General features: G+C 42.0%; 1 protein-coding gene across 1 annotated transcript; it reads right to left on the reverse strand.

Annotated features, from left to right (window-relative positions):
• Positions 1 to 1,841: 1,841 nt before the first annotated feature.
• prox1a (prospero homeobox 1a) lies at positions 1,842 to 45,141 on the reverse strand. The gene is made up of 7 exons (XM_085347252.1): positions 44,956 to 45,141; positions 41,591 to 42,012; positions 40,777 to 41,400; positions 39,193 to 40,419; positions 34,959 to 35,066; positions 22,600 to 22,794; positions 1,842 to 3,068 (listed from the first exon to the last, which is right to left on the reverse strand). Exons 2-7 carry the CDS (start codon positions 41,939 to 41,941, stop codon positions 2,883 to 2,885), a joined length of 2,691 nt encoding a protein of 896 aa, XP_085203378.1. The 5' UTR covers positions 41,942 to 42,012; positions 44,956 to 45,141; the 3' UTR covers positions 1,842 to 2,882.
• Positions 45,142 to 72,089: the final 26,948 nt, after the last annotated feature.

Below are 72,089 nucleotides of genomic sequence, written 5' to 3' on the forward strand. Positions count from 1 at the left end.
ACCTCCATCTTTGTGGTTTCAGATTTTCGTGCTTGGCAAATGTTCCTGTGAATTTTTGTTTTGTTTAATTTAATCCCCTCTGACTTCTACATAGAGGCAAAAAATGTTAATTGAGACTGGATTATTACAGGAGACATAGCTTCACAGAATTATAAACTGTTTTATTATGCAGGAAGTCTGGCAGTATTTATTTGTTGCGTGTGTGCGTCGGTGAGAGAAAGAAAGAAAGGGGGGAAAAAAAGAAGCACATTGAGTGCTGGCACTTAATCCCATGCTGGTGATGGTGGTTGGCATTGTGTGATGCCAGTTAGTGTTTGGCGCCAACACACAGAGGGCATGGTGTGTGTTTGTGTGTGTTAGGGAGGTAAGTGGCGTTAGAGGAGGGTAGATGAAATAAAATCTGTGCGATAGGAAGCGAAGAGGAGACAGTAGAGGTATAAAAGAGGGGAGGAGGAGAGTAATATCAGCGATGGAGTGATGGAGGGGTGTGAGAGGATGAACGGAGGAGAGAACAAGGGAGTGAGAAGCAGCGTAGGGCAACGAGGGCAGCCGGGCCTCGTCCCCGTGTTTTTGTGTGCGCAACTGAGAGCCTGTACCTATGTCTTTTTGTGTGTTGTGCGTGTGTGTCCCTGCGTCTTTGTACTGCCTAATCTAGGCGTCAGCAGCTTTTTGAGGCTTTTGTGCTGACAATAATCACACAGCGCTCCTCTTTTCAATTCATCAGCAACAACAACAAGGGATCACATGTCCCCCCCCCCCCCCCATACAGGATCCAGAGAGAGAGAGAGGGAGGGAGGGGACGAGGGCATGGACCGAGTTAAAGTGGCCATCGCGTTGCCTAGTTACTGCTTGGGTTGACGGCGAGCTGGTGCGTTCAAGCGGTCAACGCCCTCCGCACCTCAGCCGAGCGCAAACAGAGCAGGAAGAAAGTGGCGACGAGCTTACAAACGACCTCCGACTGATTTTTGTTCAAAGAATAATTTATTTCATGTTGCAGTTTGATGGATAAACATGATTAAACCACTGGTCAAATCTGTAGCAAGCATTAATAATCATCATCATCAGAATAACATTAAAAGGAATAATTATTTCAGTTATAAATAATAACAATATCAGAGTGATCAGAGTATTTATTACATCTATACAAGCTACAAATATCAGCATTTGTTGTCTCTTTTTTTTTCTTTTTTGCTTTGTTTCTTTTTTTTCTTCTTCAGCTGTTAAAACCTTAAACACTTCACACATGACCCGGCCGGTGCAGCTGCCCCCTCTCAGCTGTCCAGAGCAGAGAGGAAGTACCTGGGGAACTGGTTTGGTGCTTATCAGGACATTTAATGATTACTTAAAAAAAAATCATGATTGTGTAACACAGATTTCAATTTTTTCCAAAGATTAGTCTGTGGCCAAAGCACCATCTGAGACATACCGTTGTTTTGTTTGCATCTATGAACATCTTCAACACTTTTAATTAAAAAGAAATGTGACACAGTGGTTTAAAGTGAAGGCCTTAAGGGGGGCATCATGGACAAAACCAAGCCTCAAACATATCACAAGAATTTGTTTCATGAATCAGTGCCACGTTTTTTAAGTATTGTAAAGAAAACAGTGACTCATCTTATCGTTTTGACATTGGTGCGTATGTAACAGCAGATTAGGAAACGTGCATTATATCATTTGTCCCCCAGAGGGAACTAAAATGATTATTTGCCTGTTCAGTACAGATCATGTACAGATCAAATAAAGACAATTTAAGGAACGCCTGCGCAAACAGCATATGGAGATACAGGGTTGGTCCAAACAAACAAATAAAACATTTTTAAAAAGCAGCAACATTTCAGTCTGCTGACATTAGGACCTAAATGCAGCTGCTGAATTAATGCATTAGAACAGATTTTTACTTTTTTTTTAGTTACTGTGGATTTTCATCTGAAATGTTTGCAGCTGTCAATTCTAGCATCTGCTAAAAAACCCAGTACTGATGAATCTCTGATGCTCTGGATATGTGAAGAGAAGGGGGCAGCCAGAGAGCGATGGGGCAGGGAGAGAGCCACACAGTCAATATAGACACTCAGTAAGTCTCAGTACAATAAGAGGAGGCTTAAGTAAAAACAGGAGGGGAAATGAATCAGATAAACAACAACTAAGTGGGTTTTTTGCCCAGTTTGTCTGGATTCAGGTGAGGATTTGGGAATGCTACTGTGCTTTCCTATGAGGGGTGTATCTGTGTGCATGTCGTAGAAGAGAGGATGTAAGCTTATACAAAGGAAAGAAAAAAATACACAAACCACTTTTTTGTCTCAAAAATGTCCATGTAACTTAAAAACATCCACAATAAAAAGATCTTTTTTTCATATATTATCTTCTTTAATTTTTAGTCTGCCCCCTGACTCGAAGTCACAGGTCAAATCGTCATCTTCATCGCACCTTTGTTCCTCCGGAGAAGGATGGAAAAGTTTAAACAAGGCGGAGGAAAAAGAGAAGACGAGGGTTTTCAAGGACGAGGAGCTTCTCTGCCAGTTCGATGGGATTCTGTTTCTCACCATTTTGCTTTTTCATTTCCCCAACAAAATATGTTAATTTGAGCATAACCGCACTCTGGGTCGCAGCCCGGCACCTCATGTAAGAGGAAAAGCTTTTTTTCTTCATAGAACATCTTGTTTTTAAAAGACGGGCTGACCAAATGATAACCATAAGCGAAGCTCTCTGGCAGCCTCCGAACAGAACTGCCTGTTCATATCTTTATGAACGTCACAAACCTTCAATCGCATTTCATCACAGACCTCCGACTAGTCTAACTCCGAGCATTTGGCGGCATTTTCCTACAGTCTTCTCACTGTCCTCGGAGGTCTGTCTAGCTTGCTTTGCTTCTTCCCTTGGCCTAGTCAGTCATGGAGGAGCTCTTGTAGACAGTTGGGGGATTTGAAGACCTCAGGAACCTCGCTGTCCAGTTTGCAGATCACTTTGTAGATGGCCTTCTTCCAGGATGGGTCCGCATCCTTTCCAGCCACGATGGCGTTGAAGAACTCACGAAGGGTCACCTGGGCCACCTCCAGGAATCGATCAGGAACCTGAAAGGAGAAAAAATGAAATCATGGGTGATATCACCAATTTGATCTTTGAAGGAAAAACTTCCCACTTGTGTTTCTGCATTTCTTTCTGCACAAGCACAGCATATTTCCACCTCAGAAAACCTGGAGTGCAAGAGGGAAAGTAACTGAAAAATGATGTGGACATTAGAACATTGCAGCCAGATGTGACTGTAGTATTCAGTGCCAAAACTATGGATATTAATCTGCCGCTGTAACAGTCCTCACCAGATGTTGGCGCTCTGCTGCAGGAACAGCTACAGGAGAATCAGGGGCGTTAATATTGTAGCTGATCTTAAATTCATATTAAATCCTGTTACATCACAGGACAACTTGAGACGTGTCTTTATGTAAAAAATACAGCAGCACAAAAGGAGGATCGTGAACTTGAACTTGAAATGTGCTCAGAGATTCAGAGTAAACACGTACATGTTGGCGATTATTGCAAATTATTTATTTAATGTTTTTATTCAGTTTAAGTCATGCGCATACTTTATAGTTAATCAACTAATTTTATTTTTGCTTTATAAATGAGATCATTTTATTTCTGTGGCCATAAAAGTCCATAAAATAAATGAAGAAGAACTCAAAATAAAAAAAGACACATTCTTGCGTAACTGTTTGAACAGGTTGGTTTATGCCATATGACATGATACACATGTGCCGTGACTAATACTAAACAATACGCTGTCAAAAAAGGGAGAACTGAAATAGAGAAAAACAACACACATGTATAAATCTTTAAATAGTGAGCAGGCCGGCTTCCAGAATGCTGATGACGCAAAATGATGAAGAATTAAGCGTGCGGCTGTTTCAGGTGACCAAATATTACTATTCCTGTCAGTAAACTGTTCTTCAGAACTTCCCTTCCCTGTACTTCCCCATTCTTAACAACTCCCAGATGTATGTGTGTGTGTGTGTGTGTGTGTGTGTGTGTGTGTGTGTGTGTGTGTGTGCATGCATGCTCCTTGTGGACACGCACACACTCTCACATAATGGCAGATCACAAACACGCAGTCTTTGACGATGACAGGTGAGCAGTGGTGTGTGATCCGTCAGACTGTGTGTGTTTGTGTGTGTGTAGATTTTAATGCTGTGTGTGTGTCATTGTAACTCTGACAACAGAACAATGGCACACAGAGAGGTACACACACACACACACACACACACACATTTTTCAGTCTTTTTTTCCTGCCCTTTCTCCCGGGGGCAAGATCATACAAAGACACTAAACAACCTGACTGGGATACTCCCCCTCCTCCCTCCTCCCTGTCTCCTTTTATTCTTCTTTTTTGGCTCTTTTTCTTGTATGCAGATGCAAACACACACACACCCAAACACACACAGCTGACTCTTCAAGGCAAGGTACACCCACCTATACACCCCAACAAGCTCACACACACGTGGAGGACGGCACAGAGCTGTCTGGGTGTAACCCCCGTCACGCGTGGCAGGACATGCCAAGGTTAGCTGCCACCAGAACGGATGAATCACTCCACACACACACACGCATACACAGTCACACACACTCGCAGTCTAAATGATTCCCTGGACTCTCATATACTCTGTCTACCCTAACCTACCCTCTCTCTTTTTTAGCTGGCCCCCTGAGACCACAGTTATTTCAATGAGGCCCTCTGTCATTGTCTTAGTGTAGACGCTACTGTACACACACACACACACACACACACACACACACACACACACACACACACACACACACACACACACACACACACACACACGACATACAAGCTTACTCTCACACACATATAAAAGTTAAAACTTTCCAGGATGGTATCAAAAGTTTGGACACACCTACTCAGTAAAGAGTCTTCAGTAGATTAAAGCTTGGGTAGTCAAAACTCTACTGAGGTCTTTTTCAGGCTTTAGAAAATGTAGCATATAGGTGAGACTTTAGCCAATCACAGGTCACTTAAGACCATATCAAGTAATATAAAGAGCAGAGAGAGAGAGAGTCTGTGTGGGAAGTACGGCCTCAGTCACACAGGCCTTGAGACTGTTTGCTATGGAATAATGCTGATATTTGGCTTCACAAATTATTCCAACTATGCTCTTCTGGACGATGGCCATTTTTTTTCAACCTTTTGAATTACTACAACTTAGGCCACAGTAACAGAGGTCAGAGACCACCTGTCAACCAACCATTCCCCAACTGGTTTGCAAGTGGTTGCAAGTTGTTACCTACACAGAGAGTCTGCACTGAAAAATTTGGTCTCCCGTAGTTTGCATAGAAGAAGCTAACTTGTCTGCAGACACTAACCAATTACTGAGTGTGACATTCAACACGAACCATAAATGAGGAAGATTCACCTTTACATTTTCACTTTGAAGGCAGACAGTCTCTGTTTCTGATTTGTGTCTAACTTGACTATTTAGCTTGGAGACCTTCGCAACTTGCTAGCTTTCATCGCATAGAGGTCTGCGGGTATGTTACGATATTTATCTTTCAGACCAGTTTTACTTCCCTGCTGCCATTAATCTCCAGGAGTCAGTCAGGGAATACACATTTTTCCCTAGCGACCAGAGGTTGCCTGGTCTGTTAGGCCTGTGTGATTGGGGCCCAAGTTGTAGTGATGCTATTGGTTGAACAAAAGACTTTGGCACAGTTGGCACAAGCCAAATATCAGCATTACCTGTTTAAGAAGCATCTACCAGTCCTTACAACACAGTGAAGGAGTCTACTTCTAAAATCAGATCTGCTTTTTCTTTTTTGATTCTGGTCTCCTACCACCTCACTGTGGAAGAAATAAAAAGTGGCATAATGCACAGAATTTTCTAGGAAGCAAAGTTTTTAGGCAAAATATGCTTTACATCTTATTCTTCATAGTAGCTGCCTCCATGTTGATAACTCTTGGCATCCACTCAGAGCTTCATGAGGTCATCACCTGGAATGCTTTCCTTACACTCTTAAAGGAACGTCCACATGTGTGGTGCACTTGCGTTGGATGCTTTTCCCCTCACTCTGCAGTGGAGGCCAGATGCAGTGCACAGTCACTCTCTGTGGTTAAACTGTCCTTCAATTCAGTGCTTAATTCATAAGTTAGAAAGCCCTGTAGCTTAGGGAGGGTGAAAACGCCTTGAGACCCATAAAAACACACAGTACACTGGACAGCTGGAGGTGTGTCCTGTTGGAAAAAGAAATGATGGCTCCGCTTAGTGCAAACCTAATGAGACGATGTGTTTTTGCACAGTGCTGTTGTGACCAGTTTGGATGAGAGCCTATTGAATTCTTAATCAGTCCCCAGCAGTGTCACCTGCAAAACAGCCCAAAACATCCCACCTCCTCCCAAATTCATGATGCATCGCATGCAGAGATGGAACAAACTCTCACTCTTGCTTTCCTGACGTGGTTCCATCAGGCTCATCAACAACTGTTTAAAAACTACGCTTGGATAAACTTTGGAAATCCTTGACATTTTCCAGCTTGAATGAAAGTCAGCGCTGTGCGATAGCACAGCTTTTGATATCGATCCAATATCAAGCAAATACAAAGCCAGTATTGCCGATACCGGTACCGATACCTTTAACCAGGAAGCTTATGTAGGTGAGAGCAGTGGGTCATGGTTTATGAGCTGAATCATAATCAATCTGCAAATTCTGAAAACATTTTAATAACCACTTAGTGACTGGGTTTTCCACATTAATTAGTCAACACAAGAAAACACTTTCAGCTTTTCATGTATCTTGAAACAGTTTTTTTTGTATCTTGAAACAGTTTTTTTTCCAGTTCTGGTTTGACTTTAACTGCATTTTATTGGCTTTGTAGCAATACTTTTATTAGCTGACTCTCTAATCTAATCTGCACTAAAAAGAAAAGAAAAGTTTCTCCATCTTCAATAAACATGTACAATTTGAACAAAATGCAACTGAAAGATATAAAATCAAAGTTGTTTTTTTTTTATTTAATAATGAGTCAAATATGTTATTAATGTGCTTGTATAAACAGAATGGATACCAATCAAGTAAATTTCATTTGACTAGATTCTGTTAAATCTCACATTTCACATTACTTACATTACTATGTATATAAGTATAACAGAAATACATGGAAACTTTAATCTAAATTGTTAAAGCCAGCATTTTGGGAATAATATATTTATTATTTTCTGTTATTTTTAGTGGAAACTGTAACTGGGTAAAAGCAGTTCATTAAAAATATTATTAACAAACTCTTAGCAGAACTTTGTGTCTGCATTTCTTAAAAAAGGGCAGTAGATCAAACTTTCTGGACTGTTTAAAACTATTTTTGTTATACTTTAAATTTGCTTTTACAGCTCCTGTACAGGCTTAGCCTCACAGGTCTAAAACCATCACATCATCTTGGATTTCTTAGTCTTTTTAGCCACATTAATACAGACAGAAGCTATAACCATGACATCATTTATAAAGAATACAATATAATTCCCTTTCATAGCAAAAACTAGATTATACCATCAAACCTCGGGAGGTGCTACAACTACATACTTGCTTTTTAGCTCTGCAGGAAATCAGAGAAAACCACTAAGTCAAGATGCTGGTTAATGGTTGCTGTGAAACTGCCCGTGGGACAAATAAAAGTTGAAACCTGAGCTTGATCTTTAAGATGAATGTGCCTTTGAGGCGTCCTCTCCCTCCCAGAGCACATCCCTTCATCCTTTAGTTGTTAAAATCGGCTCTTATCTTAAACCAACACAGATCCCCTCCGTTTCAACATCTCCTTGCATAAATTGCATTTCCGCACTGACATTTATATTCTCTGCATGTATGTTAGTGGTGTAGAGCCTGTCGTAGTCTCCGATGCACCTTTAGCACCTAATGAAATGTTTTCCCACGTCTGCTGTTTGTGACTGATGATCTGAAATCGCAAAAACTGTCGAGTTGCACACTTGCACTGCGAGACATTCGCTGACCTTGACCTATAAGTGCCCTGCTGCGGGCGCCTCTTCAGCTTGATGATCACCGTGTGTTTTTCGGGATGACGCGTGTCATCGCGGCAGCGGCGAGAGAACTCAAAGTGCTGAAGCAAGACGACAAAAAGGACACCGCTGACTCAAAGAGAGGCAGGGGGAGAAACACAGGAAGAAAAGAAGGGAACAAAGAAGGGAGGATATTGTGTGTCCGGTTTGGTGTCGGCTTAACTGGACAGCCCTGCGCGCACGCATGCACGCACGCACACACACATATACAAACACACACACACACAGACACATACTTCGGTCCAGATGCCCAGATTTGTCTGGCCATCGTAAATCAGTCCAATAAAGAGATCTAAATTAGGCCATCATCAATACAGATGGGCATGTTTTCCCTGTGTGTGTGCGTGTGTGTTTGTGATTTACTCCTGGCTAGGATCTTGATTTGGTATCTAGTTGCCAGGAGAGAGAGAGAGACAGCGGAGGATTGGGGGAAAGTGGGAAGGAGAAAGAAAGCTAAAGAGGAAGAAAGACACTTCGTTCCCAGTAAACATAATTCGCATGATTGCTCCGGTTTGGTGGGTAAATATTGGATGAAGGGAGGCTCAATTACTCTCTCTTCACACACACACACACACACACACACACACACACACACACACACACACACACACACAGAAGGACAAGAGCCTGTAAATCTCTAAATCGCTGCCCAACAAAGAGGCCTACTGGGACGCCCTCACTCCTGCTTTTTCTCTTTTTTTGTCTCCTTCCTTTTTCTCTCATCCACTCACTCTATCCCTTCATCATCCGCCTCACAGGCTCATCCTTTCCTGATCTCTTCCTGGAAGTTTATTCTTATGAGAAATCAGAGTGTTTATCGTCAGGCAAATTCATCACCCTCGCTTATAGAGACTAGTGAATATCTGAACTGCTGTTTTTCTTTTGTTGACACATTTAATCGCAGTCCATCTATTCTCTTCTTTCATTTGTACATTTCTATACTAAGTAGGGATTTCCCAAAAAAATTTGAATTTTTTTTCTCCTAAATCTGATGCGTTTTGTGTTTCTAGTAGCGGTAAAAGCAACTCAGTTCACACTATGGACCGATCCGATATTACGTATCGGTATCGGTCCGATACTGATGTAAATTACTGGATCAGATATCGGAGAGAAATAAAAAAATGTAATCGATCCATTAAATATCAAAAAAGCACCTCACAAAACTTGCAACATGGCGTAACTCGGCTCATAACCGTAGCATGTCGGAGCAGTGTGCTCACGTGATAGAGCGGCTGTGTGTATTTGTAGCCTCGCTACCAAACCAGCTTAAACTTGATAATCTGTTGTTAGAATTTATTTAATATTACTTTCTACACCAGGATCTTTTTCTACGTAGCTGACGGCTGGTAACTGTGCAGGGGCGGATCTAGCAAAGTTTAGCCAGGGGGGCCGATAGGGCATTAACAGGGAAAAGGGGGCACAAAGACATACTTTTCTTTCTTATTCTCGTTTAAAATGTCTAGCTTTTAATAAATAATTGTCTGAATCTTACACCCAAAGTTTTAATCTTATGTAAAATATATAGAAGTCCATTACTATATATAGTAACTGTTAAGTCTAATATACCCTGGTAAGCTATACTACTTTTTCCTTTGGGAAGGTATGATCTGTGCAGTCTGCAATTCTGTAGAAGAAAGATGTTGAATCTATTTAATTATTCTTGAAAAATAATTTATTTCTGTGCATTTTTTTTTCACACTGCATCAAGTTGCAGTTGAAAAAATTAAAATTGATTACGTCGATTAAGCATCATGAGGTGGAGGGTGGGGGGTGGTTCCCTATTTTTTTTTTTTGCTGGAAGTTTGTAACCCTATTAGTTAGGTTGCTTACTCTTTAAAATACCAGAATAGGAAGGATGGAGTAGGTTTAAGTTCATTAGATTGATCAGTTTTGCTGAACTATGAAATATTTTGGGTGCAGTGTATTTTTTACATACAGGTATAACAGAATAGCTTTAGTGTTGTTGTTTTTTTTAAACTTGAGTATGAACTTATACAATATGCAGCAAGATATTAAAAAAAACAGTTTTATTGATTAAAAAACACTATATCGGATTCATATCGGTATCGGCAGATATCTAAATTTATGGTATCGGTATCGGACATAAAAAAGTGGTATTGTGCCATCTCTAGTTCAGATTGGGATAACTGTGCTGTTGGCAAACATAGTGGAGTCTGCTGTGGCTGAAAACACAAAGGAAAGATCACCAGCGAAAGAAAATGTCAGCACCCCAGCCTGAAAACACGAACACGACCGGTAACCACTTAGCAACAGTTACGCCTGTTTACTAATTTAGTCTTTTTTAACAGTGCGGGCCACGAGCACAAAAGGGCAAGGTTGCATTCAAATATTTTTAGAATAAAGGAGAGCCCTTCATAAGTGGGTTACTTTTTTATGTTTATTTTGTCCCATTTTTGTCATGGATCGCTGTGTGGCAGGCAGGATGAGGACCCAATCGCAAAACTCACACACACGGGGATGAACTCAAAAAAGACAGCTTTATTGCTGGCCACGAGAAACAATACAAAATAAACTAAACTGGGAAAACTAAAGCACAAGGAGAGAGAAACAGGGAAATCCACACAGCATGAGGGAGAACGCGACGCCGAACAGAGGGAGACGCAGACAGAAATACACAGAGGGTTAACGAGGAAAGTGGGAACACAGGTGACACTGATAATCATAACGAGACAGGGCGGGGTGAACTGAACATGACATGTACAGGCGTGAGAGTCACAAAGTAAACAGGAAGTGCACAGAGGTTCAGACAGGAGGAGAGAGAGCACGGGGAAAACACAGACATAACGGGCTGGGGAAACATGAAACAACCACAAAGGGAGACGAGGGCTCATAAATACATAGAGGGCACACAGGGGGAAGAGAGAGCACGGGGAGAACTTAGACATAATGGGCAGGGGAAACATGGAATAAAACATAAGGAGAGACGAGGGCTCACAGATACACAGAGGGGCACACAGGGGGTAAAAGCCATGAAGGGAAAACACTTAGGGAACAACACAACAGGGCAACTCAGAAAACATGGCCTAAGCAAGGAACAAAATACAAAAATACAAGGAACTAAGAATACTGGGCCCACATGGCCCAGGACCATGACAATTTTAACACATTCAAAACATGAAAGCTTCAGGGTCACCTGGTCCAGCCCCAACTATATGCTTTATTAAGTCTTAAGCCTAAGCTTAAAAGTAGAGAGGGTGTCTGTCTCCTGAATCTAAACTGGGAGCTGGATCCACAGCGGAGTGGCCTGAAAGCTGAAGGCTATGCCTCCCATTTTACTTTAAATACTCTAGGAACCACAAGTAACCCTAACCCACAGTTTGAGAGTGAAATGCTCTAATGGGGCGATATGGTACTATGAGGTCTTTAAGATAAGGTGAGGCCTGATGTGACCTTGTGCTTTCAACAAGTGGAGAAAATCAATTTAACACAAATTATGAATCAAAACTCCGACATCCAGGCCTCTACAGGCCATTTTTGTGTTAAGATGCTACATTTGCACCTAGTACACCTACTTTAGGGCTCCTAAAAGAAGTTTCGGGGATGCTGTTGAACAGGAAGACCTTTGGTAACAACTGTTCCTGCATTTGCTTGGTGACGGGTGGCCACAGTGACAGCATCAGAACAACGAGAGCGTCACGCCATTGTCGTTCCAAAGAAAGAAGTCTTTGGCGTATTTTACCAGCTCTAGCCCTCTGCTTCCTGTTTTTTTTTTTCTTTTTTCTTTTATGGTCTGCCATCCTCGTCATCTACAATGTGATGCCGATGTTTATCCATATTTGGCAAAATCCACCGACCTCCGCTGACACAAAAGGATGTGATCCTTGTTTCGAGGGTGTGCTTTTAAAAACAGGCAGTACTTAGTCTTTAGCATAAAAACTAAGCAAGATAACATCTAACTGAGGTAACAAATAGGCAGTTGTTCAGAAAATTATGAATTTAGGTCACTGATTTGATATCACTGATGTTGTGACAGTACTGGGACATCAGAGTCACTCAGCAGCAGTGATGGCACCGCCTCCCTCCATCCTTTTATGCTTTCCTCTGCATCGCTCATCACCTGCTCACCTTCTTTTCTCTCCTTTTCCCTCCCTCTTCCTCTGAATTTAAGCCACTCCTCTTCCTCTGACTCCCCGTATCCTCCCAGAAGGATTAATGCCTTTTCTCTTCATGTTGTCACCATGAGACCCAGAGTGATGCATATGCTCTGTGTGTGTGTGTGTCTGTGTCTTCATGTCCTCAGCTGCCTCTGCTTTCCATATGTCTTCTGCTCGTCTATCTATGTTGTTTTTTCCTTTCCATCCTCACTCGCCGTCTTGCACAGAAAGAGGAAACAGACAGATTGTGCTCTTAAGAAATCACTATACAAACACCATATGTTTTGTATGAAGGTGTGCAAACAGAGACTGTGTGTGTGTGTGTGTGTGTTGTTCCTTCTGTTTTCTGTAAGTCTGTCTGCTTCGCTCCGTCAGTGAAGGAGATGTCTGTATTTGATTCAAGATTCGCTTGAATGCTTTCACTTGCGTGCTTTGCTTGATCATTGATCATTTTTGACCTTGCTTGTCTTTTTCAAACCTCCTCCTTAGTCTCTTTAATTTCACATCAAACACACAAACACACACTCACGGTCTTTTTCTTCTTTGCTATTAATTCGCTCTGTGGCCTTGAGGTCCACTGTGCTGTCGGTCAGTGGAGTATTTCTCTATCATGGAGACAATACTGGAACTCTTTCATGTGCTGCTCCTTCTGTGGACTGAGCAAATGCTGTTATATGAGTGTGTGTGTGTGTGAGGCACTGAGTGGACGTATCTTTTTTTGTGCCAACACACAGGCATCTGCTTCCTTTTTCCTTCTCTCTCACTCTCTCGCTTTCACTGCTATCAGACCTGGCTCTTGTCACACACACCCTGGCAGGAAAATACAAACACACACACACACACGTGCAGGCACACACACACAAACACACAGCCAGCAAAGAGAGTCCATTCTCCCTCTACATCTTTTTCCTGTCACCCTTTCTCCTTCGACAGGAACATTCTGTATTTTAGCTCAGTGCAATTTTCTGTTGATTAGAGGTCTAAGAGACATCCAAATGACACAGAGCTGCCCTGTTTTTGTTGTTGTTGTTGTTTTTTTTAAAGCGTTTGAATCTAGTTTAAAAGTAAAAGTTTGGTAGATGTATGCATCACCGCTAGCCATTGTTTCAGCATTTCAGCAGTTGTATGCTGAGGGGAGAAAGAAAAAAGTCCAAACCAAAGCAGGTAAGCTTTAAAGAGGAAGTGGTAAGACGCCTGGGAGCCCAACACATCACAAAGTTATGTTACTTAATGTTAGACAATGTGACTGTCCAGAGCTCTGACCATGTTATGCATGAGTAGAATCTCCTTTTCTTCTACATATAGAAAAAGATCTAACGGCATTTTTAAATTGGAAAAATGGGCACTTGGTAAGTCTGAGTGTCAATCCATTGCAATAGAGAATAAATCTCCTGTTCCTGATGAGCTCCACTGGTGCCCCCTTCTCTATCAGGACCCACTCGTCAACTAATCAACATCTGGAAGGAAACGTGAATGCAGACGGACACATTTGCTGGTGGGTATTCCTGAATCTTACCTGTTAACTCTGGCTCAGTCTTAAAAAAATCTTTTTTATTTCATATTTTCCTGTGGTGGATCTCACAGCGGTCTAGATTTAGCTTGTGGTGCTTAGTGTTACAGCGTTCAGCATAGTTGTAAGACTAACGTTTGGTTAAACGCTGAGTCAGAGATATTGGCTGGAAGATAAACTTTTTGACCGAACTGTGCAGAGAGTGAAACAAAGGGAACCACAACCATAGTAAAGGGTCCCAGCCAGGCTTGAATCTGAGCCTACTGACATATGGGTCACCTGCACTACCTAGTGAGCTATATGTGCCCTAAGATGTTGACTTTTTATCCCATCTGTGTCTGCATTCCTTTGTTTTCCTACATTTAAACTCATCCGTTCATCATTAAGAAAGAAGCCTCCTAAAGCTCACCTGCGTCTGTATCTTGCCCTCTGGTTGCATAATTTTAGCGTGACACACCTTAGAAGCTGTGAGTTTGGGGACCCCGAACATTTAGGAGCTTTTGAAAAAAAGCCACACACCATTCAGCCTCCCAGCCACTTCACATAAATAACATAGAGCTACCTAAGTTGCTCTTTAACACAGTCACTGAAATTCGCAGTGGGCACGTAGCGGCCATTCCCACGTAAATCAGGAAACATGATGCTGATTCACAGCTTCCTCACACACAGGTGAATAAATATCAATTTGACGGCATATCGATGCGTCTCATCTGTTTCTCAACAATGTGAGTTGTGAGTGCCTGAGTGTGAGCTTTTAGTCAGTAAGTGTGACATTAGAAGTCAGAGTGGAGACTGGAGGCTCCTCCAGGACATCGGCAATATGTTTCCTTTCTCAGCTGCTCTTTTGTCAATCAGTCACTGATCTCACTGTCAGCAGGACAGTGACAATAACGTTTCTCTTTGTTCAAATGGCATGTGACTGAGAGGAAGGGTCTGCGTCCTGAGATTGGGCCTGTGTGTGTGTGTGTCTGTTGTCACTATCTCATCAGTGTCTGCGTTTTGTGTGCTATCATTACAAGCGTCTTCGTTTCTCCGCCTGCTCCGGTTTCGCGCGTGCCTGTTCACACACGTGCTGTTCCTCCTCAGATGTGTGTGTGTGTGTGTGTGTGTGTGTGTGTGTGTAGTCTTCCTTGTGTGCGTACGTTTATGTGTGTCACCCATAAAGAACAATAGCCTTGGTCATCTGACTGAGAGGCTGCAGACCACTAGCATCACATGATAGAGGCTGAAGGCCACGTCTTTGTTACCAGGCCTATTGTTAAAGCTAAGGAGACAGCTGGGGTAGGAGAAGGGAATCACTGCATGCTCAACACACACACAGAGTTACAGGAAGACCATACACAGTCACACACATGCACAAACACACACATAAACCGCCCCTCGTGACTCCAATCAGGCTCAGTGACAAAGATGATGCCTTCTTCTTCTCAACTGGAATACTAAGACACACACACACACACTGCAGGCAGATAGCTATAATTATAGTGACAGAAACTGGCAGGTGGCATTGTCTGCAGCATACCGCTCTCTGTCAACCAGCAATAGAAAGCAAGAGATGGCGGGGAAGACTCGGAGCTCATTCTTGGAATGACAGCAGCCTCGAGAGTGTGTGTTCATGTGATTTATGGATCTGCGTGTGTCGCACAGAAACCCAGTCCCACATATACAACTTATAATGAGTAATTAAAACAATGCACCTTTCAAAACCTCAAGGCTTTTGTAGAGAAGTGAAGTCACGAGGAAACTCTCGTTAAACTGTGTCTGCTCATAATTAGACACACACTTCAGTGTTTTGACTTCACCTTTTAGCACGACTCAGATCTTTTCCTAAGTGTTTCAATAGCCTGCAGTTCACAATGTGTTACAGGATGCTGGTGTCAGGTGTCGCTGTCCCGACCTCTGTAGTGCCCATCCCCCTCCACCCTGACCTACGCAGGCATATACACAGCAAAGCAAATAAGTATGGTATAACAGCTTCATAGAGGACTAACACTTGTACTGTTAATCTGAGCTGGTTCCCTTACGCCCTTTTAAACATTTGTATTTTAATTTGTTCTTTTAATATTTTTACAAGGGCGGGAAACATTAAATACCTGGGGGTGGTGTCAAATTAAAAGCTGGTGCCTCTAGAAGTGCTCAAAACCCAACATCACATGAAGCACAGCGAGCGTACTTTAAATACCAAGTCCAAAGCTCTGAATGCAGAATGAGGCAGAGATCAGAGCTGAGAAGAAAAAAAAAAGAGGGTGGAGAGCGAAAGAAAGCAGGACAGGTGTAGTCTTTGAAATTCACCTCCTCTCAAAAGGGCTGATGAATTACTGTGTGTGTGTGTGTGTGTGTGTGTGTGTGTGTGTGTGTGTGTGTGTGTGTGTGTGTGTGTGTGTGTGTGTGTGTGTGTTTGTCCCTTCTGGGTAGGTTATGACTAGAAGAGGTGAGGACGGCAGACAGACTGATTAAAATTAAGGGAACAATGACAAACTTAAGGTTGACGCTGATACAGAGAACGCATATTTAAGAAATGGGGGAAAAAATCTGCACTCAGGGTTTTGTTTTTTTTATTGTTACCAGTGTGAAGAGAAACACGCCTCCCAAAATCGATTCCTGGGAGTTGAGCTCAGACCCCCTTTTCACCGGGCTCACGTGAAGAAGAAGCGGAAAAGACGATTGAATAGATGAATAACGAGAGCGAAAGGGTAACAAAGAATCTAAAACGGCGGAGAAAGACATGAGGAGTTTAGCCTTTCATGAAGTGCACAGCTTATGAAATCGGATAGCCCTGAAATGTGAGTGTGTGACCAGCCTGTGGCCTCCAGGTGTTTGTGAGTGAGTGTGTGTATGTGTCGTTCAAAGTCAAAGGGTAGATTTTAGCAGAAACCACACCCACCCTTCAAGGGAGGGCATCTCTGCTCCTTTCAGACAAATACAAATGAGTATCTGTGTGTATTTGTGTGTGTGTGTGTGTGTGTGTGTGTGTGTGTGTGTGTGTGTGTGTGTGTGTGTGTGTGTGATGTGCAGCTGTGCTGACAGAGACAGTAAGGATCCTTGAACTGGAAAGATGAGAACGTCCTCTAGAAGGCTTCATAAAAACATCTCATTGTACATCTTATCGCTCATTGAATTCTCACACATGGAAACTTAACAGTCTCGTCCCCATCCACGCACCAGGCCTCCATTTTTCCACAGTTAAGTATAATTTCCACTAGCTCCCACTCGGCTGGACTCGACCCAATTTCCAACATTTTCCATTTCAACTGTGTACCACCTAATGTGTGCAGAGATGTTACAGCAATGCGATTAAAGTCCCGTGACATCATTTGTATGAGACACAAACACAGATATCAAGGCGATGCTGTCATTTTTCTTGTTGCTCTCACGACTCATCGAGTGCCACCAATCAGTGGCGAGCAGTCTGCTGACGCCACATTTTCAGACCGACTCAGCTCGCTTGGAACTCTGGCCTCAGCCTCCAAGTAGATACGCCTATGGTATCAAAGTCCTATGTGACTTCCTTATTGAGTTATCGTGTTCAAAAGATTTTCAAAAAACTTGACCTCTGACCTTAAGGTCAAGGTCACTCAGATTCAAGCTCGTCTGAGATTTTTAGTAGATACACCTGTGGCATCAACTTGAAACTCCTATGTCACTTTGTTCTGAACTTATCGCATTCACCAACTTGGGTGTCCAAGTCACCCAGCTGCCCGCCCCGCAGGGTGAGAAGAATACCTCATCAGCCTTTTATGGCTGAGGGGTAAAAATGTTCCTGGTACCAGGCACTACCACCTAATGGAAAACCCTAAAGCCTGAGCCGAGACGAGCCGAGCTGAGCAGGTACTGGTGGAGTCAGTCTGCATGTTTAGGAATGTGCTCCCGTTTGCTCTGGCAGGCCTAACCCACCAAAGCATAAATCCTTAATAAGTTCAAAACACACACTCTCAGGCAAGTCAGGAGCGGCGCGCCTAATGCTGCTGGCAGCCTTAACCAACAACTCGTCAATCTGTTCTCGGTATATTAAAAAAAAGAGGAAACATTTCTCTCCCTCCTGGCAGAAGGTAGGAGCTGACACCTTTCCCTGAGCGTCCTGGCAAAGAAAACCCCTCTGTCTTTTTTTTGTTTGGTTTTTGAAGATGAGACTATTCCCTGTTTCCTCTCTCCCTTACTCCAGTTTCCTTCTTCTTTTCGCCTTCCTCATTAGTTGGTGGGCAGAGCTGCAATTAGCACAAAATTGTTTCAGAGATTGGGGGGGGGGGGGGGGGAAGAGAGTAAGGATGGAGAGACAGTGAGAGAGAGGGAGAGGTAAACAAGACAGAAGAGTTGAAAGAATGTGGCTGGAGGAGAAGGTAATTAATGAAGGTGCTATAATTACTGGGGCCTGTTTACGCCAACACACACACACACACACACACACACACACACACACACACACACACACACACACACACACACACACACACACACACACACACACATCACTTACCTTTCCACTGCAATAACTATTTAAAATGCTGGCCCTGTAACTTTACTAATGACAGGCTTTTTTGTTTCCTCAACCGAAGCATGGGCCATTTTAAAAATTCACCACATAGAGCTTTAGTTAAGATTTGGCTCCATTTTAACCAGGAAAACATAACCTTGGAAGTACAAAGATGTAAAAAGTAACAATAATAAAGATGATGACACAATAGTAAGAGTAGACATAAGATGGGATGGAAGGATTATGGAGGGGAAGAACAAAAATTAGAGCAAAGGTGGAGGGAAAAGTTAAGGGGACAACGGGGAGGAATTGGAGGGCGATAAGAAAGAGGAGGAGAGGAGAGGACAAAGGCAAATGAAAGGAGGATGCGAAGGAGAGGAGGTGACGAAGAGACCATATCAATAGAGGACACATTCAGCAGGAAGAGGGGGAGGAAGGAGAGGGAGCAAGGAAAGAGCAAAAAGTGGAGGAAGGAGAGGAGGGAGGGAGGTGCGATGGGGACAAACCAAGGTGGAACTCTGATGATGCTAAATTTGGCGAAAGGAGAAGACTTCTGTGTGTGTGTGTGTGTGTGTGTGTGTGTGTGTGTGTGTGTGTGTACATGTCGGGAGACTTGCTGAATCGGCCGTGGTTCCAGTTTCACGCCTCTGAGTTTGACAGAGGGGGAGAGAGAGAGGGGAAAAGAGAAGGAGACAGAGAGAGCGAGAGGGTCCCTAGCCAGTAATGTTCCCTCAGGGCGGAAAAGAAGTAGGGAGGTGAGGAGAGGAGGAGGAGGAAGAGGCAGGCACGAAAGGGGACAAAGTAGGGGAAGAAAATGTATATGCACAGTTACAAACACTTCATTGCTTGGAGAACACTCGACCTTTTTCTAATGTCCTTACAAGCATTATAGCTTTATAGTATAACTATCAACCTTCATAACTTCTAACACAATCTGTATTTATACTGATTTACTATATTTACTGTTCACCACAAGTCTTCTTAATCAGACATCTGTTAAGACCAACTAGGCTAATAATAAGTTATTGACTTTATATAAAAGCTGGATGTGGCCTCCAGGTCTGAAGAACAATCTATCATCTAATTACCAAACAAGCTGAATCACCAGACCAAGGTGCTGGACCCATCTGGCGTATGTTTTAAGTATCTCGCTCTTCGCACTGTGTAGCTGCATGTGACCAAAACAGCTGGACAACAAATGTAAAATGAAGCTTCGGATACAAAAAAAATCACACCCCTTGCCTTCAACTGCAAAAACCTGTCATAATCGGCATTCTTTCCCATGGCCAGCAGAGGGCAGCTACTCCGATGCAAAAAATTAGGCAGATCACATAGGTACGGTGGCCCTGAGAGGGCAAATGCACTGAAAAGCACAAAAAACATAATGGGAACAGATAAAAAATAAACAAAAGATGAATAAAATACATCGGAAATAGAAAAAAACCCCGCAGCAAATGCTAAGAAAATACAAAAATAAGAAAACAAGTGTTTTTGGGGACACAATAACATGGCAGAAACAACAAGCTAACAGCAAACGGCTAATAGCAAAGAGCAAACAGCTTCATTTCATATGAACCATAAGATTAAAATACTCAATGCATCATTTTCTCCCTAACAACACTGATTTATACTGTGTCAATACCAAGTTCAATCCTTTGCATTCTTTACTTCTTGTCACTTCCGCGGCTTGTCCGTCCCATTATTGTATCCCCAGAAACACTTCTGTTGTGTTTTATTCACATTCTTTAGTATTTTGTGGGCTTTTGCAGCATTTTTCTATTTGCTGGTGTTTTCTTAAGGTGCAGTTCATTTGACCTCTCAAACCCGCTGTATATTGGAGTCAGTTGGCACAGCAAAAAAGGTCGTGAGTTTGAATCTAACGGCCAGCTGGGGTCTTTTTGTGTGGAATTTTGCATTTTCTCCACAGTACAAAGACGTGCATGGGTTGGTTTAACTGGCACTTCTAAATTGGCCATTAGTGTGAATGTGTTATTCCTGCAACAGGCTGGGGAACTGTTCAGGGTGAATCTCACCTCACTATAATAGCTAGACTTCAGCCCCACTATGACCCTAAACCGGGTTTTATTTCTCTATTATTTGTCTATCAATTGTGAGTTTAAAGTGAAAAATGAACACAATATGAAACTCATTTTGTAATATTTGTCCCAGTTAAACTAAAATAGATGCAGTAAAATATAGTTTATCAGCTGACTCTTTCCCTCAGCCCTCCCTGTGTCTGGTTGTTCCTGTTAAAAGTGAATTTTTCCTTCCCCCTTTTACCAAATGCTTCCTCACAGGGGGTTACTTGATTTTAGGGGTTTTCTCTTTATTATTATAGGGTCTTTACCTTACAATATAAAGATCCTTGAGGTTGCTGTTGTTGTGCTTTGGCGGTACATAATATATATGTTATTTAATTGGCAATAAACTAGTACATACCACTGAGCACGCTCAACTCAAGACTCCATCTTTTACGTAAGGTTTGTGGTCTCGATAAGGCTCTAGTTTTTGTGTTTGTCTTGTACGCGAAAACCTAGCCACTGAATGATGTTTTTCCAGTACTTTAATGTAGTCCCCTTATTTTAAAGTTTAATCAAATGCAGCTAAGAACAAATAAGATCATTTTTAACAGTGTTTGGTTACAAGTGCACAACATCACATGCTAATTCTTAACAAAACGTGTTTAATGGCTTTAATAGCTCAGTTTCAGGTTTAAAGAGTTTGTGGGCTGATTTTCAAACTGCACTGTGCAGTCAAATGGATGCAACTAATGAATGCATGAACGGTACAAACTCAAATCAAACACTTTCTGTCATCAAAAGCTTAACTGAAAGCTTTTGATGATTTAAAAAAAAAACAGCTAGTAATGATCCTACCACAGGTTCACCTACAGAAACCTTGTTGTGACTTTTACTTCCTCTAGAAAGTCAAATATGATTGTCTTCTTGGCCAAAAAAGTGCAACTGAGCCCTGGTTTAAAGGTCTTCTGGACCCAGTTTGAACTTTAAACCTGACCCTCCTATCTCTATAAATAATCACACATACTCATTATTTGCATGCGTGTGTCCGCTTCCTGTACATGCTCTTTTCATACACACCTGTGAAATGCTACCTGACTCTTGTTATGCAAACTATGCAAAGCATTTGCTATTCATTTCTCCAAATAGCCTACTTCAATATCACAAACCCTTTGCAGCATGAATATGAGGGTGTGTCGTGTCTGCGAGTCTCTTTATCCATTTAAGCTTTGGCATTTGTATCCTTAAGCAAAAAAAGAAAAAGCGAAGTGTGCGTGTGTGTCAGCGATAAGGTGTAAGCTAATGGACATCTAAATGCTGCTGATGTTACATGGATAGTTTAAGGGCCCTCAGGTCCCCTTAGACCAATACTGGAAGAGGAAAAGTGAGAGAGGGAATGTGACTTCTGCAAATCGCTTTGACAAGGACACCCGTGCCTCGAGCGGCGTCCTCTCTCGCCTCATCGAGCACACACACAGCAACATCCACACCTCAGCAGAATTGTGAGGTGACTGTTGCACTCTGAACAGCTGACTTGGTGGAGGACATTTGTGTGAGTGAGTGTGTTTGAGCTACGCTGAATTCAGTTTTAATCCGGTAACGAGAGAAACGGGTAGAAAGTATGGGAAACTTTTCAGTATTACTAGATCGAGGAGGCTTTTGATTTCTGAAATGTTTGGAGAAAAATGGTACTTTAATTAAACTGAAGGCAACCTGACATTGCATTCCAAAGTTTGGCAAACAGATATTTTTTATTAAAAAACAAACAAACAAACAAAAAAAAGACCTTTTCCAAAAAATGTCATGTTTTTGGAAGATTTTGTATGGGTTTAAGAGAGAAGTTAAACCACCAAACTTTGCAAGAGAACACCACTAAAGATAAAACATAAGTTTAAGAGGGCTTACCATTAAAGGTGGAGCACAATATTGAAGCAGCGATATATCTTATTGCTTCAACTTTCAATATGTGAGCTACACACTAGTGCAGGTGTACCTAAAGCAATGGTAAACAGTGACAGCCGACCAAAGCAAATCATTGAGCTGATTAAATGAAACAAATATCACACACACACACACACACACACACACACACACACACACACACACACACACACACACACACACACACACACACACACACACCATGATACAGTGAATAAATACACAAGTTCTGCTTTTTGTCTTTTTAAGGGTATTACTATTTTTTAGTTACTCTGATACTAATGCAGCATCATAGATAAACAACATATCAAGTAGTACAGACGTGCTGTAGAGTGACAGTTTCCCACTGTTGCTTACTTTGAGTTTCCCTCCCTATTTGCCATTTTCTCTCCATATTTTCTGTCGTTGAGTGGAACGTCTACTTCCTGTTATACAAATTAATACACCTGGCGTCCCCTAAAAAGGACAGCCCAGCTTACCTCAAAGTCGTTGGCCTTGTTGTAGTGCATGTTGAGTGCCCTGAAGAGTTCGGCATCTCGCCCCACAGTCAGCTCCTCGACAGCAGTCACACCCTCGTTGATGGCCTGCCGAGCAAACTTCTCCATCTGGATGTAGTAGAACTCCCTGAAGTTGCTGAACCACTTGATCAGCTGGGAGGTGATGCATCGATTGAACTGTACGAGAAGAGCATCATAAATATAAAAAAAAGAGCTTTAACATTACATTTCCACCGCATGCACATGTTCCCGTAGAGCTGGGATTTTCCGCATGTGTGCAATAGAACTGTTGGTCTTAATAGCAAAATCACAACATGTCCTCTAATGTTGTGTGTTTTAATTCAACTAAATTGAATTAAAACTAATTAAAACTAATTCAATTTAGTTTTATTTACATAATCACAACGACAGTCACCTCGAGGTGCTTTATATTGTAAATTAAAGACCCTACAATAATACAGAGAAAGCTCCAACAATCACTCAACCCACTATGAGCAAGCATTTGGCGACAGTGGGAAGGATAAACTGCCATTTAACAGGAAGGAACCTCAGGGAGTTTGTTATTTATGTTTGTGTTCTCTTTTTAGCAGCATCAGGTTATGTTAAAGTATTTTTTGTTGAATCATACCAATTAACATGATCCATTGTGCAGAAATTTTTGATGACTTTTGGTTGTAAGGTAACAAATCTTCGAAAAAGAGGCAGAAGACGGACTGCTTATTGCTGCTTCCTGTTTGTTGATGTAGACGTATCATAGCACAGCTGATGTTTTCTTTGGAACTTATTTGCCTGATGCTCTATCATCAAATTTGCCTTGAACTGGGCCTCCGTATGAATGCTCACATTACATTGTGGCACTACATGTTCAGATGAATTTGCTTTTTGTTCTGCAGCCTACATTTTCCATGCAAGTCTATGCAAATATAGCTCTAATTGTATGTCAACACTGTGCCGGGACTAAATAATAAGAAGGAATGTAGACAGTGTTGTTTTTTATTTGAATTTTTTGGTGTGTATACGTACACTGGAAGTTAGAGAAAAACAGGAACTATTGCCCCAATCAACCACCCCCTCTCCACACGTCTGTATTTGTCCTCCTCATTAGCCACTAGTACAACGAACACCTTTAGGCTCCTCGCTGGAGAAAAAACATCTCTTTAAACTGCAGCAATCACACAAGAATATCCCAAATATTAACTTATTGTTATGCCAGTTCGGGCTTTCACACAGAGCCAAACTGACATTAACAAGTCGTTAAACCCTCATCCTCATCAGCCTTACGACCACTGCGGAAAACGTCTGTTCCGATCCAGTTTTTTAGTTTAGCGAAGTTGTTTTTACCAAAATGTTATTAAATAATTGAGCTTTTACTAAATTAACATCAAGCTAGTTGTAGTGATATCAAATACTAATTTGAGTTTGGAAACAAACAGCTACAATTTCACATAATTGGCAAATCATCATTTTCCTGCACCAATAAATGATTCTTTTTTGATAATTTTCCACCTTTAAATAGATAAACTTCTTGTGTATTTGTATCACAGGATATAGAGCAGGAATAAAGGAAGGAAAAGGGAAAGTATCAGTGCGTACAGCAAGCACTGTGTGTGAAAATGCACAACAAACTTGAAGGGCTGAACATATTTTAAGAGATTTCTGTAAGTTTTAAGAGAATCATTTGGAGGTTTTTAAGGCAGCATTACATATAAAATATGTCTGAGTTTTCATCGTTCTCTGGAAAAAGAAATAAAACCCCCCACACATTAATGTTTTTTAAAAAGCACAGCGACAGCTCAGTGAAAGTGTATGTGGTGTGTTTGTGTGTGTGTGCTCAGTGGAGGGGAAAAACGGCTTTGACACAGAGATTAAGCTCAGTATTGTTACAAGACATTGTCTCACAGGAGCGAGGGATGAGCGAGAGAGATAGAGGGAAAGAAAGACAGACGGGGGAGAGCGAGCCGAATGGTGCGAGGCAGCGTGGAGAAAAAAATAGGAATGCACGGAGAGGGAGCGCAGCGGAGGACGGCCGAGGGAAAGAGATATTTTTTCAGGAACGGTTAGAGGGGGTGACATAATGGAGCATAATAGAGCGTGGTGCTGTGTGTGTGTGCAGGAGAAGGAAAGGGAGTTGGTTTTAAAGAGCATAGTGACAGGAGGGAAGAGTGTGTGTGTGAGTGTGTTGGTGACCCACAAAAGAGTAGCATGAAGGGAATCTGATAACTCAGCAATTAACACATACAAGAAGATGTCATTTGTAAAAAAAACAAAACATAACCATCCTGCCACAAACTCAAAGTAGGATAACAAGGACACCCACATTAATAATTAACATATTTTAGTTATTATTTTCACGAATAAATAAAGGTTAATTATGCAACTGTTTGTGTATCTGTACCATACAGGCTTCCAGATATGATCCACCTAAGAAGTTGGAAGATGTATCACAGTTTATCTGAGGATGCTGATGTAAGAATTTTAAATCCAGCAAAATTTTCGAAAACCTAAATTTTGCTTCTTCACTGTCTGATCACTGAAGTAAAAGGTGATAGGCATCAATTAAATAATCATTTAAGTCCCAATTTGAATTCAAATTGCCAGCATTTTACAAAGTCTCAAATATAATTACACGATTCACTCAAAAGTTTGGGGTCACTTAGAAATCGCCTTCTTTTTTTTGTGTAATCAAAGTTTTGGTTTTAATAATATTAACAATAACAAATAATCAGGGCATTGACAGTGGTTAAGACTTTTAATGGGCTTCATATGTCATTTTCATGCAGCCATCACACCGTGCTCCAGTGCCACACTGGGCTACGTAATGTAAGCATAGCGTGTTAAAAGGCTAATTGATTATTATAAAAGCCATTTTCCAGCCATGTTGGAACAGCTTTGATGACTAAAGGAGAACATCAGACTTCAATTACAGTCTCACAAAGGTCAACAAAAGTAGTTTTCTTCTAAGAAATGTGAGAAATGATTAAAATAGTGAATTTTTTATACGACAGTATAATAAAATAAAATGGCACAAACTGTTTCTAATCAGTGTATAACTGAGTACATCAGAGAGTCTAGTATGAGAAACAGCTCTGTTAACTGGTACTCAAAAATCAGCAACTTCAGCATCGACAGCCAACACTTGATTCTGGTGAAATTTCCCCCTTAAACTTTGCGTCATCAAAATTACATTTTGGGTTTTCCAAACCTTATCCTCCACTCTGCTTAATAAAGTGTTTCATCCTTAACAGTCGTGACTTTATCATGTTATGCTGTCTATAATGAATTAATATAAACAAACCCATATTTAAGATGATGCTTAGTATTTTTATACTTAATGACTCCAACTAGAGCAGGGCGATATGGCCAAAAATATTTATCACGATATATATTTGAAAATTTGCGATAACGATATAACCGACGATATAATTGATGCGAGACAAAATACAACTCCACAACATTACTAGCGCAAAAAGACAACCTTCCATTTATTTTCACTTAAACAAGAAGCTGGTTTTTATGTACATTAAAGCTTTATAAAAATGTAACAGTGCAAATGCAAATTCCTTGCTGAAAGTTTAACCAAAAGGCATTTCCAGTAGAAATGGGCTGACATATCCTGAGCATAACCATGTATAATATCCACTGAAGTTAAAAAGAGGTGCTTTGCAACATTAAACTGCAGTGTGCAGTACGTATTTTTCGCACCATAAGGTGCACGGGATTATAAGGCACATTAAGCGAAACAAAGCAGTCAGATAAATCAAACTTTATTAAACTCATTCTTCTTGCTTCCTCCACTTCTGTGCCATTGATTCATTAATGTTGAATTCTCTGGCAGCTGCTCTATTCCCATGTTGTTGCAGTATATTAATGACTAACCTCGTATTGTGGATGGATTATCTCAGTTGTTCTCCTGACTGAAGTTTGGTCCGTTTACAGCATCCTGCCATGCGATTGCATTTGTCTCTAACCATGAAGAACCTTCACGTTAACTTTTATAAGTGGAAAAGTGTTAGTGTTCGTCCTCCAGCTTCACTGTTTATGTTATGCTAACATAGCTGTGTCGCTAGCGATCACGTAGCACATCATTATATACCAGCTAGCCCAACTTCAGTAACCCTACAAACGTCACTGCTGTTTAGTTTCCTGTCTTCATTTATGTTGGAAGTGATAGCAGAGCTGTACGTTTGACTTTTTTCAGAAATCTCTGTCAGAACATGCTATATCATGCTTAGGTAACTAGCGAAACTAGCGAGCTAACTTCCGCTAGCTTCCTGCTAACTTCTAACTCCGTTAAATGTAATAACTTTTGTTTTCATGGATGCCTGGAAGTTAAACTTTATAGTTACACCTGGTAAAGCAGCAATGCTGATCGTTTTATTAAAGATGAAAGAATTTAGACAGTTTTTAACTCTAAGTGATGCTGCAGTGTTGTTTGACCTGAAGAATACGGAGCTTAGGACCCAGATTACTCCCAGATTTAAGAGCATCTTAGTCCGACAAATATGACAATAACAACGGCCGCTTGCATGTTCTGCAAAAAAATGTGCTTTGTTGTGTATCTGACGGACAAACACCAAACCAGTTCCACATCACTAAAGTTGCACCATTTTTACAAACCAATTCTGGTTCATCTGTTTCACTCAACAATCGGCCATGTGCGTATGAAAACAAAGGCACTGCGCATGCGCGTTTTACTCCCATTCTATCGCGATATTTCATTTTCCTATCGTTGCCTAACATTATACCGGTATTACCGTGAACGGTATAATATGGCCCAGCCCTAACTCCAACTAATCATAGATAGCTATAAGAAATTAAAAATGCATCCCAAAGAAGAGGTCTGGTCTCAGGAGGTTAAAGAAGAGGCAGTCGGGGGTATTTTGCATATAAAAAGAGAAGTCGGCACAGTCTGTTGAGCTGGTGTGGGAACAGTACACCACAAGTTCCCATCGGACTAATCAAATGTGGGAGGTGCTTCAAAAAGCCTGATTACCCAAAGTAATTGAAAATAGATATGATCATTTTCATATTATTTTCACTACAAACCTTTTGTTTGTTTATGTGCATTAGTTTTGCTTCCACAACTGGACTTAAGAATAATGCATCCTTTAGATTTTCATTGGAAAATAAAGCCAATGTAGGATATTCTTTTCTTTCAGAAACATGAAACATAAACAGATTTGTTATTTATGAGTTCATACTGAGGTAACATGATGGTGCTATATAAAAATAATTGATCACAACAAGTCATGGTATATTCATTTATGTCTGACCCGACTCTGCTTGGACCTCTGGTTGGCAAACTATGCAACACTGATAAAACGGTTTATTCTTAATTTTTTACATTTCTGTCTTAATGTATAAAACCACCTCAGGTAGAGTTTATAAATATGCTGGTGGCTACAAAATGTAACTTGGGTAGGTACAGCCTGAAATCAGAAGCGTAGAAGCGACTTCACATGTAGTCAGATGTAGTCATGTCACCACCTGCCCTCTTATCCACCCACTATGTCATAAAGCTCATCACAATCAGCACAAACCACAAAAAACAGAAGGGGGGGAGGAGAAAAAGCGCTGAGGTGGAGGAATGCCGTTTTCTGTTTGCAGTGAAAAAGGGGAAAGAGAGAGTGTCAGAGAAAGTGTCAGGGTGGCCCGACTCTTGTTCCCTTGATGGTCCATGACACCCCACCCCCCGCCCCCGGGCCACATTCGAAGGGCAAACACACACATCCTTTAAGAATCTGCCCCCCCGCCCCCGCTTCAACCAGATTCACCATAGCTCGGCAAGTTCTGCCGAGGACGGCGTGAATGTGCACAATCAACAGAAATCTGCGAGTCGTAGCACTGAAGGTGTCTCGTGATTCCTGGAGGAATAGCTGTTGTAGGAACTTTCTGTTCAATTTATGTTGTAGGTCATTTCTGCTTTACCATACAGCACACAGTGTAGGGACTGCAGCTGCTTAAGGAATAGTGTGCAGAATCCTTGCTTTAGCAACAAGCCGCTTAGAATTTTTAATCACTTGTATCCAGTTTTGATTGGTTAATCTTTGTTGTGGCAAATTTTTTGCTTAAAGACAGATTAGATCATGAAAAGCATAGTTAATCAGCTTCCTGTTACACAGTTTTGAATTAACATCAGCTCAATGTAACTAAACGGTCTTAGGAAAGATTTAAGTAAGCTCATAAAATTGTTCATTTCTGATGTTCAGTTTAAACAGCATCAGTAAAAAAAGCTTTTTCCCTCTTCATATCCTGACAAGGCAAAATTGGCCGTATTGCTCATCGTGAAACTAATTGACAAGACGGGTGAGAGGCGGGCTGGACGCTAATTGATTCCTGCTGAGATGGCGGCATCCAGATATCATTTCAGCCTCTCAAGGCAAGAGTCTTCAGGGCTCTCGCTGATAAATGTGTGTGTGCACATGCATATTAGCGAGCGAGAGTGTTAAAAACCCTCAGCTGGCAGGCAACTTGCAAGTGAGAGTGCGCGAGTTAGACGGAGCTCCCCGAGCCAGCCAGCGTCTAATTAATCCTCCTCCACTCCTAACGAGGTCTTAATTATTCTTGCTGACTCTCTGAAGACGAGACGGCAGCGACCTCAGCGTCTTGTGCTTATATGTGTGATTGTCTGGTCAGAAGGCAAGAGTTTTGCACAATGCAATTAATGTCCCGGGCGTGCATGTGTATGTGCATGCTTGCTCATCTGTGGCTAAAACAGTTGTCAGCTCAACCCACTTCCCACACCGAGAGAGGAGACAATTGTGTGTAAGAGGCTCATCTTTAAGAACCAGTTTCCCATAGACAAAGTCCATTCAAGTCCAATTAGGGAAAGCCATTCAGGGCCCTAATTCCCTTACAGTGAATCTGCCTGATCCTTCTAACACATGCTACTTATTGTTCCCTGGGAAGGATCGGGGGGCGCTAGGAGTAAAAGAGAGGGTGAGAAAAAAAAAGGAAAAAGAGACACTGACCCGGATTTCAGAGACATGGTAATGATGAGGATAATGAATGCAGTGGGACAATGAAACAGGACACACACACAGACAGACAGCAACAGGGTGTGCTCACTCGCTCAGTCTTCCACGCACACACACACTAGCAAAGGCTTGAAAAGAACAGCTTCACTCATCACAAATAGGATTAACCATGATTCATTTTGATTAAGCAATGTAATGTCTCCCACTCAGAAATATGCTGGATTAAGTGGGATTACGACTCAATTAAAACAAAATTTGACTAAACTATTATTTGCATAAAATATGAAGAATAGGAAACCATAATTTCTTAAAGGCTAACTCTGTAGATGTGTACTTTTTACTGTCATCAAATCCCTTAAATTGATCTCACTAACAAGTGCCGTCTGGGAACGAAAGCAAGTTATATCAAATTCTTTGACAGAGCACACACACACACACACACACACACACACACACACACACACACACACACACACACACACACACACACACAGGTCCTGAAAAATCTGCACCATTTTACAAGTTTTTGTGTTGCCTTTCTGAAAATAACCGTATTCGTCATGTAAGATTGATGATTTCGCTCTAAACTGGATTTCATACAATGAGAATTTCTTTTGTCATAAAAATATTGCATCCTTTAGACTTTCATTGGAGCCAACCATAATAGGAGCTTTAAGATCGATACTAATACCGATATTTTGTCGTTTAAAAACCTGATATATCAGTTGATATTTTTTCTTCTTTTAGAAACACAAAAAACCCAGATTACACTAAAATTTGTTGTCTGCTGTTATTTATAAGTGCCTACTAAGATAATGTGATGGTGCGATTTAATCCTGCTTTTTTGTCACAACAAGTTGCCTGATTGGAAGTCTGTGATACAATAGTGTCTCCTGTTTCTTCTTTGCCTTTTCAATTTTCATTTATTGACCAATATGAAAGCTGACACAATATATATATATATCGGCTGACTAATGATATCAGCCAAAATATTGTTCTGCTGATATATCAGTCTGGCTGTAAAAGCCATCCAATGCATTTTCATTCAGTAACTACCTCTCTAAGCAGCAGATTTGTCTGTTGTTGACTTTGTTCCACATTGCACGAGGGATGTCAGGAAATAAGGTATGGAGTCTTCTCAAAAGTCTAATGTTAAGCTCTTCCAGCAGGGCTCTGTTGTGATGTGACAATGACACACCATACTGTCTGTGTCATGGTCCTGGGTCGGTGACCCAGCGCTTTTAGTTATCATTTTCTGGTTTATTGTGATGATGATGATTATTATTATGGTTTGAGTTCTATGTGTTATATTCGGTCTGCCTTTGAGTCTGTGTCTCTGTCTGTCTATGGTGTCACCCCATCTGTTTGTGAAGCTGTCTGTTTAGATCTGTGTCTTGTTTGGTTCCCCGTGTCTGAGTTTCCTGTTTTATTGTGAAGGTCTCTGTCTGATGTGAGTGTGTTCAGTTTACGTTTCCCCTGTCCCGTCAGCTCTGATTTCTCCCAGCTGTGTTGCCCTCCTGTCTCTCATCCCCTGATTACTGGTGTGTGTATTTAAGCCCTGTGTGTTCTCCTGCCTGTTGCTGGTTCGTCTGCGTTACGTCGTGTCAGTCTGCGTTACCCTGTGTTCCACAGTGGCCTGTTCCTCGTCTGCGTCTCTCTGCTTCTCATCCCCTTTGTCGTATGCTCCCAGGTCTGTTATTTTTAGTTCTCCCAGTTTAGGTGTCTTCAGTTATTTGTCATGCCCCACTGCTTGTTTGCCACTACACCTTTGTTAATAAACCTCACCAGCGTTTCATCCACTGCCTGCATCTTGGGTCCTTCTTCCAACTCCACACGGCTCGCCTCGGCGGCCGTGACAGTCTGTCCCTTGACAGCCAACAAACTTGTATCTTTACACTGCATTAACTCCCACTGTTTGCGGTTCTGACTGGACTTACAGTTCGAGACTCAAATACTGTATCTGCACGCAAACGTCTCCTAATCTAAATCCATGTTTGTTGAGACTGAAGAGATTAATTGGATATCTTTTTGAAGATAAACCCACAGATTGCAGAGTAGATTAAATTTAAAAGCCAATATCAATCTCAAAAAGACAAACTCGTGAACCAAAGCTATGCATTAACTCATTAGTTCTAATTTATTCATTTTCCAAATTAAACCCCAAAGCCAGATTTTACTGGCCACATAAATATTGAGGATATTACTCAGATAATTGAAAATATGAGTTAAGCTGATTATAGAATAATATCGATGTCAGCACGTAGCTGTTTTAAACTGTCTCTTCTTGTTCGTTTGTGTGTCTCTGGGTGTGGCACTAGCTAACTCACCCAGGCACCTGTACTATGAAGCAAGCTGAAAATACCCGTGATATCTCTGCTTCATCTGGCTTCATTAAACCTAAAAACTGCAATCAGGCTAAGCCTTGTTATGATGAGGATTTTCAGATCTGCAAGTAAAAGCCAAATTTCCCGAATCAATCAGTGTATTTGTTGCCGCTAGATGATTAACTGCAAATATTGTCCGGATTGAGCTGCACTTTTCTGATAAAAAGAACAACAAATCAGAGGAATTTAGAAATACTAAACCAGCTAAAAGCAACATAATTGCTGCAGCCAGAGCTGGAAAAGTACAAAGACGTGTTGAAGCATAAGGTATGAACCATTATTAGTGCAGAAGTAGATTTGACTGTATTTACATCTGTGTATTCTTATGTGTTGTAGGACATTAACTCCACTTTTACCCTGGTGTAGGTAAACGGCACTGTAAAAACATAATTTACATAGGAAGGTCGGCTTACTTGCAAATCTTCTGAGATCATCAAGCACTTAAATAAGCTTGCAAAAAAAGCAGTTTACTTAACTAAGAATCTATACCACCCAAAGCTGTAGATGCACATTGTTTGAGCCTCTCACAATCCACCCACAGTTCTTCTCCAAATAGTGATCCCATTATTAGAAATGCACCATCAGTGCACTGCACTTTCATATGTGTCGATTTGTTAGCTGTCCTCAAGCAGTACAGGTGTTCAGCACAAGTAAAGATGACAGTGTACCACCTTAAAAATGCAAACCCTTCCTATGACACTTTAAACCCCGAGTTAAACCTGAAGGCACCTCGCTGAACGTGATTTATAATACACCCCCTGTCAAGTCACCGGCTCCTATTAGGATGATGCATTTGAATGTAGAGTTTTCACAGGAAGAAGATCCTGTTTAGTACAGCCATGCCAAACTCATTTTTACATCGTGGGACATATACTGAAACTCCTCTTTCTGTCAGTGTAAAGATGTTTAACTACACATTGAATCCCATTTAATTTAAGAAAAAGAAGTATGATTTTTTTCATCAGTTTTTCATCAGTTTTTCTACACGATAAAGAAATGTTGCTGCAGTAAATTAAATAAATCAGAGAACTTGAAAAAACAGGTAAAGTTCTGGTAGCTCTCTGCACAAACATAATTTATATTAATTCAGAGAAACCTTCACAGGAATCTTAAGATGATCCAAAAGCCGTCTAATGGGCCAGATTAGAGCATTTGCTGGGCTGATTCTGGCCCCCGGGCCACATGTTTGACACCCCTAGTTTAGTATATATGATTATAAGATTAGATTGGTCACCATTTATATTACAGGCAGCTAAATTGTATTTATTTGTATGTCTTCCACCATCTCTGTGGTGGAACCTACACTTTTATTGTGAAAGTTCAGAGAGATCTGTTGGCTCTCACAGAAGAGGCAACTGTTTACATTGCCCCGTTATTTATTTCCTGCAATGTACTTGGAAATTAAAAGAATCAAAATCTGCAAAGAAGAAATTGTTGGAAGCTTATGCCAAATCAGCAATATTGTAATGTTTGTAAGTTCTGAGAACATGTTCAGGCTCATCAGTGACAGATTCTCTTGGAGAGATGATAAACCTTTAAAGCACGTTGATAAAATGTTCCTTTCTTTGCTTTTATTTCGACAGTAAAGGTACATCGGCTAATGACAAATCACAGTCTCACACACTGGGAGCAGGTAGACTTAGCAACCTTGTGTTTGCCTAGCAACCTGGTGTCCCGGCGAACCCTGTTGCCATGGCAGCCAATGAGGATGTGGCACTGCCACAAGGAAGTGGTCACCGCAGATATGAGCCAAAGGCCAGCTGGTGTGTGTGTCTGCGTTTATGCTCATTTGAATACAGCGTCCTGAATCTGTCGAGGAGCCGTATGCTCCTTTGCAAAACACGTAGCAGCCTGTAAACACGAAACAATCGGCGTCTTTGTTTTAAAGCTGTTGTTCTCTTATTCTGTCATCCATTTCATTTTGCTCTCCCCTCCCCTCTGTCATTTTCTCAAAGCCGTCCAACACACACACACACACACACACACACACACACACACACACACACACACACACACGTTGTCTTCTACTTTTTTCTCTTTTTCTTGACTTTATGTACTTGATCATTTTTACTCTATTACTTCCGTTCATATCCCATCAAATGTCAAAAGAGCGCACACGCAGTGCTTGTTTCCGTGTCCGTGTTTAAAGAAAAGTTCAGCTTCTCATTTTGCGTTACTGAGAGTGAGAGTGAAAGCGTTAGTGTATATGCATGGGTTGTGGGTGGCAGGGAGATAAAATGAGTATTACGGGGGGGGCCCTCTTACAGTTTGTGTGTGTGTCAAGAGAGGGAAAGTGGGCGTTAGCACCCCTCCTTCCTACCCCTGGCCGATTAAGGCCAGAAACTCTAATTATGCTACAAAGACGTGACAGACTGGAGCACCCATCTGCGCTCCAGGGTCTCACCGCACAAACACACACACACAGTTTAATGGTGCAATATAGCTGAATATAATCAGACAGCAAAATGCACACAAGTCAGAAAAATACACCAGTGTGTTTTTGGAGCCCGGACTCTAAGGATGCCGTTACATTCCCAACATTAACGTCCATATTTGACGTGAGAGCGACTGCAGTACTCATAGCTCTTCTTATTTAAAGCCACTCACTTTTTTCTGCCTTTGTCTGTCTCTTCTCCTGACAATTACATGTGTGTGCCTTGAGGATTTCACCTTGAGAATTCAGAAACATATTAAAGCGCATAGCCCAACTTTTATTTTGCATAGTTTGAACAACTTAGACAAAGTCTTATGCACACAGATCAGTTTGATAATACAAACTATAATCTGTCTTTAGTTTGGAGTTTCAGCCCTCACTAAAATAATTATCCTAGATTCCCAAGAGAAGTACATACTGTGGATCCAGTGGGGAAAAAGTGTTGTAATCACTAAAGTTAAATGATACAACAAACTGAGCAGGGGACTTGAATGTGACTGACATAAAAGAGAAAAATATGATTTGTAGAGAGGAAAGAGGTCTTACCTTGACGTCAGAGAAGTACATTTTGAGCATGTTGGATGAGGGATAGCGGGTGTAGAAGAACATCAGCTTGGCCTTCTTCAGGTGGTTCGGAGACAGGCCCTCTTGAATCTGAGCATTAACAGGGTCAAGGAACCATTAAACAGTTTGTTTTTTGGGGACCAAAGCTTTTGAGGAACACAGTGGAGGGACATTTCCTCTGACACAATCCACATTATGCTTGTCTAAGCTTGGCTAAGGAATTGCCACGACAGCAGTGAGACCACACTCGTTACATGTGAATGTAACATCCAACCCACCTGAAGTCTGAAAACCTTTCAGTGTGTATGTATTCCTTTTTCTAACACAAACTCTATAACTGTAGAGCGACCAATGAGAGGGGGATGATTTTCTTTTTTCAAAAGCATTTGTGAGAAAAGCTCACTACCACACTGTGAGGAAGGAGTGACTAGTTTTAAATGCAGAAACTCTGATAAGTCAAAGCCACTTCTGCGACGGGTGTGGAGCAAAATTCAAACACAAGCACCTGCTGGCTTTTGATCAAATCCCAGCATCTCGCAGACTCTGCCCATCCCACTGTCTCAACAACGAAAATAATAATTGTGCAGGCCCCGGTTGTAGGGGCGCCAAGAGTATCCGTGTGTCCGAGTGGGTGTGTATGCACACGTGTGTGTGTTTGCATGCGTGTGTGTGCGTGACAACAGCTGTGCCCCACCACGCTGCCATTTCCCCACCACATTAACAGCCCTATAATCTATCAGAGAAGATGAGGCAATCAATGGAACCCCCTGCAAGGTCAATTAGCACACAGAGAAACACACACACATACACACATAAAGACAACCCCAGGGGCCCTATATGGCTGGAAAGAGGGAGAGACTAGCATCAGCAATCAGGAGTGGAAAGTGTAAAAAAAAAAAAAAAAAACCGTGGAAAAAAAGAAAAGAAAAAGAGCAGCTTTGGGACAAGAGATTTAACTTTGTCAGCTTTTTGCAATTTGTTGTTGTATCTACCCATCAACCTTCAACGGCCAATAAAAAATAAAAAATAAAAGAAAGGCACACCGTCGTCTGTCTCGACCTAAAAAGCTGTCCTGACTTCGTGCTACTAATTAACATGACCCAACAACACGATTAAAAAGGCCTCTCCATATCAGAAGCTAGAGGTGAGCCTCGCTGTCATCCATCATTCATTTAGCAGCAGATACGTCCGGTCAGCGGACAACAACACCATCACTTAGTTAACATTCATGCCAACATGTCACTGTTTGTGTGCATTTAGATCAACTGGTTTTTTTTTGTCTTATTTTTTGTGGACACGCATACACATTTAAACACACCCAACATGACTCAGAGTAAACAGTGTGAAGCAATATAATAATGAATAAATGCCAAGTGATGTGCATGTGTGTTTGTGTGCATGTAATAGTAGCTAAAGTGAGTCACTGAATAAACACATTTTTTCTTTTATTCTTTCACTTCTCTTCCTCCTCCTTTCCTATACGTGCACGTGCGTGTGTACCTGCCACTTCTGCTTAGGGACAGAGATGGTTTACGTGGGGGCTTACCATATCAGGTGTAACTTGACCTTGTTACCAGGTGTATGTGTGTTATGGTGTGTGAATGGGGGGATTGGGAGGAGAAAAGATTGAGGAGGGAATAAATTCATAAATGAATGGAGGACATCTGCTCAGCTGCGCACAAAGGCTTAAAGACACACAGACCTGAGTGTGCATGCGAGTCTTTAAGGTTAGCTATTATCAGTGCAAAGGCAAGTCTTTCTTAAGACCTTACAGCTACCAAGATTGCATTCACCATGTCGTCTCTACTCTGCTTTATACTAGACACAGAAAACAACATGAAAAAAGGCAAATTTGAGAAATGTGACCGTTCACAGCAGGATTTGTGGATTTTTTTTCTAGTTAACCAGGTCATGACTTGCAGACATCGTTGGTTGAGTGCAATTATGTTCAAGAAAAGGTGGACACTTTCTCCAAAACTGGGCAACACCACTCCAAATCAATCAGGATGGATACATGACACGAGTATGCTTTAGATTTATACCCGAGGAAAATCAAAGTGTTAGCCTGGTGGCACATCTGGTGCTCATTCCTGTTTGCTTCAGCAAATTTGCACAGTAAATGTTGTATGTAATTATTTGTTAATTGTATGTAATGACAAATAATTTAAGTAGGCTGGCGGATGGGTGTGTAATTTGCAAGTGTAAGGATAATCAGCTATCAGAATTGGACGCTTACATGCACACATACATTTTTTCACTGAATGCAGCTCAACTGTTTGAGTTTAATCCTCAAATATCCAAAATTCTTCTCATGGCCTGATTTTATTATTTTATATTTGCGTACTGAAATTCATGACAGACTGTTTTATGAGATCTGTTTTATGAACTGTTGTCGTATGTTTGACAAACAGACATACGTGTCCTCGCGGTCTTATTTCTCTTTCCTGTGTTATTTAAAGCAACAGTTTGTGAGCCTGAGCCCAAGGTGAATGCTCTCTCTGCTTTGTCAAATTCAAAACGATGAATTTCTTATAAAAGTGAATAGTTTAAAGAAAGAAAGGAGAGAGGAGGGTTTGAAGGGTGGTGCTCAGTATGTTTGAAATACTAATGTCCACTTTCAAAGATTTTTCTTTTTTCTCGGCCAAATGAATGGGAGAGCATTTTGGAATGAAACGGCTCAGCAGGATCAAGAGACGTGTCAAATATTTTTCTCTTTTTGTTTTTTTTTCTAATTAAAGCAACATCTAAATTGGCTTTGAAGACGACGCTGTGATCAAATCCCCACCACAGCTGCAAGGAGTTCCCATTTTATCAGGTTCAAAGTCTTATTTTTCTTTTCACTTTGTTGTTCAAACGTGTGTTTTTCACGCACGCCCCCATGTTTGCACGCATGCATGCATGCGTGAGTCACTGTGTGTGTTTGTGTGCACAGCGGCTGGGAGAAGCCCTCTCCATATGAAAGGTTAGCAACAAGAAGATAAACAGCTACCTGCAAACACCTGTCCCCATGCACACGCCATGAAAGATGTGTTTGTGCATGTGTGTTTGTATGAAGCAAAACACACAGCTGTCGAGCCACCGAGACCGAAGGCCAACAAATGAAAGTGAGTAGGAGTGTCCCAGAACAACCTGCTAACAATCATAAAAAGGAAACTAAAGTGTACATTTGAGATATTACACTTCTCCTTATGTGTGCCCACAAGGTTGAAGAACACACATTTAGAAAGTGTCTGTCAGTAAGGCCAAGCATTTGCCTGTTCCCCTCTCCTGCTCTTTGAAATATGATTAGCTTTGAGCTCCTATGTACGAAGTCTTACCTACCCTGCACACACACACACACACACACACACACACACACACACACACACACACACACACACAGACACAGACAAAGTGAAATATGATTTGCTTTGAGCGTTTATGTACAAAGTCTTTGTGATGAAAGCGAACCTAACAGCACAATAGTGTCTCAGACAGTGGTAACAGTGTGTGTGTGTGTGTGTGTGTGTGTGTGTGTGTGTGTGTGTGTGTGTGTGCGTGTGTGTGTGTGTGTGTGTGTGTGTGTTGAAGAGGGAGCTCACAAGCCTTTCTCAGCACCTTTAAACACCAAAACCTGCTGCATGGACTTAAAAGGGCTTTGAGAGAGCAGCGTGCGACCTGTTTAATCTTCCCCCTCTTGCAAGACCGGGCGCGTCCGTTTCATCTTCCCCACTCAGCTAGGAAACAAGAGGCTCAGACGAGGAACCAATTAATGCAGATTAATTGATATTAAAGAATTTATGTGACTGTTGCCGCCTCCTCCTGCTGCTGCTGCTTCTAACATGTCTCCGTGTTTGACAGTGTTGACTGAAGATGTGACTCATGTGGGAAAGAGAAATAAGATCAAATGCGAAAAACAAAAAAATAATCTCATTGTTGTTCTCATCCTATCTTTGTTTTTCTACTGACGAAGCCCCTCATTTCCTTTGTGCACTGCAGTGTGGGACTATACCGTCCATCAGCCACACACTCTAAAGCCTAAGTGTTGCTATTAAAAGTTTCAAGTAGGCAGATTGTTGCTAATTTTAATGCACAAAACCAGCCTACAGTTCATGCCGGTGCAGAATTTGGATGAACACAATGTTTTTCATTCTAGCGCTAAAGCGTTTGCAGATGTAAGGCAACACAGGCACTCACACAGACTCACAAGTGCTAAACCTTTCAGGAAAAAGGATACAGTGCTGCCAGAGTAGGGCGAGATGTCAGACATGTCTTGCAGGTCCCCACACTCAGACTTGATGAGGGATAGCGACAGACCCTCTGGGCCATGTTGGTTTGGGGAGCTCTGCCTGTGGTGATGGTGACCAAGATGGCCTCCCGCCAGGGACGCCATTTTGGTTCTGAGGCTGGTTTCCCGAGTTATGTCCATCGAATCGGGAGAGGACCGGTGGTGGTCCTTGGGCCCCGGAGGGTACCCGGCTCCACCCCCATGTGACCCCAGGGGGCTCTGAAAGGGGTAGCCCATGAGGGGAAGAGGGAACGGGTGGCGGAAGGATGGAGGGCTAAACCCGAGCGAAGCTGTGAGGGGAGTGGGGTGGAGAGAGGGATGGTGAGGAGGAGGGGGAGGGGGAAGAGAGGGTTCGGCGTTCTCTCCTCCTCCTCCTCCACCGCTCTTTCGCACCACCAGAGGCAGTGCTTCTGTTTGGTCGTTGGGCATTGGCACACCACTTAGTCTGCTGCTCAACCCGCCGAACGAATCCAGCGGGCTCGGGACAATCACGTCCCCAAAGCAGTGCAGCCTCTGGTTGGAAGAGTGGTAGTTAGGAGTGGGACTGCCATCGCCGTTCAGACTGAGGGCCAAAGCGCCGCCACCGAATCGAGAGTCAGGGGTGAGGGAGGGCATGGGGCCAAAAGGTGGGGGGCACGAGGAGGACGAGTTGGAGGAAGAGGAAGGCGCGGCCGGCGTGGTGCTGTGGCAGCCATGATGGTGATTAATGGCCTGTTTGGGCGAGGAGAAGCCTTTGACAACGGTGTCGACAACCTGCGACATGGCACAGTTCAGCTCCTGCTTCAGAGTCTCGGCTAACTGCCTCCCCCCTCCTCCTCCTGCCCCCACCGCCCCCCTCCTCTTCATTACCCTCTCCCCGTTCCTCTCCTCTTCCTCCCTGCTGTCCACATCCTCCTCCATTTCTCCATCTATCAAGGCCTGTTCTCGGAGGAGGGCCCGTGCCCGGTCCAGGAACAGACCCGGGTCCAGCTCAGAGAGGTCATCGTGGCCACGTCGGCCCCTCTCTCTGTGCCGCTCCTCCAGGCCGTCAGAGCGGATGCTATCCTCTGACAAGTTGCCGTCCTCCTCTCTTTCTCCGCCTCGGTCAGGCTCACCGTTCTCGCCATTGTCTTCCTCCTCCTCAGTCTCCGAGTCGTAGATCTGGTAGAACTTCTCCTGAAGCTGACGCAGCTGTTTCTGAGCACAGGAAAGAGAATGTAAAGAAGAACCTCTTCAACTCATGACATAAAATATTTTCTTGTTGCTGTTTTGTACCTAATCAGCTAATAAGTAACCCAATGTTTTTCTGCATCACCTATTTTATTTTTCTCGTCGTAAAGAGCAAAGGAGCCGACATTAATATATTAAAAGTTTGATTCTTTGTTATGCTTAAAAGACAATGGCCCTTTATTAGACTGTAAGGTTAAAGCTTCATGTTTCTCGGTGCCTAGACCCTCAAACTCTGGCGAACATCCTAGTTTTAAATCATAAAAACTACAGAGGAAGGGACCGACAATGTATTTGTTATATTTTAGTAACTACTCAACTACCAACCTGCATGTCTTCCAGCTGTAGCTTGAGCTGCCTTCTTTCTTCCTGCCTCTGCTCCTGCCTGGAACACACCAGCTGGGTGAAGCTGTGCTGCTGCTGTGGCAGGCGCTGCTTTCTCTTATTCTCCCTGTAGACCTCGCCGACTCCAACCATGCCACCCCGCGAGCCAGGCGAGCTCAGCAGAGAAGAGGGGCAGTCGCTCCGGCTGTGACTGCTGGTGCTGTGGCCGTTGCCGTCGCCTCTGTTGTCGTTACTGCTGTTGCTGTTGTTGCTGCTGTTCTCATTTTCGCGGTTGCTCTCTTGGTTGTGGTCGCCGGCATTGGGTCGGACCAGCGGAGAGTGGCTCATGCCACGGATGATGTTTTCCACACGGGCGCGCTTGGCACGAAGGTGCTCGTCGGACAGCCGGTCCAATTCGAAGGAGGAAAGGGAGAGGGGCTGAGAGGGAGCGTGGGAGTTGAGGGTTGTAGGAGGGGGTGGCCGCCCGAAGGAGGAGGAGGAAGATGGAGGGGGCAGAGGAGGCCCAGGAGAGAGGCAGTCAGACGGGCTGTCCCGATCACGGGAGGAGTTGCTGCAGGCGTCCTCGGCCTGGATCTCTGAGCCTCCACTGGACAGAGCACCACTCCCCTGTGATGAAGGACAGCAGCACTGACTTAATAACAATGAATAATTTAACAGATCCATGAAGGAGGACTTAAGACTACATTCTTGGTTGATTGGAAGGGTAAAAGAAGAGAAAGATTCAATGAAACAGTGTCTAAATAGTGACATTTATTCATTTTCTAACTACTTCCTGTTTCCGTGTGTTTCTCTGTACCTGAAAACCTGAGTCACTGCCTCCGTTCTTCCCCATGTTGTTTTTCAAGAGCTGAGAGATGATCGTAGCCCCAGGGAAAGGCATTATGGCATCCTCGTATGAGTTCGCTCTCTTCAGCAGCTTTCTCAGAACGTTCGACTTCTCGCCGTCACCGTTGGTTGCCCCGTGGTTGTGACCGACCAGCGAGCAGTCGTCGTCCTGATCGGGGCCGTGGGATTGGTTCATTCTGTCGATCAGGGTGTCTCTGGCGCGGGCGAATATCGCGCTACCCACAGTCCTTTTCACCCCGATGTCAACACGTCGGCGCTTGGTCTGTCTTGTTAGGAGGGTGGTGCTGTCATGATCAGGCATCACGCAGGGCAGCTAAGCAGACATGACCAGGGGTCCTCACAGACACACGCACACAGGATCAGAGGAGTTACCTGATCAACAACAACAAACAGGAGGAAACACCTTTTACTGGCAGTTAATGAAACTTCTCATTTCCACCTCTGATCTGTCTTACGTGGCTCCGGTTTTACAGACAGGAAGGATCTGAAAGAAGTCCACTCGCTGAAATTGGTAATTATATTTAAAGACAAAAAATCAGTGGCCTTCTCTCCAAATAAACTTTCATTTTGAATTAGAAAATTACACTAACAATGTAAATTTAACACATTTTAGAGACACTGGATGACGACAGGTAATAAAAAAGGAATCTGCTGTTAAAAAAACAAGAAAAACCTATCTCTGTCGTCTTTATGAAGCATCAGAGTACACAATAATTAAAGGAATTTAAAGAAAAAGAGGAGAAGCTCTTTCTTTTATTGATCTAACAGTTGGAGAAATACAAAAACAGGACACGGTTCATTTCTTGACCAAAAGCCAAGGGAACCACAGCTAGAAACAACCCACTCTTTAAAATAGTTCAAGGAGATATTCCCGCAGAGAAGGAACACCTGCCTGTAATAACCAAAATTATTTCCCATTTCCTCCTCGTCTCCTGGGGGCTAACCTTGATTTCTGCATCTTGTGAGAAGCTGTGAAGAATTGACAAGCTCTCTCGTATTGACAGAGGGCATTCTACTCCACTGTGAAGGAAAATAAACCCGTTTTTTTCCCCTCACTTTATGATCTTCCTGATTTTTTTCTGCTTCTTTTTGATTTTTATGTTGTATTTTGCAGTGAATTTAGTTGTTTGTGAAATTATTTTATTCCCCCCCCCACAAAAAAAAGTTATTAACACATGCTGTATGAGCTGAATAATTAAAAGTGGGTTTCTCGTACTGCCATGTGTGAGTGGGGCTTATCTGCTATATGGCAAACACAAAGAGGGGCACGCACAGTGACCGTGAAAGGTTAAGTTTCTCTGCTGAAGCATTGGAAACACCCAGAGCTTTCACTACCTGTGCAATAGGTTGCTTTTCATTCCTACAGAAGTCGCCTCATAGCTGAATCACACAAAATGAGATGCACAAGAGTGCAAACCACAAAGTTTTCAAACTGTGAAGGAAAAAAAAACAATTAAAAAATTTCAGCTTGTCTGTTTTCAAGCAGGCGCAAATTGTTTGCACTTGTACCTCCACTGGTGAACACAGACAGTGTTTCCCATGTTACGTGTTTGCATCTGTTTTGCAAAGGATTTCAGTTTCTAGACTAGGGAAATGATTCACAAATTAAGAGTGTCCAGCTTTACAACAACAGTTCTGCAGTTCGTACATCGGCCAGAAACGGGTACGATTTCAGGCCGATCTGCAAAATACACTCAAACACTGCTGGAGAAAGGATTTAAAAAGACTAAACACACACACACACGCATACGCTCGGAGAAACAAGATGCTTTTGCATCAGTCAACAGCAGCCGATCAAAGCAGACCCCGGCGTGTTCCTGCTGGTGCCATTACCAAATGAGAATGGTTAGTTTGAATATGACTTATGCCAGTTCTGCTGCTGTTAGGTGTTCAGGAAAAACACGTCCCCTCAGCACAGAGCCAGGGACTGACCCAGATACACACACACATATACTGAGCACGCATGCATACACACATTGGTCTGTGTTTGCATTATTGGTTCTTCAGCATTACTCTGTGCAGTGGTCTGTCTCACACACATGCACACACACACACAGGGACACAAACAGTTTACATTAGTGAGGTCCAAAGAGCTCGACAACCTATTTTGAAACTGGCGTCTTAGTTCAAGTTGAGAGTGCCCGGGTCTGACCGCTTTAATAAAACACTAAACAAACAGAAGACAGGGACACCTCAGAAATACACAGCAACTCCAAAGGTTCATCTACTCACAGATGAATTTTAATAGAAGTTGGATGAACTTTTCTTTCTTTTTTTTTATGAGCTTCTGTTGAAGGTGAGGTGGAGAAAAAGGAGATGTGAGAGTGTGTGTGGCTTTTTTGGATCAAAACTGAAACTTTTGTTTTAATCTGAAATTAAAGGGCAGGAATATGTGGCTCTGTATTTGAGAACTGAAATGGGAAGTTAGTGATTAATACGTGTAAATGTTAGATTTCAATTCACAAAGGAATACAAAGCGCTAGGTGACTTTTTAACTTTAAACTGCCGTTTAAATACATTTGCCTTCATAATTTAAATGTAATAGTTCCAAATCATAAATACTTACAAACAATTAAATATTACACTTGTTTTGTTCCTTCTTTTAGTTCGTTTTGTCTCGATTGAGTTAAAAACGGGGAAAACTTAAAAAGTGAAGGCGATCACAGCTTGTTGCTGCAGCTCGCTGTGTGCGCTCTGAGCGGAAAGCGAAGCCGTGCACAGTCCGAGGGGGAAACAGACTGTGGACGACACTTACACAGAGATCTTAGTCATATTCCAAACAACCATTAGCCCACGATCATGACACGACACGGACTTTTCCACTCACCCCGCCGTTTATTTTCTTAGTTTAAAGTGGATAAACTGGATAAAGAGCAAAGAGAGAAGAGAGAAACCCGCCCGCGTTTGGCTTTAATTGCAAAACTGATAACAAGAAACTGGATTTTTACCCCTTCAAAAATAAAAATTATCCATCAACCTGCCATAAAACGCGAAAGAAGGGAATGTGTGCGCGCACACGCGCTGACAAAACCAAATAAAACCAAGAGTCTGAGTTCAAATTTCAAACAAACTTTCATGTATCATTTTTTTAAGTCCTTCCTCACAGTCGGCCTGTTTTTGTGTTTTGTTTTTCAGCAGAAGCAGATTGTAAAACAGTCCCGAGATTAAACTGAGCCATCTGGATCGAAGCTGTGAGGCAAAAGATGTCCTTGAACTGGAGGCAGTGCGAGTGAAGTTGCACTCGGGTTATTCACAGCCACGCGTGTTCCTAACAGGCAGCAGACACAAACACGGAGAATAAGAGTTTGTACTTACTTCTTTCTCTCTCTCGAGCCTTTCTCCAAGTCGCTCCGTCGAGAAGGGGAGAAAAAAAAGAAACGGGAGGCGAACACGAGAGACAGATCCGCGCTCGCCGTTGAGATCAATGCCGTAATTTACTACGGCAAAGTGGAGACGTATGCAAGAGCGTGCACGCGCGCGGGCGTGAGCGTGTCTGTGTGTGCGGGAGAGAGTGGGAGACAACAGAGAGACGCTCGCGGAGAAGTGTGCGCACGATAGAGAGCGATAGGAGAGATGCGGAGAATGAGAGAGAGAGAGAGAGAGAGAGCGAGAGGGGGGAGAGAGAGCGCCGCTCTCCTCCCGGGATGGGAAGTGTTTAGTATCGAGCGCACCCGCTCCGTCCTGCACTCCTCGGCTCGTCTCTGACCGACGGCAAGACTCTCAGTGAAGAAACAAGAAGAGACGCGCGTGAAGGATACGTGAAGACGCTGCGTCACCGGCCGACACAGTGAGGTAATGGCTCCACCTGACCAATAAGGAAGGGGAGCCGGGGACGGTGGATTTATAAGGAGCCCCGCGGTTAACAGCGCGCTCCCAGAGCGAGGAGAGGAGAGAGGAGCACGCGGCGGGTAAACTGAAAGTCAGTTCACCAGTCTTTCTCCAAAAGTTCCTTTTTTTAGTTTTTCTAGAATAAATGTATACTTTGAGTTCAATCTAAAAGGCATCACGTGACTTTTATTGATTAAATATGGTTAATAGCAAGATTTAAAAATAATTTGCTTTTCAATAAAAAAGAGTTTGAGTGACAGCTGGTTTGGTGCTGGATGTTCTCAGCTGTGTCATTAACGATTCAATAAACACTGGCTTTAATTCGTTTAATGTTTCTTTGCGTTCATCGTCTGCATTAAAAAAAACCAAAACATTCATTTACTACTTTTTGTTCATCTTTAATTGCGCGTGCGCAATCGGAGACCTCTGTACCGCTCAGGGTAAAGAAAGTTACCGAGACTCAGACAAACACCCCGCTGCTGCTGGTTGATGGGAAAACTCCCTTCTTATCCAGAGATCAGAGGTCAGGGAACACCTGGAGCTGGGAGGGACGCGCTGTTGCTCAAGGGCACTTCAGCAGAGCAGAGGCTTAAGAGCTGGAGGTCTCTGTGTTTGTGCCGGTGTCTGTCCTCTAGCAGGCAGAGTTGTAAATAAAACAGAATAACGGTGGCGAACGCATAATATTTCTACGCTTAAATCACGCACGTGGGCCTTTAAAAAGCCACGAGCTGTGTAAATTATTTGCAGAAAGAAAAATCTGTTGGAGATGTGTGTTTGTTACTGCCGTCACGTTCCTACAGTGTGGAGGTTCACGGAACTTCACTGACCGTTTCCACAGATCAGAGGAGTAAATCCGAATCACAAGAGGTTAATGAAAAACACCAGAGATTTTTTAAGAGTCTCAAAATGAGTCTTTTAATTTTATACAGTGCGTATTAAACTGTTTGGAAGTCTACATCATTTCTCAGGGGAGGACTTAAAATAAAAACTGAATTAAACCCAAGAAAAAAAGACACACAATTTAACTTTTTGGTTTAATAGAATAACAATAATAATGAAAAACGTTTTAAGACGAATTCGATTGAAAAAACATTTTAAAAATAACTTCCTTAGATTGAGGCGAGGCTGGAGATTCCTGCGCTCTCTTTTTATTACGCGTTTCGTGTGTGAAAGATTTCCTTCTCTAAAAATTGCATCTCCAAAGTTGCTTTTTTAAGGTGCTTTTTCAAAATCCCGCCTTTTAGTTTCCCCCCAGAATTAAACCTCAGCGTCACTTAATTCAATTAAAGAAGTGGACATTTTATTCGTGGCGCAATTATTCAAAGCGCTCTGTGGCAGCTTCGTGATGCAGAAAACAAACAAATATTAAATTACAAATCAGCGAGAGGGAGAAAAAAGAAATCCCCCCCGAGGAGACAGGAGTGTGTTTCGTGCCATGCGGGTTGTCCTCGCGTGCAGAGGCATTCAGGGCCTCTTATTTCATTTTTTCTTTTTTCTTTTTCTAATGATCGGCTGCCACATTATTAAGCACAAAGAGAAACGGCAGCTGAACTTGACCAGAATACAGCACACAGATCTCCTTTTTTAACCAACCCCCACTCTCCCTCTCTCTCTCTCTCTCTCTCTCTCTCACACACACACACACACACACACACACACACACACACACACACACACACACACACACACACACACACACACACACACTTAACAATAAGCTGTAAAAGCTGTGACCTATTTGAGCCACGGCGCACTGGGTGATGCCATTTAGAAGTTTGCTAACTTCCACATTATTGTTTTGTCTTAAGAAAATGCGCACGCGAATTTGCGCCAATCTGGGAGATCCGGACACAGGAGCAGAAAGTTGAAGAGATAAGAAGAAAAAAAAAACCCTTTTGGCCTGTACCAAAAAATAAAATATTAATAAAATAATAAAAATCCTCAGTGTGAGGCCAGAATAGGTGGAGAATAATGATCTTATCTTACAGAAGAGGAGGGGACGGTGCTGCTGCTGAAAACTGTAAACAGCGGGGGAGAAATGTCAAACTGAGAGAAGCTGCTGTTGAATTTCAAATACAATAATTAGAAATACTAATATAGTAATACAAATATATATTTTTTAGATGGCGTATCGTGGCAATTGCGTGCTGTCATTTAAACCCACAGCAGTAACACAGACACGAAACATGTTTCTCACTGCGATGGGTTGAAAATAAACGCTTTAATGTTTAACTCGCTGACTTCCCTTTTATTTACTTGCCTGATGTGGCGATGACCCCCCCAAACTCGTGTCTGTTGTGTGCGCGCCTGGTGCTGGAGCGAGAGCGGGAGCGCGCAAACGGGCGAGAAGACTCAATGAGGGAGAGAGAGAGAGAGAGACTTGAGTGAAACAGAGAGAGAGAGAGAGAGAGAGAGAGAGAGAGAGAGAGAGGGGATAGGAGGTGGAAGTTGTGTGAACTGTGTGAAAGAGAAAGTGTGTGTCTGTGTGTGCTTCGGTCACGGTCAGTCACCATGATCAGTCTCTATAGTTTACTCAGTACATCCCAGTGTGACCTTACAACTCAAACAGCAACACTGAGGCTTTTAATCAAACTGACCCCACTGCTCGTTTTTTTGTTGTTGTTGTTTCTGGGGTTTTTTTTTTTAGGATTTAGCCAAAGAGCCAAACTGACTGTCCAAACACAAGTCGTGGTCAAACAGCCCACAGTGCAAGTCACCTTTAGAGCTCGGATCCACAGCAGGGAAGGGAAATAGTTGAAAACACCACCTGAGGCAGCCTGAAACCAGTAAATCTCAGACACTGTGGAGGAATCAGAGTCTGCAGGCAAACATGTGGAAGAAGCTCCAACATGTTAAAGCTGGCTCTGTGAGTCACAGCACAACTGTAGTTTTAGTTGTCGTCAAAGAGCAGCGAGTACATGTCTTTAATGTGAGAGGTGATGCTAAAGAAGAAGAAAACTGTTGCAATAAATGGAATTTACCACAGGTTCAGAAAAAGTGATACTTTTCTTTTTGGCACTAAAGAGGAACCTGCGTTATCTCGCACGCCTCAGACAGTTTTCTCCCAGTTCCACTTTTCTGTTTCAGCCACAGACTGAAGGAGCGGCGACATCAGATCTGCTGCTCAGTGGACTTATGTTAGATCTTGAGATCCAAATTATGTACAGAATAAAGGTGTGGGTGGAGTGGGGGACGCACACACAAAAGAATCTTTTTCCTCTGCACTTTAAGTAGAGAGGTAGATTTTTTTTCTTGCAGCAGTTATTAAAGGTGCATCTGGAGGATTTGCTGCAGTGGCTTCGGCTAATGTCGCTAAAAACAGCATAGTCCCTTTTTCTTCCAAATAATACTTGAATGTCATCAAAATGTCACTTTGCTAAAAGGCTTGCTATGTCATGTAAGGACTCCTTATGTGCACACACACACTGGCACTGTGTCTTTTTGCAAGAACAAGATATATGTGGATTATCATCACGCTGAAAAAATACACAAAAAGGGAATAATGAAAATAGAAGGGCATAGTGAGGGAATAATGATAGGCCTGCTACTGATGGAGGTCTGGAGGTAAAGACAGATGGATGCAGAGGTTTCTCATTCTGTCCCCCCCCCCCCCCCCCCCCCCCCCCTCCTCCCGACGCACTCTTTCTCTCTCCCTGTCCTCACCCTTTCCCTCTTTCTCCTCTCCATCAAGATGCCATTATTCAGGACATTAGCGAAGAAGAGCTAAAAGCTCTCACTGTCGAGGAGGGTCCCAGGGTCCTTTCTGAGAGAGCTCTGATGCAAACGCACACACACGCACGCGAGCATGAACGCACACTTTGACTACAGAAGTAGCGTATAGTATAGGTGAAGAGGTAAGAGGTGGTGAAAAGGTCTTATTGCAGACATTACCAGGTATCTCGGCTCCTCTACTCTCCTCTGTGAGCAGAAACACAGACATTAGCTGGCACAAAGGAAACGAACAGTGCTCAATAAAGCAACACACGGTGTCCCCGCGGGTCTATTTATACTTGTGAACTTTCTGATCTTCTCTCTCTTCGCTTTGCTTTCCACGTGTTTTCTTCATCCTGCCACTCGTAATGCATCTAAAAATATTCAAAGTGGCACCAAAGTGAGCAAATTAGGAACAGTGTTGATGCATTTATCTGTATTTGCTTTATTCTACTCATCAGGTAAACTAGAAATGATGCAGACAGCCTTAAATGTGTCATAAACTGTTGGATTCCTTCAGTTATTTCTAATTTGAATGCCTTAATAGTTCAGTTTAAATCAAGGAAAATACAAATTCCAACATGATAATGTGTAACAGGCATGTCAAACTCCAGACCAGTGAAGCTCCCACTTCCACACTGCAAAGAAGAGACATCTTTAATATGAGAAAAAAAATCATAAAACAAAAAACTCAATCATAAATCATAAAACTGAAAATGTCCTGTTTTTTTTTCTTTGAATGCATTGTTTAAAAAAAACACACACACATTTTTATAGTAGATAGTGGAATAATAGAACCCTTGCTGTCATTTATTTGTTTATCTATGACTTAATTACTTTGGTGTAATACCAACAGCTATGTGAGGAGTCTTTATCAGAAGAAAAAGCTTTAAGACTTATCAAAATACAGTTAAAAGGCCAACATTTATGCCTTCCTTCACATTTCCCAATCAGTCACGTGGGCCGGTTCAGAGTCTTTGTCACCCCTGTTGTATTAGACAGTTATTTGTGAAATGGGGCTCCCCAGAAGCTAACCACAGCTTATTTGTATGGGTCCAAAGATCAAATAATATACTGCAAATACAATGTAGATTTTCATGTTATCCTAAATCACTAAATATCCTAAGATTCGACTAGGAATCATAACGTAAACTAAACTAATACTAATCCAATTCATGTTGACTGTGGCACATGCAAGCAACAGTATAATCCTTATATAGAATTAACCATAGTTCAGTAGCAACTGTTATTTTAGATGTTTAGATATTAACATTTTTAAACTGCTTTGTCCTAAGTTTGTGGTTGTCTACACTAAAACTTACACACTTAGCTTTGCGTTTCTTTTGCTTCAAAAGTTGCTTTTTTTTTTTCTCATGTTGCATGTGTGAATAGGCTCACAAAGTTGTTTGTCCAGTCTAAATACTATATTATACATTATATTCTGTTAGCCTCAGAAGTTTGTAACCACAGAGAAGAAGATCAAACTTCAGGAATCAGATGGCTGACTAAAACTTGTCCCATGTTCTCAGAAACAAAAGGTGGAAGTAGAGTAACTGTGCAATGTTAAAACCCCACGTATATTTTTATGGTTGTAGATTGAATAGTTACAAGACTTGATGTACTCGACTGCACCACTTAAAATGCTCACGTAGCTTCAGTTACTTCTGCGCTGTGCAGCTGCCGAACTCTGAAGTTCTCAAGATCTTACTAGGGAAGCCGCTTAAAATCATAAGCTGGTAGAGGGTTTAGTGTTTTAGAGCACATGGACTTGTGGACGTGATATCTATTGCAAAATGTGTTCATGTGTGGAAGTACATATAAACAGTACAGGGTGTATCAAAAAGAATAATCTGATTTCAAAAGGTTGTATTTTTTAAGTAATAAACATAAAAGCATGTGGTAAATGTTAAAATACATGGTGGAATATAAAGCTTTACATACAAAATGTGTGTCAAATTGTCCCACAGTTCTGTGAACATGTCTGCAGCCACTGTAGTTGCTATGCTACCAACCGGAAGCATCGTGAAACTCACGTATCCGGTTTTCCTAAAAGTGTTTGGATTGTTCCTGGTGAACGGCGGCAGCATTAAAAGCATAGCAGACGATTCTCTTAGATAAACCCTGTATGTTATACATAGCTTTAACAAACAGATGAGTGATGGATAAAATATAAGGTAGAACTATATAGGAACATAAAGGCTGACAACCTCAAGCAGCGAACAAACACAAAGCTTGTGTTGCTGTAAATAGGATGAAGTAACAGACCTAATATGTAAAGCATTACTTTTAAAGTATTAACTTTTATTAACTATTCGATATGATTTACACACTGTAAACCTCAATGCTTACGTAAATTAAGTGATGATAAAAAGCAGTCCTACTGACTCAAATAGTTTATCAAACATTTCGTTCTATTTGAGTTACTTCATATTATTATTGATCAATTTCAATTATTTTGCATATTAAGCTACTAAATTAAATTCTAACCTTTTCGGGTTTACAGTGTACCTTACATTAAGTACCACAGGCGGGTGGACAGTGGGCTAAATTAGGAAACATCCAGAAAGACAGAAACCAAACAGAACCTTGATGTCTTCAGGAAGCCGGTGCGGAGACAAAAGTTTTCTGCTTATGTATGACATATTCTTATACATACTCTCATGCTTAGTGATGCAGAAGCTAGTGGTTGTGCTGTTAATTATATTAGCTGTGCTGGTTGTAGCAGATGTTTAGAAAGAACTGCAGCACAAATAACACTGCATTATCTGCTATAATGAATTAGAAACCGATTTGATAACACTTGCAACAGAACTAGTCTGTGTTAAAATGATTACAGTTGTCATAAGTAGCGCAGGGGGACCATCTAGTAAGATTTTTAAAGAATAGCTGCATGTTGCGATTGAAGAGCACAACCATCAGCAGCCAGTGTTGTGTGTCCGTGTGTGTGTGTGCTGCAGTAACCCTGATATAACTTCCACCACAGCTCAGAAAGTTTGTTGTTGCAATTAATTTTCAAACTGGCTCTTTCCTAACTTTTCCTAATTATTCCATTTTGTGAGCTCAGGGGAACTGAGGATTTTCATAATTCATCCTCCTCCTTACCCCTCGTTTTTTTTCTACAATTACTGTAGTACAAAACCATCGAAATTATTCATCTGTTCCTCTTTTCAATTTACCATTCTTTCTTTCAGTCCCAGTAATTCATGTGTGTTCTTTCTTTTTATCAGACCTATGGAGCCTCTACGCTGCTCATGTATTTATTCATGCTTTTCTGCCTCTGATGAGCAACATGGACGAAGCTGAATAGAGGCGTTGTGTATGTGTGCATGTGTGTGTGTGTCTGCGCGGAGCTTCGCTGTAGACCTTCTCCATTGTGCCGATTCTAAGAGAAGGTCTTAATCTAGCCACCGCCATTACCGCTGCTGAGACCTCCAGCCTCCAGCTCCTCCCCTCTTGTCCTGATGTTGTGCCCAGCCACGAAGGCCCTTTAGTGGGTTGACTGGCAAGCCAGATCAGGGTCTTGGGTCTGGGACTTGGCCTGGATCCCCGGTCCTCATCCTCCAGCACCAACGCCCTCTGCAGCCCCACAATGAAGCCTCCATCCTGGCCTGACTTGGCCCCCAAAGCTGCCTTCTTGGCTCGGGGCCTGGATGGATGGAGAGGAGGGGGGAAGAAAGCCTGTAGCTGGATGTGCAGTGGAGTGAGGAGAGGTGGAGAGGCTAACAATGCTATCAGAGAGCTGGCGTCCGTCTCTCAGACACACACCCACACACACACAGACACTGCTGTGTTTGTCTTCATTTATCAGTGCTCTTCACACATAAATGACAACAAAAGAAGAAAGGGGGTAAGCGGAGTAGAGAGGGTCAGGAAGAGGAAAAAAGAGTGAGAGGAAAAAGTGGCAGCGAAAAAGAAACAGAGATGCTTTAAAAAGACGGATAAGCGAAAACAAACGGTAAAGGCAGAGACACAGAGGGGGAGGCTGAAGAGTTAAACCAACAGAAAGAATTCATTTAAAAAAAAAGAAGAAAAGAAAATGGAGAGTGGAGAGTGGAGAAGAAGAAACAGCGAATAAAAGAGGGGCGGAAAAAAAGAGACAGCAGTGCTTTTCGCCAGTCTGTTGGCCGAAGCCTCTGTGACATTGTGAGGCCTTCTGGATCCCCATGGAAACAAAAATCAACATGTTTGCCTGAAACGCTTTCATTAACACCTTGTAGCTCAGCCAAAAAAGCACGATGAGGGACGAGGAGGTGCAGAATAGAAAAATCCCAGCACAAATAATGCAAACAAACAAAGGATAAAAAAGACAAAAAAAGAGCAAAAACAAACTTAGTAAAAGCAGTTTTCTCTCTTCCTTTTTTACCCTGTTTCAGATCTGCCTATTGACCCGTGTCATTTTGCAAACAATGTAACAGGCAGGCAGACTTTCAGGATGTTTTGAGTCGCCATCACTTTGGGGATCAAACTACACTCGATGTAATACCATGGCCATATTTGCATGGGGTATTATAATGATAGCCCTTGGCACATTAGAATAAGCTCTGGACAGGGACAGAGGCTTAAACAAACAGTTGGGTTGAGTTTGTTGACTTTTTTTCTTTTTATTTAATAAAAAATCACAACAGATAAAAATGAATTAACCTCTCAGCGTTTCTTTTATCTCGTGCACATCGCTGTTCGGAGCCGTTTTTCAGTCATTTAGCAGATGTGGGTGGGGAGGGGGGCAAGAGAAAACACGAAGCAGACATAACTAATTACATTTTTTTTCTTGCATTTCATGTACAATTATATAATTATAATAAATAAAATGCAGTGGTAATCTGAAATGTCACGCTTGGTTCCCCAGCATAAACAGGAAGCAAGCTGAGTATAATCAAGCAAGGATAAAAGTAGGACATCTGTGTGTGTGTGTGTGTGTGTGTGTGTCTATAGTCAGCATGGCTCTCTCTCTCATACACACTCACACACAGGAAGAGCGAGAGAGCGAGCTTTGGCATGGCGGCAATCAATTAAAGCTTCCTCTTCTTCTTTACTTTAATTGAAATTGAATAACATAGGTTTACCTCCCGCCCCTTTTACCGAGCACGCAAGGAAAGGCCTCGGGCTCATCCGAAGCAGCCCGGCGCTCTCATTTACCCAGAGAAGTTTGGGGTAAAAACACGGCCAATAATGGGGTTCTTAGGTTATTAAACGCAGCAGCATGGGCACTCATGAAACTGTAACACACATAAGCTGAATTAGCACGATAGTTAAATGGTAAAGCTCAGTGTAGCTGAAGTAAACGTGTCTAGAAGGAATTCTTTTAAGATCGTGACTGATGGTCACATCATTACCAACGCAGTGACTCCAGCTTTTTAAATTTATTTTTTTATGTTGGCCTTTTTCATTTACTGCAAATCTCACTGCATATCTATCTATCTATCATAATATAGTAGCTACTTTGACAGTGATTAATGGCAGCGCTGATGACACTGATAGTTGCTTCATTTAGGAAACATTGCGACCAATTTACAGAGTTATGTTTTCCACATTACTTTTAATTCCAGCCTCATTTAGCATGTGGAATTATATTAATCTGATCAGAGGGATTTGTTGCAGGTTCCATGAATTTTTTTTATTTAGTACAAGGATATTTGAATTTATTAATCTCTACATTAATTTCACTTTAATCAGAGAAATTTCATCTGGACAATGAGTTTTGTCTTTCTAAAATTATTAAATAGGAACCTCGTCTACTCATGACTGGAGAACATTCAAGCTACAACAAACATGTATTCAAAATCAAATAATTTATTTTTATTGTTTTTTGTGTTTTCTTTGGTTTTTACTGTTCATGTGTGAAGGTTTCTAGATGGTTTCTTCCCACTGTCAAGACACCTGGTATATTTTCTTTACTTATTGATCCCCTGCTGTTTAAATGTGTACCTGGGCAGCTTTAATTCTCAGTGCTGTGGTTTCTCAGAATAACGGTAAGTGCTGCGCAGATGTCTAGCTTCCTGAGTTGGGGAGTCTTTCTTTGGATTTTGGTGTTTCAGAAAGAGGTCCCAACATAGAGAAGAATATGTTGCATTGAGTTTAAAGCACATTTTCAAGAGCTGCTTTCAGTATTTAATGCTTTACTTAACTTGTTATCAGGTTTAATGCCAATGAATAACTTTTCTAGTAAAGTCTAGGTGACTACATGTGAATATCAAGTCATGCTTACATCCTAATGTAGCATATGAATTTGTGTCATTAACCAAAGGTTTCTTACAGCCAATTTACTTAAATCGAATTTGTTTTTTCTGTATGACATAAGAGTGAGAAATCACAGATGTGAAACAAAATTTTCCCATGTGATGTTTAGACCAGTGTTCCCCAACCACTGTGCAGAGAAATGATCAGGTGTGCCGTGAAAGATTATCTGGTTCCACCTGATTAGTACTTTAAGCAATCGGCGTGAGTAACGGACAGAACAATTACATTCTCTTCCACTAGAAGGCAGTACAACTACCTGCTCTAATGAAATGGGTTGCCAACTGCCAGTAAAACAGAAGAAGATGAAGAAGAAATTACATAATACTCATGCTGCGAGATGACGCAGCGAGTAATAGTAATAGATAAATATTTGAAAAGGAAAAGTAGTCAGTCTGACCTGGGTCCTGGAGAAAATTCTGACCCAGATGAAGGCCCCAGCATGTGTAGTGGTCAGAAGAAAGCAAAAAAGGTATACTGGGGACAACCCGAGCCAATTCTGCTACACCTGGTGGACAGGGAAAAAATATCAATATGCTTTTTGTGACATTTTTGTTTGGTGGTGTGCCGTGTGATTTTTCTAATGTGAAATATGTCCTGTCAGACCATGATATTGGTGCATAATATTTGCCTCACCTACTGGACTGGTACTGTGTGTTACCAGATACTGTGAGTTTAGGTATCAGAATTTGTACAAAGAGAGGCAAAGATGAATTGGTACATCCATAAATGAGACTCTGTGGACACTTTAATGGTTCTAGCAAGAATTGGAAGTACAGATTAGGCAGGAGAAAAGAGTGGAGGGATCGATAGAGGCTACCTTTGGATGAACAAGTTTAAAAGTCTGGTTTCTGAGTAGAGAAAAAATGGTGTAGATCATAGGCAAGATAGGTTGACTCGGATGTGCACAGATCAAGATTAAAATGAGAACAAACAAGCTGATGGAGTTTGACTGGGATGAGGGCAGAAAGAATAGCGATGTCGAGAAGATGAGTTTAAATTAATACACGTAGACAGGGCAAGAAAAATTAAAAGTGGTTAGCAAAGAGACCAGAAAGTAAAAGAAAAACTGAGAGATAGGAACAGAAATAAAGAGCACAAAAAAAATGAAAGACAGAGGTTTGTGCCAAGCTGTGATTTCCCGGTAAGAGTTAGCTCTTCATCTGCTGGCGAACCCAGCCCTTCAGTAGAACAAAGCCACCTCGCACGGCACTCATCTATCGTTCATTTTTCATCTCCCTATTCTTTCCACATGCAAGAGATCTCCCTCCCTCCCTGTTTTACTCTTTCTCTGTGACACAGTGGGATAACCCTCACCCTCACAACCTCGCACCTCCCCTACTGATTCACACGCATTCACGAATAGCGCACACACAGACACACACGCATACTTTCTTTGCCAGATGGACACGCACTTATCTTCACATTCCCTTTTTGTTGAGATTCTGCGACAGTGTGTCGTGGATTGTGGGGTCAGTTTTCCACCATGTTTCCGGTGGGTATTTTCCTTCTTGTCACAGTGATGTTTAGGCTTAAGTTTTGTGAGTCCCACCCTCGACTCACCATCCCTGCTTCCACCTCTGTCCACCTCTCTCCCTCGCTACAGGTCGGGAGGTAGTGTGCTGACTCCGCCACCTGCTGTCTGATAGTACATAAACAAACGAAACACTTATTTCCTCCCGAGCCAAACCCCGCAATCATGGCGCCGTAAAACCTCACACTCCATTTACCTTCAGTGCAGGTGACTGAGCTGGGCACGGTGTGTTTGAGTATGAGTATGTGTGTATAAGGGTATGTGTGTGTGTGTGTGTGTGTGTGTGTGGGGGGGGGGGGTATTTGTGTGTTTAATGTGGGGAAGATGGGAAAATATTGGAGTGGTAGACGGAAAACTTTTGATACCATGCAGGGAATGAAAAGAGATATTAAGCCCTTAAAAAATAAGAGTAAAAGTCCAGTTGAATGAGAGGTTAATTAGAGACAGAACAATATATGAGGCCAGTAACATGTGGACATGCCTTATCTGTAGCCATTTTTATGGTTTTGACAAGTTGTTTGATCCCACCTAGTGACTAGAATGAAGTGTTTATTGTCATTGCACATTAAAACTATATAATAATATATAAATAATATTAAAAAAAAAGAGTATGAAGAGGAGACACACATTTGCATATTTAAGACATGACTGGGCTTTCAGGGGACCGTGTTCACTGCAGAAGAAGTATTGCATTCTTTTATTTGCAGCGTTCGAGATTTCTGATGAGCCGGGGGAAGAAACGTGTGGCTCTTTAGGCACCTGCACCACCTGCCACAGGGTACGAGGTTGAGGAAGTGCTGTCCAGGGTGGAAAGGGGCTTTGGTTATTTTCTTTGCCCTGCTGAGGCACTGAAAGCTGGAGATGTGCTCGAGCGAGGGCAGTTGGCAGCTGATGGTTGATAGCCCTCTGCAGTTTTCCAGCTTACCACACTGTGATGCAGCACATCTGTAGACTCTCAATGATGGAGCAGTAGAAGGCCACTAACACCAGACTTGAGATGCGGTCTCTGATGAGGATTTTTAACTACTGCTGTAAAGTTGGCAGACCCCAAGAGATCATTCACGAGACTTCTGTAGTCTTTGACCATCACCTTGGTTTTACTGGTGAGCACCACACAGACACCTTCTGTATCTCTGTACACTGACTCATGGCAAACAGATGTGACCCCAGCTGCAGTAGAGCTTTTAGCAAATTTAAGAAATGTGTTGGTAAAGTGGTGCAGCTAAGGACTCAGCAACTGTAAATTTGTGAACAGTTGGTAAGAAAGTCTTTAATCCAAGCAGAGACAGTGAGATAGCTTGTCATCCATTAAATGGGATGATTATGATGAAGGAGGGAGTGTAATCAACAAAGAGCATTGTGATGTAGTTCCTTGGGTATTCTAAGTGGAAGGCAATGGAGATATGGACATATGGGTCAAAGTTAGGTAGTTGTTTAGGCTGTTATAATTATACCGGTTGACTTGAGACAAGATAGGATGGTAGCTCAAGTCAGGGAAAGATTGAAAATCATGGTTCAAACCCCTGATAGCCTGTCAGCACAAGCTTTTAATGTCTTGCCAAGTACACCATTAAGTCCTGCAGCTTTTTTCGTATTCACCATCAATCAGCTTTGTGTGCGCAAAGCAACCCTTAGCTGGGAAACTGAACCCTTAGACCAACTCTGACCCATCCTTATAACTGTGGAAGCGGTATGGGCTCTGTAGGCTTTGTATGCCTTACGTTGGAATAGATGTGGTCCAGTGTGTGTTCTTCTTTCTGGTGGGACATTGTGCATGTTATTGAAATTTGGGAAGCACAGTTTTTAGGCAAGCTTGATTAAAATACCCAACAGTGATGTGCACTCCATCTTGGTGAGCTTGCTGTTTTCTGCTTATAGTTTTGTACAAATGGGAAAGAGATGTGTTAATGTTAGCATCAGGTGCGACATATATATACAGCAGTTATGGTTACCACTGTGAGCTCTCTAGACAGCTAGAAGGGTCTACACATGACAGACATTAATTCCAAGTGAGAAGAGCGGTGGTTGAGAATGATCTTACCAGTAGTGCATCACTCATTATGTACAAGGCCCCCTCCTCTGCGCTTGCTGGAGTCTCTGTTCCTGTCGTAACAGTGGGTGGAGCGGTCGGCCAGCTGTACTGTAGCGTCCAGGATGAGTGGCTGTATCCAGGTCTCCTTTATAATTATCTCACAGCAGTCACAAACATAGTAACATTCTAGCAATTTGTAGCTCAAGTTTGCTTATTTTGTGGACAAAATAAACAAAATGGTGTCGGTGAGGAAAATGCTTGCAGGGGTAGCGGGGGTTTGTGTGTGGCTGTTTCCTTGGCTTTGCGAGTAGGCCTGCCTTGCATCCTCACTTCTGCCATCTGCGTTACCTCTGAGGCCTTACAATCCAGTTAGATTCAGGGTGATCCTGCTATGTCCGGTGGTATATTATGAGTCCACTTGAAATCCCTTGTTCTCCCGCTGAAGAAAGGATGTAACTGGTTCTGTTGGTTTGTTTGTGTGTCTGTTAGTTAGCAGTCTGGCATCCACAATTATCATTTTCTAATTTTGTGTGATGGTAAATACCAAAAACCGCTCCAGCTCACTTAACTTTGGTGAAAATTGAGTCAAGGTCACACCAAATGTAAAATTCAGCAAAAACGTTATATTATGTCCCCCCAAGGTCATATGCGGGACCTTGGGGGGACATAAGTACATAGGTTGGTGAAGCATGTGACCTTGTTAGCACCCAATTCATAGATAACCTTGAAAAAAAAAGAAACCATATCAAGTAATGTATCACACGAAAGGGCACGGACAGAGCTTTTCAATATGATATCCTAAGATTTTGGCCCTTGCCTTTTGGGGGGAGTTGCACTTTCTGAGTGCTCTTGTAATGTTGACATCACAGGTTACTGCCATGCATCTCACCTAGAATAATTGGGACCATACACCATGCACGAAGCAAACGAACCCATATACCACAGTTCTTAGTTTGAACTGGAGTGCAGACTGAGCCAGGTCTCCTCCCACTAATGCTCTTATCACTCAGTGGGAACAAATCTTGTGTGTAGCATGGCCTTGAGACTGGAGGAAATATACTTTGGTGATTATTCTTGTGGCATGCATGATCATGTTAACTCAAGGAAATGGTGGACAGGATTGTTGCACACTGGAGGAGGTCACCTTTGACTGCCTGGAAGACTGCCTGCCATTTTTGAAAATGTGTGATTTTAGTCAAAGTACAATCTTCCTGTAAAAGAAAGCTTTGGTTCCAAAACCTAACTAGAAAAGAAAAGGCAAAAATAAACAAAAGTCAAAGTGTGAAAGTTGCAAAGTATTTAATTGGCAGGTCATCTTTCTCTGTCGCCTAACAGGCGTTGTGTAGCAGTAGCCTAGATGGCAGAAACCAATAGTAAACGGGCATCAAATGCATAAAAAAGCAACAAGTAGGGGTCCTGACCATCCTGGAGCGAGAATGTGTTGCCAACACATATATTCCCCATCTTCTTTTGTCCTGCCTTCCTCCCCTCACCACTAACCAGTCTCAACAGATGCCCGACCCTCCCTGAGCCTGGTTCTGCCAGAGGTTTCTTTCTATTAAAAGGGAGTTTTTCCTTCCCACTGTCACCAAAGTGTTTGCTCAAAGAGCGTCATCTTATTGTTCTGGTTATTTCTGTATTATCATATAGCCTTTAACTTACAATACAAAGGACTTTGAGGCAACTTTTGTTGTGATTTTGCTCTATATAAATATAAGTCTTGGGTGCAACATTTAGGTGTCTGCGTACTTTCATTTGTTCAGATAAAGACAAACCAAAATGAAACTAAAACACATGGATATGAGGGAGATGGTGCTGTATCACAAAAATGGCTTGACCTGCTTCTCACCCCTCCATCTTGTTTGTGTACTGGTTTATTTGTTGGAATCAACAACAACAACAGCAACCAGCCTCTGTAATTATTCCTTAGTGCTGCTTCACTCTCTGTAATTATACACCCGTACGGCGTGTGTGTGTGTGTTTCATGCATGTATGCATGTGTGACGGTAGACGTGCAAGTTGAATACATGTGTTTGTGTGTTAATCTGTGTACACAGTTGTGTTTTGCTTTCCATGCAATAACAATTACACACACATACTGGCCAAAAAGAGAGAGAAAGAGACGCAGAAAGAAAAAAAGGCAGATGAGGGGAGAGAGGGATGAAGGGACAACAAGCTGAGGTCTTTGTTGCTAAATGACAGTGATTCACCATCAGGCCACCCATTTAGTTTGAGTGTGCTGCTCATTTGCCGGTGTGTGTGTGAGGACATGCATAAAGAGGAAGCGAGTGTGTGTGTGCAAAAAAGATGAGAAGATGTGAAATACAGAGGTAGAGACAATGCAGCAATGAGTGTACGTGGTGGTCTTTCTCAGTGACACCAACCTTCTGGCACACCACCAAACCTCGTGGGTTTTAATGTGCACATAAAAATAAAAAATGGTGTGTTTGTGTGAAAACATCTGGATTTTTTTGGGGGTTATCTGACATTGGTGTTGTTAAGCAGCTGTGTGTTCATGTGTTTATACATGTCAGGCCCTTTGTTAGCGATAGTGTGCTCGTATCCTCTCATGCACACGTTTTTGAGTTTTCTGATTTTGAACATGTCATACAACCGCTCTCACTGGTGATGTTGTAACTCCACCACTGGCTTCTTTCAGGGAAATGTTTTGCTGCTTGATTATTTTAAGCATCTTTCTGATTAAAAGGATGATTTTTTTTTATTTCACTTTTTTTTTTTCAATTTACTTGTTCTACAGCTATTTTAAGGGACATTACTTTGTAAAAAGTATTTTTAAAGACACACAGAAATATCTTGAGCCACCACTCATTTCTTTATATTTTACTAGGAAAATAAGAAAAAGGTGCAGTGAACATGCAAATGCACAATGAAAAAATGTGTGATTGTAACAATTTTGAATATCAATATTTTGTCTGACTTCCTTTATTCTTCATCATAGTCTGAACGCAGCTAACTCTCTTTCTCATTTCTTTAAGTAGTCTTCAGGAATAGTTCTTCAGGCTTATTGAAGGACATTCAAAGTTCTTCTTTGGATGTTTCTGCCTTTTGTTCTGTTCTCTGTCAGCATGATCCCACACTGCTTCAATAATGTTGAGGTCCGGGAGGCCGATCCATGACTGTGTGATTTTATTACACTGGAAGTATCTTTTTCGCATCATTCTCATGCTAATAAAATGAAGCTGTTGCCAGTCAGATACTTTCCAGATGTTGGATCAAAGTTTGATGGTACTTTTCTGGGTTCATAATTCCATCAATTTTGAGTAAGCACCACAGGGTAAAATGCATGACTGTGTTTTACTGTGATATTCATTGCTGTTCCTCTCTCCTGACCTTAACCGTAAATAATGATAACAGTTTGAACAAAAACATTTCAAATATCTGAGGTCCTATGTCAGGTCTTTACTCTTTTTTTTCCTATTTCTTCAGGACTTCACTTTTTTAGCTCTACAATTTCTTCTTTTGTCCTCCAGTTGTCCAATTTCCTCAAATCTTTTAAGGACACACTGCACACCACGCTGAGATATGTCTTTCAGTTTTCAGCTTTTAAGTTTTCAGCTAACAGAATCAGAATACTTTGTTAATCCCTAAGTAAATTATGTAATACGTTATTAAAACAAACTAACACTCTAATAATAAGTAAAAGATGGAGAAAATAAGCAAGAAAAAGTGTGGCAAAAAAGCAGGAGGAATTTAAAATTTGGAACTCATCTTGTTGGTGCAAAATATTTTTATATATCTGTCAAATGGCGTCATCGTTGGAATTTTAGATATACTACAGAAAGTATTATTTTTTGACAGGTTGCTAGTAACAAAGTGTCTAAAGATACAATTTAAAAGTTGTCTGTTATGTGTAGACACAACACTGCTTAAATTAGGTGGCTTTTTATACTTGAATGAATCCTAGGTCAGTGTTAGGTGGCGTAAGAAGTAAATTGATTTAACAAACTTATGCACTTAATTCCCATTTGCCTAAATAGTGATTGGTGGTTTAAGACTTTTGCACAGTACTGTAAATAATGAGATTAAATAAAAAAGAATAAAAATGGTTGTCCCCCTATAACAACTGAAATCCGGAAAGTTTGGAATTCATGATCAAATGTTATACATCTACTTCATGTCGTTCGTCTTACCTCAGGTAAATTCTGCTGAGGCGTTTCCTTGCCCCCTCCAGCTGAGTCTTATTCATTATTAATGTCTGAACATGGTCCCTAAGGATCTGCCATCCATTATTAATGCCTGACAATCTCTTATTTTCTCTCCCAGGATCTCCTTCTGTCCCCCCGTCATACTTCTCATTGTCCCGCCTGTCCTAGCTTCCATCTGAACCACCGTATGGAGAAAAGCTAATAACAGGTGTGTCATCCTCCCGCTTCATATCATTTCCACTGCCTCCTCCCCCTCCTCCTCATGTCCTCCCATCTTCAATCTGTTTGTGATTTCTTCTGGGCCACCAGGGTTTTTTGACAAGGTGCTAAATGTGCCAAATGTGTGTGTGAGATTGTGTGTGTATGTGCACCAACTGGGTTAAGGTGTCAACCTGCTAAATAGTGTGTGTGTGTGTGTGTGTGTGTGTGTGTGTGTGTGCTTGTGTTAGTGCATGAAAATGTCTCACTTCTTGAGAGATGAACACACAAGACACCGATGTTTACTGACACCTGCTCGCTTAGCTTTTTTAGTTAACATCTGTCCAACGTGCACACACAGTATGAGTTAAAACCTGTAAAACTGTTTGGATTAAACTGACTTTAAGGGCTCCATTGATATTTTTAACAAAATAAGATGACTGAATTTAACCCCGCAGACTGGTTGTTTTCTCTACTTTGAAACAAAAAAATATACCACATACCACAGGGCCTCAACTTTTACTGAGGCTATTGGGTTTGAAAATTTTGTGTCAGTAGTACTATTTTGTTTTCCAGTGTAGCAAATCAATAAAACTGATAAGTCTTTTTTTTTAAAAATCCTGTTTACTTATGTTGATGTAGAAGTACTCTGTGAGGACTCATTTACACGTATAAGCTAAAGTCATTGATCGTTAGTTAGTGAAATGAGTCAGTGTGAAAAAAGAAAGAAAGAAAATTACTTATTGTACTACTCCAGATTTCTTCAGATCTATCCATATGTACGCCCGTTCCCTGATTGAGCTTCAAAAGGGTTGCCAAATTGTACTCTGTGTTGGCATTAACCGCCTCTTGGCTCCACCCATTTTTTTAACTCAGGGTTTTTCTTTTTTCTTCTTTTTTTAATATTTAATACAATACGCTCACAGTTGTGGATCTCACGGTAAAGTCTGTTATCCTCTTTGAAACTGTACAGATTTCAGTCAGTTACTATTTTACTCATTAGTCACAAGAGTAGAAGGTTCATGATTGTTAACAGGAAGATTAAAAAAACATGCAGTAAGGCTTCACATTTCCTTAAAGACATCTCCAACTAAACACAGGAGTACACAGAGTACATCTGTGTTACGTTTTAGCCACTGGAACTGATATCACGTCCGCTATACACACTGCCTATAATCTACCAGGCACGCATTTGAGAGACATCCTGGAAACTGCTCTCCAATCTGCATCTTTTAAAATAGCACCTGGTATACTTTTGACAGGTAAAACTGCACGAAGCAGGTTAAGATACGTAGAAAGTCAGACACGGGAATGGCACACAGATTTTCAAATTAAAAGAGACGCCTTTCAGACTAAATGCTCTGCCTCCCTAACCAGCCAGGTGTGAGTTTAAACCACATGAAGGATGGAGCTGCATCAGAGACATAATGTCAAACACAAACACCAGGGGTCAGGCTCCAAGGAGTTACTCATAGATTATTACTTTCTACATCAACAAATCCACTAGGGTCTATTTGAGTCTGCTTGGGTGATGCTAGTGATGCAATTTTCATCAGGGTCCATGTGAATGTCTTTGTTCCTTCCAATTTGTTGTAACCTCACTATAGACACTTTACATTGCAGTGTGCTACGTGCACATTCACCAGGTGGTGGACCTCAGAGAAGTATGACAGGAATGACTACCTGGCCACTGTATATCAAACTTCAGCTCTGTGTCACAAAAGTAGAATTAACACATTAAAAACTGAGCTTGTTGCGCAACCTGTGTTCAATCTTAACTTGTTGTGTAATGTGAAAACACAGCAAATGCATTATGTTCGTGCGAAAAATGTGTCCACAATGATGAGCTGGTCTCAAAGTTTCTAATGGACTTGTAGTCAAGACCGCCTAAACCGAGACCAAGACAAGACCAAGACAAGACCAAGTCGAGACGAGACCAAGACCGAGACCAAGACCGAGACAAAAAAGACTAACTTTTGTGTGCTGTTGAGGGCTGACATGATGGTACTGACTGACCCCAAAGTCATCTGACAAAACAGCAATCACCTCCAACAACTGTCTAAAGAATGGGAAATATGTAACTGGTTTCAGTTATACTCTCTATATAGATAAAATTGTAACATCAAACTGAAGATTATAAACTTGAAATTGCATCATGTCCTATTGTAGTAGTACTAGCCAAATTACACTGTATGATATCAACTTCCCTAAAATGGATTAGGCCTGTCAACACAAAGTGATATGCAGATGTTATTTAGTCAAACAACACCATTTTAAGTAAAATTCTGTAATCAAACAATATAAAGACATGTGCACACCTCACATGAATCAGATGCAAATTACAAATATTATATACTAATACAAATTGTGCATTAATAAGAATAAGAACAAGTGCTTAAAAGATTCTGACATCTTGATGTCTTCAGTTGCATGAGATTACAACACACTGCCAATGAAATCAAGCCTGTTGTTCAGTAGGGCAGGAAAAATAGAACACAGACATTATGAACAAATAACAGATATCTTATGAACAAATATATAATGAACAAACAGCATATTTTCAGAGAGGAGGGAGAGAAATGAGTTCACATTTTAAAACAGTGATTGATTGCACTTCAAGAAAACTAAAGATCGCAACATCTTATAGCCTAGCCGTGCGCGGTGGGGTCTCATTAGAATGTCTCCTCTACTAAGGCAGAGGAGGCAAACACTCTTTGTTTTTTGACCAAAAGGTGAGTGCATCACAGTCACATTCATTTATGTTGTCTAGGTACTTGCTTATTTGTGCATCAGTGCTCGAGTCCTGGCTTGTGCTGCATTGCAACCTAAATGCCTTGTAGCGTGAAAGAAGACGTTGTTTTGGGGGTGGCGCTGAGTCACTATCCGATAATTCTGTGTCTACTTTTGTTGGTGCTGCAGGTGCATCTCTGTCTACCTCTGTGATCAAAAGGTCTGGAAAAGGGTGCACACACACACACACACACACACACACACACACACACACACACACACACACACACACACACACACACACACACACACACAAACAGGATTAGACAGGATGCTTCTAATGATGCTATAAAACCAAAGACAGTGATAATAAGTGGAACAACAAAAACAACAATAACAATAAATAATTATTATTATACAGTCTCCTATTAATGACTTTTTAAGGTCATCTCTGAACCTCTTCAGTGCTGGTCTGGTTTCACCATTTTGGACATCTAAATCTACCCAGGTCAGTCCAAACTGGGGGTCGAGCATGGTGGCAAGGAAGTAGATCCGATGGCTAAACAGTTCTTCTGGATCCTTTTCGTCCATGTAAATCTGCCTGAAAATTCCAGAGAACCGTTTCTCTAAGGATCTTTTCAGTGCCCTGACTATAGTTACGACCTGGGGCATTTGTACTTCCATCTTTATAAGATGATTCTTCAAGTCCAGAACAGTGGGGACCACCATGCTAATAGTCACCTGATGCTCACCTTCTGTAAGGTCTGTTGCCTCAGAAAAAGGCTCAAGCAAAGCACAAAGGTCTTTCAGCTGAGCCCGCTCTCGGGCTGAAAACACTAAATTCTCTGTACCGCTGCACATTTCAGTGATGGCCCTGTGGTCAAGTGTGATCAGAGCCTTTAACTGTCTGTAGGTGCTATTCCAGCGGGTGTTGTTTGCTGCTGGGATGGACTTATTGGAGCCAAAGTGTGCCTCAAACAAGTCTTTGTGGTTACTACTGCTGTGCAGCAGGTTTGTAAACTTGCTGGCTTTGGCAATGGCTCTAGCTATTGCCTTTACCTCTTTCATCCCATCACTGATTACAAGTTGCAGCAAGTGGACGAAGCAAGAAAGATGTTCACCTGTTGACCATGGATCAGAATCTTCTGCATCTTCCCACATTGTTTCATCCTCGAGGTCATCACTGCTGTCACCTTCAGGGTGCTCTACATCTGGCATCCTGACTTTAAAGGCCCGCTTCATATTGGATGCATTATCCGTCAGAATGTAGCTTATTTTATGGCCAATGCCATACTCCTCAACTATGCTGTCAAATGCTGAGGCGATTTGTTCGCCGCAGTGCTTCCCTGTGAAATGCCTACAGTCCTTGTTCTTGCAGGCAACATGAGCGGTAACTCCTAGGAAAGTACGAAGCCTCTGGTCAGACAAGAGGTCTGTTGTCATTGCTACATTTGGATGGACTTCCAGGGCTTTGATTATGTCACCCTTCACTTTAGTGACAAGGTGAGGTATCAGCTTCTCTGTCAAAGTGGTCCTAGATACAGGAGTGTATTTGCTATCCAAGACATTCAGGAAGTGTCTAAAATGTGGATTCTCAATGATAGACAGGGGAAGAGAGCATCCAACTATAAGGTCCTGGAGGATGGACTGGGTGATGGCCTGTTGCCTGGGTGAAATTGGGGAAAATAAGTGGATGCTTGGAGCAAACAATGATAATTGAGGCTGTGGGGGATTGACCGCTATCACTGATGTTGCAGATTCTGCTTTGGACTCCAAGTACCTACAAAACAGGGAAATAGGAATCTGTAAAACATCTGTTTCTATTCAACCACAAAAACTACTGTATCTTACAAGCACAGTTATTTTAAACCTATCAATGAGTGTAGACCTTTGCATACAAAATAACCTAATCCAATCCAGTGTGACACATATATACACTGAACAAAAATATAAACGCAACACTTTTGTTTTTGCTCCCATTCCCCATGGGATGGACGTAGAGACCTAAAATTCATTCCAGATACACAATATAACCATCCCTCCCAAACAGTGGTCACAAATCAGTCCAAATGTGTGGTAGTGGGCACATCTGCCATATTGAGATAATCCATCCCACCTCACAGGTGTGCCACATCAGGATGCTGATCTGACATCATGAGTAGTGCACAGGTGTACCTCAGACTGCCCACAACAAAAGGCCACCCTGGAATGTGCAGTTTTGTCTCACAGCAAAATGCCACAGATGCCACAAGCAATGAGGGAGCGTGCAATTGGCATGCTGACAGCAGGAATGTCAACCAGATCTGTCACCCGTGCATTGAATGTTCATTTCTCAACCATAAGCCGTCTCCACAGGCGTTTCAGAGAATATGGCAGCACATCCAACCGGCCTCACAACCGCAGACCTCGTGTAACCACACCAGCCCAGGACCTCCACATCCAGCAGGTTCACCTCCAAGATCGTCTGAGACCAGCCACCCAGACAGCTGCTGGAACAATTGGTTTGCACAACCAAACAATTTCTGCACAAACTGTCAGAAACCGTCTCAGGGACGCTCAACTGCATGCCCGTCGTCCTCATCGGGGTCTTGACCTGACTCCAGCTCGTCGCCGTAACAGACTTGTGTGGGCAAATGCTCACATTCGATGGCGTCTGGCACGTTGGAGAGGTGTGCGCTTCACGGATGAATCATGGTTCACATTGTTCAGGGCAGATGGCAGCTGAGAATGTCCCAGTTCTTGCATGGCCAGCATACTCACCGGACATGTCACCCATTGAGCATGTTCGGGATGTGCTTGACCGGCGTATACGACAGCGTGTACCAGTTCCCACGAATATCCAACAACCTCGCACAGCCATTGAAGTGGAGTGGACCAACATTCCACAGGCCACAATTGACAATCTGATAGACTCCATGCGACGATGTGTTGCACTGCATGAGGCAAATGGTGGTCACACCAGATACTGACCGGTTCTGGGTCCCCAGACCCCCAATAGCGCAAAAAACTGCACATTCCAGGGTGGCCTTTTGTTGTGGGCAGTCTGAGGTACACCTGTGCACTACTCATGATGTCAGATCAGCATCCTGATGTGGCACACCTGTGAGGTGGGATGGATTATCTCAATATAGCAGATGTGCCCACTACCACACATTTGGACTGATTTGTGACCACTGTTTGGGAGGGATGGTTATATTGTGTATCTGGAATGAATTTTAGGTCTCTACGTCCATCCCATGGGGAATGGGAGCAGTAACAAAGGTGTTGCGTTTATATTTTTGTTGAGTGTAGATCATTGAATTCACCAAAATACCTAAAGTTAGTGAAAACTGTTTAAGTAGCTGATAGCCACTGCTAGCGCTAGCTACCTGTACATAGCATGTAACGTAACGTTAGTTACAATCTTCACAAGTTAAGTCTGCAGGGACGGTTGCAAAAAACCTGTCCCTACATAATTTATACCGCTTGAAGAACACCCCCGTGGCTCAGGGGGTTGGGAATCGCATCTCTAACCGGAAGGTTGCCGGTTCGATCCCTGGGCTCTCTGTCCTGGTCGTTGTGTCCTTGGGCAAGACACTTTACCCTACTTGCCTACAGGTTTTGGCCAGAGGGGCCGATGGCGCGATATGGCAGCCTCGCTTCTGTCAGTCTGCCCCAGGGCAGCTGTGGCTACAACTGTAGCTTGCCTCCACCAGTGTATGAATGTGAGAGTGAATGAATAGTGGTATTGTAAAGCGCTTTGGGTGCCTTGAAAAGCGCTATATAAATCCAATCCATTATTATTATTATTATTATAAATAACAATATTACATAAACATGACCTGGTCATCTGAGGTTGGAAAGGTAGTTAGAAGAGTTTGAAGATGGATAGATGGCTACTGGCTAGCTTACCTTTGAGGGTGTTTGCGCTCCAGGTGCCTGGTGAAGGTTGAGGTAGTCCCGGCGTTCTCGGTCAAGGAGACTTTGCAAAATCTGCACTTTGCAGAATGCTTCTTTTTTGCATTTACCGAAAACTCTTTGTGTTCTATGAACGCAAACTTTATGATAGACGAAGTCGCTGACATTTCTGTAACTTACTGACCGGGCATACTGCTCAATCTAATGGGTTGCATTTAGTTGTGTTTGAAGGGAGCGAAAGGCAAAATAATAATATGCCACAATGTGGACGTATTTGAGCATAGCTGAGCCACTTGTGTGTCGCTGTGTGAGAGCTGAGCAGAGAAAGGAAATTAAGTGAGGAGCCAGCTCTCGCTCAATGGGAGTCGACTATTCTGATTCACTACAAAGCACTATCTAAGCACGGCTCTTAGAGCTAAAGCTTTTGCGCATGATACATTATCGAACATTACGTTGTGTGTCATGGATACTGTTGACTCCAAATCTCCCGACCACTATATTGATCTGAGACAGTAAGACCGAGACAGTGAGACCAAGATAAGATCGAGGTCAAACTCCGTCAAGACCAAGACAAGACCAAGACAAAAGTCCGCCGAGACCAAGATGAGACCAAGACCATGTAAAAGTTGTCTCGAGACATCCAACTCTAGTTTCTAAACATCCAATTTAGCAGCAGGAAAAATTTCATGCTTTGATCCAGGAGCTGAAGCTGCATTATGATCGCATTTGTACGTTTTCCAGGATGTCAGTGGGACAGTTTGAACTGCTGTGGACAGAGTTGGGACCATGTCAGAGAAGGCAGAGATATGTTTCAGAGAAACAGTTGAATCAGAGCAGCATTTAGCTGTGTCTGAGGTAAAATAGTATTATTTTACTATTTCCATAACATCGTATATTCAGTACTGTGCACGTTTTGAGCTACAAGCGCACTGCCAAATGTAGTGGTCTGATTGGTCACACAGTCAGTGTGAATTAAGAATAGGTGGGTCAGAAAAATATTTTGAGGACCCAAAATATTTACCCACATTTTACGTGTAAGGTGTGTAAAGGTACGGTGACCCTGAGAGGCCAAACGGACTGCAACTTAAGAGAACAACTTAAGAGAAAAACGAAAACGGAAATAGGAAAAAAGAAAACAGAAATAGGAAAAAGAAATAGGAAAAAACAGATTTCCAAAAGCACAAGGGAAGTGTTTCTGGGGAGACAATAACCTGACGGACCAGATGCAGGAATCAAAACATGCTAGGTAAGTGTGTTTTAATCGCACGATTCATAGAATACAATACGGATTTTTAGGCTAACACACTTATCTCTCATCTTTTCTCACAAAACCGACAGATCCTCCACTTCTTTTAAGTGTCTCCCAGCATTGGAAATCATTTTTTTCCTCTTTTTGTTTCCGTTTTTTTCAATTTCTGTTTTCTTTTTTCCTATTTCCATTTCCATTTTTCCGATTTCCATTGTGTTTTGTGTGCTTTTGCAGCGTTTTTGTTATTGCTGGTGTTTTCCTTAGTTGCAGTCCATTTGGCCTCTCAGGGCCACTGTATAAAGGCCTATAGATGTGGTGTCACTGTGAATCCTGTTAACAGATTCTTCCATCATATGTGTTTATAGCAAATTTGGAGAAGAAACTTAACAGACAATTAGTCTGTGTGTGTGTTCGAGTGTGTGTGTGTGTGTGTATGTGTGTGAAAGAGAAAGAGAGAGACTGAGTCTATGTGGCGGCAACAGACGGTGCTGTGGCCTTTTGCTGGCACGTGAGCGTACTCAGGTGCTAGGATGTGTGTGTGTGTGTGTGTGTTAAGAGTTACTCTATTCTCAGGTGCATTTAGAAGAGGAGTCCTGGGTGTTGTCTTTTGGCAAGCGCTTGTGTTTGTGTTTGTGTGTGTGCACTCCTGGATCATCTTCCAGGGACACGATTGTCTGTAATTACTGTTCTAGAAAGGCTCTTGCCAGCCACAGTAGAATCAGACAAGCATCTTTTAACACTCTCTCTCTCTCTCTCTCTCTCTCTCTCTCTCTCTCTCTCTCTCTCTCTCTCTCTCTCACACACACACACACACACACACGCACACTCTCTCTCACACACTCACAATATCTTCAAAGTATAAATTTTACT

This window comes from Diplotaxodon limnothrissa, linkage group LG23 (genome assembly GCF_057381915.1).
Source record: "Diplotaxodon limnothrissa isolate DT_005_m linkage group LG23, D_limnothrissa_male_GT1.1, whole genome shotgun sequence".
In the NCBI taxonomy this organism is placed as follows: domain Eukaryota; kingdom Metazoa; phylum Chordata; class Actinopteri; order Cichliformes; family Cichlidae; genus Diplotaxodon; species Diplotaxodon limnothrissa.

Bases quoted from the DNA above. Each gene is read 5' to 3' on its own strand.
- prox1a (XM_085347252.1), bottom strand. From the start codon at position 41,941: ATGCCTGATCATGACAGCACCACCCTCCTAACAAGACAGACCAAGCGC. The intron at 22,795-34,958 runs GTAAGACCTCTT...CTTCTCGTACAG, and splicing joins TGTACTTCTCTGACGTCAAG to TTCAATCGATGCATCACCTC. The intron at 3,069-22,599 runs GTAAGCTGGGCT...TTCTCCTTTCAG, and splicing joins ACAAGGCCAACGACTTTGAG to GTTCCTGATCGATTCCTGGA.